The 72,089-nt window shown below is 34.0% G+C and overlaps 2 protein-coding genes across 3 annotated transcripts; both read right to left on the bottom strand.

The window, feature by feature from the left end:
- Positions 1–18,819: 18,819 nt before the first annotated feature.
- On the bottom strand, positions 18,820–19,404 carry LOC120154193 (uncharacterized mitochondrial protein AtMg00810-like). Its single transcript, XM_039166014.1, has one exon. The coding sequence runs from the start codon at positions 19,402–19,404 to the stop codon at positions 18,820–18,822; it is 585 nt and encodes a 194-aa protein (XP_039021945.1).
- A 5,220-nt stretch (positions 19,405–24,624) lies between these two features.
- Positions 24,625–43,801, bottom strand: LOC120154594 (actin-depolymerizing factor 2-like). Of its 2 annotated transcripts, XM_039166301.1 has the most exons (4): positions 43,692–43,801; positions 42,027–42,292; positions 41,781–41,934; positions 24,625–24,631 (listed from the first exon to the last, which is right to left on the bottom strand). In XM_039166301.1, exons 1-3 carry the CDS (start codon positions 43,692–43,694, stop codon positions 41,784–41,786), a joined length of 420 nt encoding a protein of 139 aa, XP_039022232.1. In that variant the 5' UTR covers positions 43,695–43,801; the 3' UTR covers positions 24,625–24,631; positions 41,781–41,783. The 2 variants fall into 2 exon arrangements, with proteins under 2 accessions (XP_039022232.1, XP_039022226.1); XM_039166295.1 differs by lacking the exon at positions 24,625–24,631 and having other exon boundaries at positions 41,608–41,934.
- Between the last annotated feature and the right edge of the window lie 28,288 nt (positions 43,802–72,089).

The raw sequence follows: 72,089 nt of genomic DNA, 5'->3' as shown, positions 1-72,089 counted from the left end.
TTTTGTTTCCTCTTGGGTGCATCGTCAAAGGGCTATAGTGAGCTTCTGTTAACAAATCATTCTTCAATTCATCATTATCTGGAATTACTAGTCTCTCTTGAAAGTATAGATTCCCATCCGATTTAATCTCATAATCAGTAAGCTCTCAATTCTATACTTGTCGTAACCTTTTTGAACACTTTTCATCTCTAGCTTGCAATTCTTTGACTCTGTCTACCCACGATGGTCGAAGGGACAATTCTGCACATAAAGCACCATCATCATTCAATGATAACCTAGCATCCAGAGCTCGTAAGGCTGCAAACATCTTTCGACTTAGAGCATCTGCTACTACATTTGCTTTTCCAGGATGAAAATATATTACAACATCATAGTCTTTCAAAAATTATATCCACCTCATTTGCCTTAAATTCAACTCCTTTTGAGTCATCAGGTACTTCAAACTCTTATGATCTGTATACAAGTAACATTGTTCACCATACAAGTAGTGACACCAAATCTTCAGAGCGAATACTACTGCAGCCATCTCCAGATCATGTGTTGGATAATTCTTCTCTTGCAGTTTTAATTGCCTCGATTTATACGCTACTACTTTTCCCTCTTGCATTAATACACATATCAATCCATTATGAGACACGTCGCTATAGATCACATAGTTCTTACCATACTCCGGTTGAACTAATACTGGAGCTTTTGTCAAAATCTTTTTCAACCTATCAAAACTTTCTTGACATTCAGGAGTCCACACAAATGTCATACCTTTTCTCATCAACTTGGTTAAAGGTAAAGCAATCATCGAAAAGTTCTTAACGAACCTTCGATAATAACTAGCAAGTCCCAAAAAACTTCGAACTTCAGATACATTCTTGGGAAAATCCCATTCAAGAATAAATTTTACTTTATGAGGATCTACTCTAATTCCTTCCGCGGAAATCACATGTCCGAGAAATATAACTTCATTCAACCAGAACTCACATTTGGATAGCTTGACATATAGCTTCTTGTCTCGGAGAGTTTGCAGGACTATTTTCAAATATGCACTATGCTCTTCATTTGTCTTTGAATACACCAATATGTCATCGATAAACATCACTACAAATTGGTCCAAATAAGGTTAAAATATTCGGTTCATCAGGTCCATGAAAATAGCTGGTGCATTTGTAACTCCGAAAGGCATCACAATGAACTCATAGTGGCCATACCGCATTCTAAATGCGGTTTTTAGAATATATTTCTCTTGAACTTTCAATTGATGATATCCCAATTGTAAATCAATATTAGAGAAGACCGAAGCTCCCTTCAACTGATCAAATAAATCGACGATTATAGGGAGAGGATACTTATTCTTAATGGTTACTTTATTGAGTTGTCTATATCGATGCAGAGATGCATTGACCCATCTTTCTTTTTTACGAACAATACTGGAGCTCCCCATGGTGAAACACTCGGTCTTATGAATCCTTTGTCCAACAACTCCTGTAATTGTATCTTCAACTCTTGTAATTCTTTTAGAGCCATTCTGTATGGTTCAATGGCAATGGGTGCAGTTCCAGACATTATTTCAATTTGGATTTCCACTTCTCTATCCGGAGGTAACCCCAGTAATTCTGCTGGAAAAATATCAGGAAACTATTTGACTATAGGGATTTCTTCTAATCCTTTTTCCTTGGTTCTAGTATCCAGTACATTAGTCATGAAACCCTGATATCCCTATAGCAATAGCTTATTTTTTGACATCACTGAGATGATGTTTCCTAATGGATTCCATTTTTCACTAAACACTATCACTTCCAATCCATCTGAACTGATTAACATTACTTTCTTCAATCTACAATCAACATTTGCTTGATAACGGTATAACCAGTCCATTCCCAAAATCACATTGAATTCTTCAAAGGGTAATTCCATCAGATTAGTAGGGAATTCAATTCCCTAAACCTGTATGGGACACCCCGACTTACCAAATTCACACGAGCACTATACCCTAATGGATTCATCACTATCACCTCATTGTTAGTAGCTTCTAGTGGAATGCTCAATTCTCTCACTAACATACTATTAATGTATGAATATGTAGACCCCAGATCAATGAATACCATAACACATTTATCCAACAATAAAAAGGTATATATTATTATTTCTGGATCATCCCGATCTTTATTGGTTTTGAGGTTATACAATCGAGCAGTGGAGCGTACCTCCTACTGAGTAAAAGATTATGTCTGATCTCTTCCTCTACCTCGTCCCCTCTAAGATATTGAAGCTAATATCTCTGGTGGAGTAGGCTCTCCATCCCTCAAATGACAGTCTCTCATGAATTACCCCATTTCCCCACATCGAAAACAAGCTCCCATTTTAACTCTGCATATGCCACTATGATTTTTTCACAGATCTGGAACTGTCTAACTTGACTCTGATGTGCTCGCCCTTCACCAGACCCTACAGATTAATTCTGTCTAACTCTTATCTGATTTGATCCTCTAGAAGAGGATGCCACAGATTCTGACCTTGTTTGAGATCGAAGGCCAGAATCTCTACCTCTCTTGAGCGGTGCAGAACTCGATGAAGCTCCAATTCTTTTTGACGACTGAGATCTTTGCTCCACAAATTGCTCATTCTAAGCTCTCTCTAGAGCTTTGGCACGGTTTACTACTTCTTGGAATGAAGACAAGTTCAGCACAATCAACATTTCCTTCCACCTTGGGCGCAAACCATCCACAAACCATTCGTAGACATCATTCTCTGTAGGCACCAGTTCAGCCGCAAAACGACTCAATTTGTTAAACTCACACTCATACTCATACACCGTGCGATTCATTTGCTTCAGATTCAGAAATTCTTGCTTTATTTGTTTTATAAATTGATCTCCTATGTACTTGTGCCTAAACTCTTCAAGGAACAGAGACTATGTCATCTGGTCACTGGTCATTCTCAAAGTTACATTTGTCCACCAAATTTTCGCTTGCCCACGAACCAAGGAGACCACTCCATCCAGCTTCTCCATATCAGAAGCTCCTAATCCCTTCAGCTCATTTGCAACATTCATCCTCTATGTTGAGGAGGCAGGAGGTTGGAAACGCGTCAATATTGCATCCAACGTCCTGAAGAAGACATCTTGGTCTTGTACAGGCACTCTAGAAGGTGTCTGTTCTTCACCTTGCCTGGCCAGGGTAGGTGAATTACTACTTTCAGCTAGCCTCTCATCTTCCGCTTCACTTCGGTAGCTATCTTTTCTGGACATCTAATAAGAGATAACCAAATGTCTCTATTAGCTAAACAACATACACATTACTCTTATAAGATCAGAAGTTCTTACTATTATGTTGGCATGTACCTTTTTTAAGACACTTTGGACTTCGGTTTATACCGAGAATCGACTAAACTGTACCTCTGATACCATTAAATGTAACACCCCAACCCGTATCTGACCCGAGTAAGAATATGAGGTGTCACATTGACTTTTCAAAGCTCGTACATTTATAAAAACTATAGTAAATTTTAACTTTTATTAACATCAAAAACTATGTTTACTTCACTAAGTTCAAAACATTACACCTCGATCAGAGCGTATTTACTATATGACTCTATTTACATTCCAACACATATATTACATAAACGAACAAACTGTGTCATGTTCTTCTGATCTGATCTTCAAGTTGTGGTATGCTGCTCTGCCACTTCTAAGACCGATTTTCTTACTTTTCTGTACCTACGTGTAAATCACTTACACGCTAAGCCATAGACTTAGTGAGACATAAACTTATAATAATGCATTTCTTATAAATGTGAACATGCAACATAACACTCAGAATTCCATATCATTTCATATGATTCATTATAAACAATATTGATACTATAACATATAATGAAATACACACTTTTCACATTATTTATAGGCCCATGTATATACTGAAAACTTAAGGTATTCGAGTACATAAAGGTTATGCACATCTGCTGTCACCACAACTAGTATAAGTTCCACTGAGTGGCATATAAAATTTATCACGAAGGACCTGTGAGTATGTCCCGAAGGACCTATGAGTTATCCCGAAGGACCTATGAAACCCTCGACTCTTGGCATGCCAACTATACCTAGAGCTCTCATATTACATAACACGAGCATTAATATTTTACTTCATATAAACATGTACTTATATCATTTCCATAGTAATCACATCTATCTTTTCTTCTATCACATTTCACATGTGCATATGATCATCCATATCATATTCTATGACACAAGTATTTAAATACATTCATATGAGTCATATGACATGTAGTGAATCATATGTAAATATATATGACTTATGCATATTTAATAAAGACTATAATGTATGCATGTTCATAACTATTATACTATGAAATTAATCTAGGAAATAGACTTATCGCAAGTCTTATTTCCATTAAGTTATACCTATATTATGCACTCACCTTGGCCTTGCTTGCTTTGATTAAATCCTATTTCTTCGATTGTTTTGGAATGGGATTACGTTCTATATCTACACAATAATACATGGATCCATATCAGTATTCTAATTCATATACTCTAATTGTTCACTCCTTAGACTAAAAGAAAGGCTGATTACATCTTTTATTTAAGGTAGGCATCAGTACACTCTGTATTGCATCGATACATTCCTTTACATGTGTATCGATACACTAACTATGCATCGATACACAAATTACATTCGATGTTTTCATTTTAAGGGGTGCATCGATACACTTCCTGTGCATCGATACACACTAAATAATTTCTAGAAATTTACCCTTGATGCATCGGTACATGTTGAATGTGTACCGATGCCACTAGCCCAGAATTCCAATTTACGCACAAAAATTACTTCATTCTAACTTAATTGTGCCATATTGCAACCCCTTTCTTATCCTTCACTTACATACACCTACTTAAACTATTTCATACTAATTCAACACCTCTTTAACTTCCAACTCTCATCATCCATATGAAATTCAAGAATCATACTCAAATTTCAACATGTTCTAAATTCAATTCTAACACTTAATACTTCTTAATTAGGTTGATGACAAGTCAAATCCAATTTCCAATTTTAATTATGAACTATATTTCAAGATTTCACTTAAGAACTTCTAATCTTTAATCTCTCCTAACTCCTTCAACTTTTGATTTTAAGATAACTTAAGCTTTCCTTAATCTTAATTATCATCTAATGATCATAAACCAACCTTAAATTCAACAAGAAATTAACTAACCGGAAACTCACCTTGTTCTTGGCTTTCACACGTGAAGAAGAAAGGAGAAGGATGAAGAGAACTCTCGAAACTCATTTAGTTTCCCTCTCCCTCCCACGTGGTTAATATATAACCATATTTAATATTTTCCTTGCAAATGACCATTTTGTCCTTCAATTCCTCCCTCTTTATAATTTAATCATACATAATATTTTCATATAAGTCCTTGAACTACTCAATTATTCTACTTTAATCACTAAATTTTGAAACTTTATAATTTAGTCACTAACCCGGTATTGGGGATGTTACAAGTACTCTTCAGCTGTAGATGCCAAAGCGGAAGACGACAACAACGATGTTTTCTTCTTGGACTTGGACTTGGACTTGGTACATGCGGCCTGATGATGTTGTCTTTTTTCCCTCTCTTCTGGTGTCATGAGATATGGTTTGCCATTTTGTTCGTAAAGTCGTCATAGTGAGAATGGTCAAAATCTAAGTCCAACGGTGTAATGTCTTGACGATGGGAGAATGATAGTCCACGCTGATTCCATAGGTTGATGTAGTAAACGTGTCGTACCAGCCAATTTTCATTATGTTACCCGCGCGTATCGATTGTATGGAGCGCGCCCATATCAATATTTATTTGTGTAGGAATCGGCTAGTGCGCCGCAAACTGGTGCATTACTATATCAGCAGCGTGTCATTCAACAATCATTTGGTGCAATAACAGCGTCACGACACACCATAAGTAGGACCCTCAAGAAATCTCCCCGATAATACCTATTGGATCTCCTCGTCTACATACGAAAGCCAAGAGAAATGTAAATATTAAATATCAAAGTTAGCATATATATAAAGTTAAAAAGATAAAAATAATAATAATTTCGTATGTCATACCGTGAATCGACCGACGATGTCGATCATCATCCGTATGTCTCATGCAGTGGCACCTGCCAACTTCGTCTTTGCTATTTTATGATGTCATCTAAAATATTTAAAAATAAAAAATATAAGCAAATAATAAATAAATAAATTTATGAAATTAAAAAAAGTTAAATAAATGAAGTTAAACAATTACCTTCCAGCCAGTGGAAACTTGATCAGGGCATACGTAATTGGCGTAAAAAATGGGAAGGGATACTAGGCCCATGACTATAGTATCAGATAGCCTGCTACATCAGCTTTTTATCAGCTTTTTGACTAAGCATTAAAATTACAACCTTGCAAAGCTCCCGATATAGAAAGGCTAGAACACCAAGCCCAAACTGGTATTACGACACACAACGAAGTCTTCCAAAATTTTCAGATACTTAGTGTGCACCAGATTACCAGATTTATCTAGTAATAATATCCTTCCGATCACTTGAGAAGAAATGCTCAGGACGCGTAAACAACCTCTGCCTCGGTAGACTCATCCATGATTGAAATTCAGACTCCAACCACGTTATCATTACCCAATCGTCCCTTATGACGTCAGATGGTGGCCATTTTCTCATAACTTGGAAGACCAACGTCGAGGAGTCGTACACGTTCTGGCTCACCACGGGGGCTCCATTCACCGGAACACCGAGTTGATAATCGACGTATTCCAAAGTAATCGTCACTTAAACACTCACGAAATGGAACGTGTGAGTCTCGGGGTGCCAAAATTCAATCAGAGCCTCGAAAAATTTCGGGTACACCTTGAAGCCACTTAAAAATATAGCCGAAAATAAACCAAATTGATGCAGATATGTCATCATCCGCTGATGCGGCTCTTTGGTTATCATTCCCCTACTTCGAATATTTAATTCATCGTCTGACCAACGTTGGATCAACAAAACATAGATGTTATCCAGGCGCAATATATATTCTCGGGTTGCAAATTTTTAAGATTTTCGCACAACATATTTTTTATTTTTTTGGATTCAAGGTTTGGTGAAAAACCAAATCCCCAAACCCTTATTTATAGCATTACCCCCAACAACTATAAGCGGCTAGTTTTTTAAATCCTCAGCCGAACTCATCACCTCGAGGCGACGAGTTCCAAGTGACCGTTGCTTCCAGTTGCTGCACGTCTGTCCATTTAGCAATGACTAGTTTATTTTGAATTCAAATGAACTTGTCACATCGGTGTGACGATTCATTATAACGCCATTAAAAATCCCATTCCGTCTAGACTATAGCAAATGTCGTACTTTGCTAAATAAAGTTAGGGTGCCCAATACCCTAAATATTTTACCCACATGTGGGGTATTGGGCCAAAAAACGGCATTTATGTCCTCTAGTAAACCCGTGTATAGTAGATAGATTCTTTATAATTTGTTTTGGGGCTGCTTAAAGCAATAATTTAGAATTACAAATACTATAAAGAAAAAGATAGATTAGACTCACCAGCTTTGAGTATATAAAAACTGTTTGTCCAAGTTCAGTTTGATAATAACGAAAACCAAATTGAATTTGCTTTCGAGCTCAGTTGTTTCCTTTACACAATTATTCTAAAAGTTGTCTTAAAAGTGAATAGTATCAAGCACAATAATGTTTGAACAAATATTATTCACAAATTTGAACATTTTCTTATATCCATTTTCACTGTCAAACACAATTATGTTTGAACAAATATTGTTACAAAATTTTGAACATTTTCTTATATCCATTTTCAATGCAAGGGATAATGAATGTGAATACATTTATTTAGTTTTGAAACACGTAATGGGACGTTTCAAACGTGGCTTACATATATTCTTGTATGAGACATTTGATTTGAAAGCTCTCTTGTTTTCTCTTTTCTTTGAGGTAATTGAAAGCTCTTTTGTTGGCAACAAATATCAAGGTTTGACAAAATTAATACTCAAACTGCTAATGTAGTCTTTTTGAAGTTTTGACGGCTAGTCTATAGCTTTGCATCATATATAATATAATCTTCTCTTGGTCTAAATCAACTTGATTGTTGAATCTGAAATAGTTTGAGTGTTAAGATGGCTATCAAAATATAAAGTTTTATTAAAGTAAGTGTTATACTAAATAATTACATAAAAAAAACCATTCAATAATAAAACGACGAGTTTAACATCATTTTCAAAATAATATAATTTTTTAAAGAATAGACAAATAAAATTTCACGATGAATATTATTAATAAAATAAATAAAATAAAATTTTATGATGATATGTGTCAATTATATAATACACGTTGTTCCACCACTGTAATAATAATATATATAATAATATATATATATATATATATATATATATATATATATATAATATATATATATATAATATATATATAATAAGTTGTATAGTTTTTAGGTGACAACCATGGCTGCCGCCGCCCAAGTTTTCCATGCAAAGCCATATGTCAGGTGCCATAAAAGGAAGAAGCAAAGTACGTTGCAACAATCATTACACTAATGTATGAAAGTGATGAATAATATGTATTTCAACATTGAATTTCGTACAAAAATTTCATTTTCTTCTTCTTTCTGTTTCTTTCTCCGAATGAGCAAATACCAAAAAGCAGGGGTTTGATGTGTTTATATTGGTAATACTTGATATTGTTGAATTACTTGCAAACAAGCAAGGACCACCATCTATTTGGAAAAAAAATGTGCCATTTGGGTTTTCACATATTCACACTTTTTTTGGATTATTTTTATTTTTACACATTCATTTTCATACAAATTGTATAAGTGTGAAGCATGAGTTGAGTTGGATAAGTAAATTATAACATTGTAAATAATAATTTAAAGTTTCATGTGTTTGTTATCCACTTTTTTATTTCAAAATTTTGACTTTTTTTCACTTTATATATATATATATATACACACACCCCTGGTATTCCTTAAGCTTGAACTCAGAACCTCAAAGAATAACAACAATTCTTTTATCACTAAGGTTATTTGATTTGTACAACTTTATATATCTTAAACATAAATAGACACTTTTAAAAAATAATGCTTTCTATATTCAAATAATAATATGTTTTTTGTTCATGCTTTTAAAAAATATTTTTAAACAATTAAAACCCAAATTTTCACAACTAAATGGGTTTAATGACATTGTTTAGTTTGGTATATCTTTACAATATTATTTTAACTACACTGTACAAACAAAATGTTAGAACGGTAATTAAGCTTTCTAGGCTAGGCAGGAATTGCTCCTACTTAATTTTTAAAAAGATCAGTTTTTTTGAAACAAAAAATAAAATTGGAGTGCATTGTCATTTGAATTAGGTAAGTCGAATACCTAAAAATATATTTTAAAATAGTTTCTAGAAAAAATATTTAAAAAATAAAAATTGGTATTCATTTAATCAAAATTTCTTTTTCCAGGGTTTGGGAGTCTATTACACGCGAGGAATGACGAGCACCCCATATAACCCAAAATCGGTAAATAAACAATTATACATCATCTAAATCTTGAAATTTACAAATTCGAATATATACTTAAATTAAGATCTTTTTTAGAAAAGTTAAAAGGGGTACAATTTTGTACGAACAATCCTCGAAAACATCTTCCTTATCAGTTAATGCGTGTTTCCATAAATTCCTCTTACAAAATAACATTGCCTAGTATTTTAATAAAATATGTAAATTAATTACTCTAAAAATGATCACTCAAACGAAAAAAGATATCATTTTGTACGAACAACCCTTAGGAACACGATCTTTATCAGTCAAGGTGCGATCCCATAGATTCCTTGCGCAAAAATAATATTACCTTTTTTTATAAATAACATATACATGAATTTTAAAAATAATATTTAATATATATAAAAAATATACATAGATTATATAAAAATAATATACAAATATAAAAGTATATGGACTAAATGAGCATAAATGCAAATATAATGAAGAAAAATGACTAAAATGCAAATGAAGTAAATCACATGTACTTGAAACAAAATAAAACTAAAAAATATCGTGTGATTTACTTCATTTGCATTTTAGTCAAGGGACCATAACGTGATTTTTTCATTTTGCTTCAACCGCATGAACTATAAAAGCAAAGTTCTTTTTGACTTCATTTTTACCCTAAGCTAAAAAAACACTCCCCTATCATCCCAACTTTATGCTACGACCACCTCTCATCAAACTGCCCTCAACGTCGTTGATTTCGTCGCTTGAGACGATCGAACCCATCCAAACGGCCCCCAAACAGAATTGAGATCCTCAAACTTCCAATTTCCAAAGCCTAGGAACGAAACCTCACCAAAACATCCTTTCACAATAGTTCAAACGCTCAAAGACATAACATCACTTTCATCACCGACCACCAGCAGCGATGGTCGAATGAGCCTAATCTTAACCCCAATGACCCCCTACCTTTTCCTTTTCCAATCTAGGACCTAGAAAACTTAAGGAGGAAGCCCTTATTTGGAGTAAGACCCTTTGAAAAACAAACTTGGATTCGACTATGTGACGAGGACTCTAACGGGAAGCTAGCTCTACCCCGGTAAGCGTATAACACCTAAATCTCATGGATTCGAATGCCACACAGGGTAAACGAAGTGGTTAACCCAAATTTTTTTCTCGAAACCATACTCACTTTAAAATATTTATACAAGGTATAAAATCGTAACAATTTACAAAAATGGGCCCCAATTTAAAAACTCAATAAATAAAATAAATAATTAAAACATGATAAGCTTACTCATTTCAAATCATGACCTCTACATGCCCATTAAGCCGTTATCACTATACTCTGGTACTCCGCTAATACTCCTCCGATGATGTCGTTGTCCCATCGCACTCCACGAAATCTGGAATCCGCGATTGAAAACATATTCTGAACGTTGAGCTCGCAAGCCTCGCATCACACAATACCTCTACCATACTACATGTATTCATTAAATGATCATGCTAACAAATGAAGACGTGTGCATACAAATACACTCAAAAACATGCTGAGATAAGTCTAGTGGTGTGGTAGGAGAAATTTTATGTGCATCTCAGGATAACACCACTTGCTTACCTAGTATCTCATAGATATGCAGAAGTGACATCATTTTGCAAATTTAAAGAGTAAAGACCATCGGTAAAATTCCATTTCCAACAATTTCCAATTTATAAAATAAACTAAATTCATTTTTGAAAAATTAAAACAATACCATAATGGTGCAAGTCTTGAAACACAAATTAAATTTCTAGTAAAACTTAGAATATACAAAGTCTTTTCTACAATTAAAATAAAGCCACTACTAAGCAATAATTCGTAGGTCCCAATAGCTTCCACATGCGATTGCATCTTATTTCTCGAATAGATGTATCGCTCAGCTCCCACTGGTTCCCTCATATTTCTTAATCCCTGTAAGGAATTTGAGACAAGGATTGTAGAACTAGAATCACATGTGTTATAATTAACATCAACCATATTTGACTCAAAGCAAACGAGTTAGATTGATTTACCTTTCTTTTTAAGCCATCTCCTGAACTTGACACAGTCCTTTTTAAGTGTCCCTTCTTTTTACAAAAGAAACACTTGGACTCTTTCTTAATGTTAGCTTGAGGTTGAATTTAAACCTTTCCCTTTGGCTTGGCTTGGACTAATTTATTTCCATAAGTTACTGTCAGTGCACTCTCTCTAATCTCCAGTATGAGTCTACCCTCCTCTTGATCACACATGGTCAAAAGTTCATCAATAGACCATTTATCCTTATGTAAGTTATAAGAGATCTTAAATGGACCATACTGAGGTGGAAGCGTATTTAGTATAAAGTGCACCAGGAAAGATTCAAACATTTCAACCTCTAATGCTCTAAGTTGACATGTTAAATCTCACATCTTATTGATGTGATCACATACGCCTTCCACAGTAATGAGCCTCATGGACTTGAACCTCATAATCAGGGTTCTAGACAAGGATTTTGAGAAGTTTTGAACTTCTTTTCAATAGCCATTAATAGTTATTGTACATTATCATAATGCTCAATTGAGCCACGAACATCAGCAGGAACCTTGCTCTTAATGAACATAATGCTGAGGTGATTAGATGGCTCCTACTTTTCATTCAGAGTAAGATCAACTTGAGTGTTGGTTTCAGTGAAATGTGTCTCAAATTTCCTTGTGGCATAGTCAATATCTAATCACCCCAATTGAAGAAGAATACTCTCCTTCCAAATCTTAAAGTTCTCACTGGTTAATTTAGGGATATCTACTCTATTATCAGACATATTCAGGGGTTGTAAAATTGTAAGAAATAATGACATACATGCTTAATAAAAACTTTAAGGCAAACATAAATTATAATTTACCAATGCAAATTATGTAAACAATGAATCTAGTGAAATAAAAATTGCATGGGGGCTAAATTTTTAATTCTATTAGATCCATCTTATGATAGAATTAATTTCTACCCTTTTTGATAAAATTATTGAATTCACTGTCATAATTCCTGTGGGTAACTATTCAAGGCATGTAATAATTTTACCTTAATAAATTAAGTAATAGGATTTAATATCTAAGCTTCATGTATGTGATTTTTAACTTTAGTAATTTTATTTAACTAAAGATGGTGTGGCTAGTTTTAAGTAAATAAAATTATGAAAATCACTTAGCCATATATTAACCCTAAATTTTATTCAAAATTGTTGCTAATTCATCATGCAATATCTTATGTCTATAGTCCTGATGAGATCATTACCATAATAAATAATTTTATTTAATCAACTTTGTTGTGGCTAATTCTCTAATTAAATAAAATTATTTAGATCTCTAGACATATAATATAAAGTTTTATTGCTAAATACTAAATGCAATACTACTTAAGTTTTATGCACCTAAAATGTATGCTATTAATAACCATATAATTCACATACATTTAATCATAATTTAGGCACATACAATTCATACAATATTTTTAAAATTTTTATATAATTATTATAAACATAATTAATTTTAGAAATATCTCTTTAATAAAATCTAACGATTTTAGCAACACGTTTGCAACATAAATTTTCTCAAACTTTAAAAATCATGGAATCAAAAATTTGAGAAACATACAAACTTTCAAAAATCAGGCAAGACAGAGATTTAACCATGCTCGGATACCAAATATTAGACATGCTTTCACACATTGAGCATAAACGCAGCGAAAAAGTGATAGTTATAAATACATCCAGCCATTGCCTACACTATGTCGAAATTCGGGAATTGAATGCACCACTGTAGACCACCGTGAACCACCACGAACTAGCGTCGAGCACTTCGAACTTGGCTACACAAAGGCTAGAACCGCCAAGGATCTTCTAAGCACTCATAGCCTCACTTAGATGGAATATTTCAAAATGCTCTCAAATGTAATGCATTTGAATGTGATTGTTGGTGCTTAAGGACCTAGGCTAGATGGGTATTTATAGGTGTGGTTCCCCATCAAAAACCACCCAAAACTACTCCATATCATAGAACGTGGGAACATAAAATTATGGGAAAACTCCCACCCACCACATTGCATGTAGTTAACAAAATGATGGCATAATGCATGAACCACATGCAATTTCAACATAGTTATGTCTTGAGTTTCTTCAGGGGCATTCATCTCCGCTATATGACCATCTTATATTACTTTTCATTTACGAGAATTTTAACTGTTGGAACCCATTCAACTATCATGCTTTGGGCATAACTTACATTCATTTTCTCTAGCATGTCATCTTTTTGGGATTTCAATTTAAATTTAGAATATTTCCAACTAGTACTTGAGACTTAATTACTCCAATTAGGTCAGTAAATATTTTTGGCAGTTAACTTGTAATGAATTATTTAATGACCTTCTAGTTCACATTCCTATGGACAAAGATTAAAATGGTATTTCATATATATTTTTCATCCAGTTGTTTATTCTCTCGGCTGATTAAAAAATAATAGACAATCCGTGTCATAACTGAATCTCAATATACTTCAAATCTAATAATAATGGATATTAAAATCTAATGGATATTAAAAAAAATAATAGACAATCCGTGTCATAACTCTATATTATAAGTAGTAGATGTCATATATAACTTTAAATCTAATGGATATTAAAGTCCTAATAATAATGTATGTCAAAATCTTAACTTATAGATAGAGATAGAGATAGACATATATTAAAATGAATAATGCCTCAACTTTTATTTCACTTAACTTAAAATTACAATTTCTATGTATTTATACAGCTTTACTAACAAGAATAATAAACTAACTTTCTAACTGCACTAATAGAAAAACTATTTACAACTGATTTCTACACTCCCCTCAAGTTGAAGGATTAAAACATTTTTCATCCCCAACTTGCGCACCAAATGATTATGTTGTTGTATCCCAAGTGCTTTGGTTAAAACATCAGCAAGTTGTTCTGCAAAAAGTATATATTCAGTCTTGATTATCCCTTCTTGTATCTTTTCTCTAACAAAAAGACAGTCTATATCAATATCACTACAAGAAATTTAGATTATTTCAACAAAATTATTTATCACTAAAAGTACTAAATTTGTCACAATATATTTATTCTGACCAATTTTATTTGTTACCATGTTTATTAGAACAACCTTGACATGTAAAGTATATTGTGACAAAATTGTGTTCGTTACCATAGTGTAATATTTATTGTAATAATGAAAATTCGTTACTATAATCTACTTATCGCAATAAAATATATGTCAAAATTAATTAATCATTTCGTCACAAGCAGTACATTTTGTCATAACTAACTTATATTTAAACATCGAATATAAATGATTATTTTTGTGACGAAAATACATAAGGAAATAAAATTTATTTTGTCGTAGTTGCTATTTAGTCACTAAATGTAACTTACAGAGACAAAATATTTGTCAAAATAAAATAATTATTTTAGCACAAAAAGTAAATTTCGTCACAATTAAATTAAAATATAACATAAAAAAGAAAATGTTTTCGTAACAAAAAGACATATTACAACAAAATGTATTTCCTTTGCTACTTTGATTTCGACGCTAAATATTTTTTATAACTTTTTTACTGTGATTAAATAATTTTGTTACAATTTGTTATTGTGAAAGAATATTATTTGTCATAATTTTTTATAATGAGAAATTAATATTTGTTAAAATTGTTATTTTGATTAAATAAATTTATCATGATTTTTTATTTTTTTCAAAATATTGAGAGGAAATAAATTTGACATAACTGTTTACTTTGATTAAATTAAATCACTTTGTTGCAATTTGTTATTGTGAAAGAATATTACTTGTCACAATTTTTTATGATGATAAATTAATATTTGTTATAAATTATTATTTTGATAAATAAATTTGTCAGAATTTTTTATTTTGACAAAATATTGTGACAAAATAAATTTGATATAAATTTTTGTAGATGCTCGATTTGTCTAAGGATTGCATTTCATTGTTATTTGCATTTATATGTATAAATTATTAGTTAGTGATATATATTAATAATATTATTATACAAAATATATACATATATAAGCTAAAATAAAGTTTAATTATTACATGCCCAATAACAAAGCATCAAGCGAGCCAACCCATCAAGCCCAACGCCAGCCCAAGTTGCTAGGGTTTGAAGAAACCCTAGCCTTCATCTTATTCCCCAGCCGCCACTCCCCTGGACCGTTAGATCTGCATTCCATCTAACGGTCCAGATCAAAGGACCATTAGGGTTTTGACCTAATCAACAACCAAAACGCGCCAAGTCACCGCCGCCACGCTCTCCCGCATGAGATGTACGCGCCTGTTTTTCTCCTCTGCCCAAGGAATGCCACCACCGAATTCGTCGCCAGCTGCCTTGGGACATATGAAGATAGCCTCGAGGTAAAAAATATTTACCCCCTGTGTTGTTGCCATCACCACCGAGCCTCTCTCCTTAGACAGACCATCCGAAGCTAATAGAAGAAAAAAAATCAAATGAGAACAAAGGGGAAAATCAATCCCAAAACATGCAACCAACTCAAAGTCAAATAGGGAGATCCCCTATATCAAAAGAGGGAGCAACACAACCAAAAAAGTGAGGTGAACACATCATCAAGGAAAAAACCAAAAAAGCTTTCGAGTAAATAATGAAAATAGAAAAAGGAAATACCAAAAGAAAAGCAAGAAAGAGAGAGAAGAGGACTAGGTTGCTAGTGTTTGTTTTAGGTCGAGTGGTGGGTATTTTTGGGTTAAGGGAGCGACGGGGGTTATTTTTCAGTAGGTTAGTCGAACTTCGGCTGTCGTGGGCAGCGGTGGAGTGTTTCGGCGAACGGTAGCCGGAGGTAGTCGGCTTCCCTCCCGCGAGGGAAAGAAGAGAGAAGCCAGAGAGAAACAAAGTTCTCTCCTTTTAGAGAGAGAGGAAAATGAAAAAGATGTGCAATTTTTGGCCATGACTTGGGTATATATATCCACACCAAAACTACGTCGTTTCGAGGAAGGGATTTCTGTGTTTTAGGTGCGTGGGTAAAACCCTCCCCAGGTTCCTTTAACTTTGTAAATTTATGATTTAGTCACTAAAATAGATTTATATTCATTTTAATTTGTATTTTAAATTTTATTTGCGTTCTGTTTTAGTCTTTTTTTACTTCTTTTGATTTTTGATTTCGAGTTGTTGCTTTCATTTATTCTAATTTAATTTTTTTAAATCTTGGTAAATTTGTGTGTGAATTTTAAATTTATTTTTGTTGCTTTATTTTGTCGATTAGTATTACTGTCTATTTAATATCCCATGATTTTTGCACTAATTTAAGACAATTAAATACCAAGATGGCTTGTTGACTGTTCGATCCCATTGATTCTTTCCTTGCTTTGGTTTTTGCAAACGTGTATTACTCTATGTTATATATGAATTTAGGTTCTGTTTACAGCTGGTGACCTTAGCTATCACATTAAATGTGATATATATATATATCCGTGTGCCTTATTTCATCCATATGTCTATATTCTAGGCATGTTTGCTTTTAGATTCTATTTTACTCTCTGTTTTCTTTTATTTTACTCCGTTTATATTTTAATCATTGTCCATGTTTGTATATGTTCGGGTAAATGTTTGATTCAATCCTAAAATTTTAATAATTTCAATTTTCGTCCTATATAATAATGTTGGTATATTTACGATTCTGGTGCCTAATTTGTACAATATTTGCAATGGTGACCCTAGGCTTTGCTATTTTGCAGTTTGTTCTTTAAAGTTTGGTATTTAGAGTTTCTGTCTTTTTGTCACATGTTATCACTATAATTAAAATTTATAACTACAAGTATAATTTCTCACAAAAATATGAATACCATTATTTTTTGTGACAATGTTTTTTGTAATAATTATAAACACTTATAGTTAAAAAATATTATTACTATATGATTTTTCTGGTGCAAAAAAATATGGAGAAAAATCTTTATGACAATATATTTTGTTATTATATAACATTTTTTACATTAAAAATAAGGAGAAATGAGAAAGGGTTCTAATAATATAATTTTTCATAATGATTAAAATATATAAGTACAAAAATAATTTATTACAAAATACTTGAATTTTATTATTTGATGTGATAATTTTTCTATAATAATAACTATAAATTATAATTATAAAAATTGTCAATATAACTTTTGAAACAAAAAATAGTGGAGAAAAATAGTTATGGCAATTAATATATGCTATCACTATTAGTTAAAATTTATAACTACAAATATAATTTGTCACAAAAAGGTGAATATCATTATTTTTTTGACAATGTTTTTTGTAATAATTATTAACACTTATAGTTACAAAATTTGTCACTATATGACTTTTTTGGCGTAAAAAAATATGGAGTGAAATCTTTGTGATAATATATTTTGTCACTATAATTAAAACATATAACGACAAACATTGTTTTTTACTAAAAACTTGAATCACATTATTTGTTGTGTCAATTTTTTTGTAACAATAATTATAGCTTATAGTTACAGAACATGTCACTATATGATTTTTTTTACCAAAAATTGGAGATAATCATTTGTGACTATACATTTTGTCACTATAATTAAAATATATAATTACAAACAAAATTTGTCACAACAAATCTAAATCTCATTATTTGTTGTGATAATTTTTTCTGTCATAGTTACTAAAACTTTTAGTTACAAAAGTTGTCACTATATGTTTTCAATTTGGGGCCAAAAAATTAGAGGAAAAAATTTGTGACAAAAAATAGTAATAAAATTTATTTTGTCACCATATGTTACACATGTTTGTTAATTATGACAAATTATTATAACGATTTTAGCTTTTGTCATAATTGTATATCTTTTTTTAATCTAATGTGGCGATTATTTATTTTGTCAAAAAAAACTACTAATAGTTACAAAATTAATTTTGAAAAAAATTAAATTTATCACAATAATAGAAATTTCTTGTAGTGTATGCTTGGTCCTTTCATGAAACACCGAATTTGCTAAAATTTGCAAAGTTGTTTTACTATCGTTGTACAACCTTGTTGGTCGTGAGATATCAGCTTGTAACTCCTATAAAAGACCATTCAACCACAATATTTCAGCTACAACAACTGCCATGCTTCAGTATTCAGCTTCTGCTGAAGATCTTGCTACTAGATTTTGCTTTTTTAATTTCTAGGATATCAAGGAATCACCCAATTTTATACAAAAATCAGTTACTGATTTACGTGACATAGAACATGAAGATCAATCCGAATCACAAAATGCTATTAATTGGCTCTTGCTTTCTTTTTTCAACAATATCCCTTGACCCGGTTCTTTCTTCAAATACTTAACAATTCTTAATGCTACCTCGAAATGTATTCTTTTTGGTTGTTGCATAAATTGACTGAGATGATGAACTGCAAACTTGATATCTGGTCGAGGTCGAGTATGCATTGGGTATATTAGTCTTTCAATCAACCTTTGGAATGTTGGTTTCTCTTCAACTAATACTTCATCTTTTAGTTGTTGCAAGTGTTCATCATATTCTGTGGTAGTAAGCTTCAAGTTATGTTCTAAAGGATTAAAGGCTGGTTTAACTCCCTCAATACCAATCTCCTTTAATAACTCTAAAGCATATTTCCTTTGGTTCAGTAAAATTCCCTTTTCTGACCTCAAAACCTCAAGCCCCAAGAAATATTTTAAATCTCCTAGATCTTTTATCCTAGAATTACGATTTAGCATATCTTTCAACTCATTAATCAAAGCTAAATCATTTCCAGTTAATAGGAGTTCATCTACGTAAATAAGCATCACCACCAATCTTTCATCTTCTTTTTTTGTAAACATTGAATAGTCAAACTTACTTTGCTGATATCCTGCAGCAACCAATGCTTCAGTAAGCTTCAAATTCCACTATCGTGAAACTTGCTTCAAACTGTAAAGAGATTTTCGCAAGAGGCATACAATATTCTCCCCTGGCTACAAAACCCTTCAGGCAACTTAATGTATATCTCCTCAAAGAGATCAACTTGGAGAAAAGCATTATGAACATCCATTCGAAAAAGAGGCCAATCATTCATAGCATCAAGAGCAAGAATAGTCCTAACAGTGACTAATTTCGCTACAGGAGAGAATGTTTCAACAAAATCGATACCCTCCTTTTGATTATAACCTTTAGCAACAAGATGTGCTTTAAAACTCTCAACTATACCATAATCCTTGTATTTGACTCGAAATACCCATTTACAACCAATGGGAGTCACTCATTGAGGCAAAGACACTACAGACCAAGTGCCATTGGTTTCTAAGGCATGAATTTCCTCTTGCATGGCTTTAATCCAAACCAGGTTTGAAATGGCTTCTAAATAAGACTGTGGTTCAACAATGGATGAAGTAGTAGCAAGAAATTTTGAGTATGAACATGCAAATGGTCATAAGAAATAGTGTGAGAAAAGGGTACTTACAAGTAGGAGAAAATGAAGAGGATTGATTGGAACACACATAATCTTGTAACCATATTGGAGGTATAGACGCTCGAGAAGATTTACGCAAAGGAATAACGGATGAACCTGATCATTCAGGTAAATATGCTGATAATGAAGTAACAGGGGATATAGGAGGTGGAGACAAAACCAAAAATTCTGAATTATCCACATAAGACTGAGCAGGGAAAAAAGAATCAGATTTTTGAGGAAAACTAAAAGGAAAAATAGATTCGTGAAATACAAAATCACTATTGACAAAAAAAACTTTTTTCAAGATCAAATAAAAGGTAACCTTTTTGAGTGGATGAGTAACCAAGAAACACAGAAGGAATAGCTCTTGAACCAAATTTATCAGTCAAATGTGCATAGGTTTCATAAGCAAGACACCCAAACAGATGAATATGAGATAAGGAAGGTGATGTTTTATACAACAATTCAAAACGAGTGAGCCAATACAAAATAGAGGATGATAACCTATTGATCAAATAGCTGGCAGTAAGAACACATTAACCCAAAAATTTTGAAGGATCTTTGGAATAAAAATGCAGGCATGAACAACCTCAAGTAAATGCCTATGCTTATGCTCATCTACCCCATTCTGCTAGGGAGTACGAACACAACTAGGTTGGTGGATTATACTAAGAGAGGGAAAAAAAGAAGAACACAATAAATTAAAAAATTTTGACCCGTTATCACTGCGAATTATCATAATAGAAGTATAGAATTGGTTTTGAATCATTAGAAAAAGGATTTTAAATGAATGACTGCATCACTTTTGAGTCGCAACAGAAAAACCCAAGTCATATGACTAAAATCATCCATAATAGTGAGAAAATATCGATATTCACTATGAGTAGAGACTCCATAAGAACCCCAAAGATCAAAATGGATTAGTGAAAAGGTTTTTCTGTTCTAGAAGTACATAAAGGAAATGGTAATGGTGTTTGTCGAGCCATGGGACAAATAGAACAATATTGCACATCACTATGATCAAACTTAACAGACTGGAAAATATGAGATTTGTGTATTTTATTAATGGAAGCATGCCCAAGTTTAGCATGCCAAAGTTCAGTAACAGAAGAAGAACCATGAACTACAGGTTTACAAACAAATGAATTTGAAAAAAAAAGAAATAACAGGAGAAGAATTTGAACCCAAGGATGTAAAAGAAGAATCGAGCAAGTAAAGACCTTCACGTTCCTTACCAATCCCCTTGATCTTTTCACTGGGGATGTCCTGCAAGATACAAACTGCATGATAGAACAAAACAACACAATGGAGTTCAGTGGTCATTTTAGTGATAAGATTATTATTGAACTCAGGGACAAACAAAACATCATGAATTACGTGATCGACATTAAGAACTTAAGAACCAGTATAAGTAATGAGGTTTTTTTCCATTAGGAAGATGAAAATCGATTTTTGGAAGCACATGCAATAGGCATTTTCAAACAAGAGAACTCAAAAGTAATATGATCTGTAACACTAGTGTTCAAGATCCAACTTACAGAAGAAGAAGTACCTGAAGTTTGACCCAAAAGATTAAAAGAGGACTCACGGGAAGGAGCTTGGTGCAGCAAAGTTAGAATTTTATTGTTCTATTCTTGAGTAAAAATTGGGGCAGGAGATACATGGGACGATATAGCAGGAACTGGAGCTGAAGTAGTAGTAGAATCTCCAGGATTGTCAAGTTGAACAGTAAGAGCAGCTTGAGCATCATTTTTTTGATTAAATTTAAAATCATCAGGGAACCTATTCAATCGATATCATTGATCCTTTTTGTGACCTCGAACCTTACAATAGCCACAAGTGCCATTGAATCGACGTCGACCCATACTACCAGGGGTTGTAGAAGAATTAGAGTAAAAAATAGTAGAATCATGAATCGAAGATATACCAGTGGAATGAGAGCATTGAGACTCCTCTTGAACCATCATCGAGTATGCCTGGTTAAAAGAGGGGTTGCAAAAGAATTAGAGTAAAAAAACAGTAATATCATAAGAATTTGATTGCGAATGGGAGAATACGACTCATTTAAACCCATCAAGAACTGAAAAAGATTTTGTTAAAGAGCATTAGTAGTATTTTGCTGAGCATTGGCGCAATCGCACAAAGGAAGAGGAAACAAAACACCGTATTCATCCCAGAGAAGTTTTAATTTGTTGAAATAGGTCAAAATTGAAGAATCCCCTTGAACAAGGGTTGCAATCTCTAGGTGTAGAAAATAAACCCCAGAACCATCAACTTTGTCAAAACGCTCTTTCAAATGAGACCACACAAGAGCAGTACTAGAAGAAAAAACAATATCAGCGGAAATATCCTTGCTAACAGAATTAATCAACCAAGAGAGCACAATCGCGTTGCACCGATCCCATTGAGGTTGAAGCTGCTCAACAAAATCATATCGATGACAAACCCCATCAATAAACCCCAAATTATTCTTTGCAAGAAAAGAAATACGCATAGACCTACTCCAAACGTTGTAATCATGAACGTTGGTGAGCTAATGAGAAACAAGAACAGCACCCGGTGTATCAGACAGATGCAAATACAAGGGATGCGTAAAATCAATCTCCGAAACATCTTGTGGAGGCATCGCAAGGAAGAAACAAAGAAAGAATCAAAGGATTCGCGGGAAACAAACACAAACCCTAGAAACAAATAATTGGGACTTTTTGCACGGTGATAGTTTCCAAAAACAGAAATGAGAATTGAAATTTTGGACTATTGAAAAATAAGCCGAACAACTCAAGAGCCCAGAAAAGTGACATCTTATACCATGTTAAAATGAATAATACCTCAGCTTTTATTTCACTTAACTTAAAATTACAATTCCTATGTATTTATAAAGCTTTACTAACAAGAATAACAAACTAATTTTCTAACTGCAATTTCTACAGCATCCACATAAATAAATATTGGTAACAGTTTCGGCAATTTTTATTGTTTATTTTTTTGGGCTAATGATGTTAAAAAAGTAAACGATACTTGCAGCCAATAATACACCATGGTCACGAGCTACTTAAAATGTGGATGCTCATTAAAGTTATGGCGTTCAACAACTTGAATGCAGAGAGGCCGATTTACACTATATATCATAACAAAATTATACTAAAAATTTGTTAACGATTTACTCACACCTACTCGAGTAAAGTATGAGGGTAGTTCTACTGTGCGGCACTTAAAAACGGTTAATATACGGCGTGATCGGTTAAACAAGTGACCGGTTAAAATTTAGATCGGTTATGTTATATTATTTAACCGGAAATATTATCAAGCACAACAACATATTAGGTAACGCTTATATAATGTAATAGATAGCGCTTATATAATAAAATAGGTATTTAACCGGAAATATTATCAAGTACAATAATGTAATAGGTAGCGCTTATATTGACCTATTTTATAAGTAAATCGGTATATTTATACCGGTAACATTGCAAATTTACCTATTACATTATAATTATCGGTTTCGATATTTTTTGGATCGATAATTTTTATAAATGTATCGACACTATATGCGTTCACCTTTTGTCATATATAGACCGGTTTTATCATATTTTTACATGTTATATTATTATGGATCGATACATTTTTATAAAGTATCGACACTTTATTGGTGCTATAACTTCTTCTCTTATTAATTCCAAAAGTGTCGATACTTATAATAAATTATCAACACTTTCAACATATCCGGTAGCGCTTTACCTGTTTTTTCATTTCGAGACTGGTTTTGTCATATTTTTACCTGTTATATTGTTATGGATCGATACATTTTTATAAAGTATCGACACTTTATTGGCGCTATAACTTCTTCTCTTTTAAATTCCAAAAGTGTCGATACTTATAATAAATTATCGACACTTTCAACATAACTGGTAGCGCTTTACCTGTTTTGTCATTTCGAGACCGGTTTTGTCATATTATTACCTGTTATATTGTTATGGATCGATACATTTTTATAAAATATCGACACTTTATTGGCTCTATAACTTCTTCTCTTTTAAATTTCAAAAGTGTCGATACTTATAATAAATTATCGACACTTTCAACATAACCGGTAGCGCTTTACCTGTTTTATCATTTCGAGACCGCTTTTGTCATATTTTTACATGTTATATTGTTATGGATCGATACATTTTTATAAAGTATCGACACGTTATTGGCGCTATAACTTCTTCTCTTATTAATTCCAAAAGTCGATACTTATAATAAATTATCGACACTTTCAACATAACCGGTAGCGCTTTACCTGTTTTGTCATATTTTTACATGTTATATTGTTATGGATCGATACATTTTTATAAAGTATCGACACTTTATTAGCGCTATAACTCTTCTCTTTTAAATTCCAAAAGTGTCGATACATATAATAAATTATCGACACTTTCAACATAACTGGTAGCGCTTTACATGTTTTATCATTTCGAGACCGGTTTTGTCATATTTTTACATGTTATATTGTTATGGATCGATACATTTTTATAAAGTATCGACACTTTATTGACGATATAACTTCTTCTCTTTTAGAAAAGGTAAAATTTACTTAATATGTTGAAAGTGTCCATACTTTTTATAAAAGGGATCCATACTTTTTTAAAGTTATGTAATTTATGTTTCAATTTTTTTAATAGTTTTTCATGTTTTCCACCAACAATATTAATTTAATAATTTCATTTACACAAAAAATTATTTGATTATTTTGATATTTTATAAAATATTATTTAGAATTTAAATTTAACAATATGTTTAGGTAGAAAATGTATTGACACATATTTAGGTTGTTATTGTACATACCTAAATATGTATTGCGCATTTAATGTTGTACCCACCCTTTAACTACCATTACCAATACCATATCCTATTGAAAGCAGCACGACTGAAACATGTTCAAAATGAACCTTTGCTTACATCTCCATCAACTCCGGGACCACTGAACTTGCACAACAAAATTTTTGACATGGATCATACTGATGTAGACAATGTTAAGCCAACCGAGGAATGCCATGAAGTACATAATGTTGATGAATTTGACATATTGGTTGGTCAGCTCTTCTGTTCACGTGATCAAGCTTGGTACTTTTACAAGGGATTCGCACGGGAACATGGGTTTAGTGCACGTAAGGGAACAACACGGCTTGACGTGGAAGGGAATGTGAAGACACAAGAATTTTGTTATTCCAAAGAAGGGTTTCGAGGATCAAAAGTCAATACTGTTTATCGTCAACGTGCTCATACGCCAGTCACAAGAACAGGATGTAAGGCTAGAGTCTTAGTTACAACAACAAATACAAACGATCAGTGGGTTATAAGTAAGTCTAATCAGAAACATAATCATGCATTGTGCACACCTGCTATGACACCATTTATGCGTTCTAATAGAGCTGTAAGTAAGGCTGATATCGATGAGGCAACAACATTGAAAGAGGTCGGTGTTGGCACGTCACAAGTAATAAACTATTTAACGCAGCAGGCAGGGGGCTATCATAGTGTTGGATTTACACATAAAGACCTCTACAATGCACTTCAAAGAGGTAAAGTAAAGGAAATCGTCGATGGGGATATGAATGCGCTTATTGCCTACTTTTATTATAAAAAACATGATGATCCCGTGTTTTTTATGACATACTCGGTAGACGAATCGGGGGCACTGTATAATTTTATTTGGTCGGATTCTACATCGAGATCGGATTACACATGCTTCGGTGATGTAATTGCGTTCGACACAACGTACAAAGATAATTTGTATGGTCGACCAATTATGCCTATTGTCGGTGTCAATCATCACCATAACACAATTGTATTTGGAATTGCTATAATCGCTGACGAGACATCTCAATCTTTCGAGTGGGTGCTACAGAATTTTTTAGAAGCCATGATGAATAAATCACCTATTTCAGTTGTCACCGATGGGGATAGGGCAATTCAGAGGGCTATCAGATCTGTTATCCCTTATGCTAAGCACATATTATGTTCTTGGCATCTTTCTCGCAATGCACAAGCTAACATTGGTGACCCAAAGTTTACAGCAGCATTCTCAAAATGCATGGCTTCCTGGTGGACAACCGAGGAATTTGATATTCAATGGCGTTCGGTTGTTTCAGAATTCAACGTCCAAAAGCATCCATGGGTGATTGAGAAGGGAAATACACGACACTTATGGGCACAAGCATAACTATCCGATCATTTCTTTGCCAATATTCGCTCAACACAAAGGTTCGAGTCTATGAATGCTTCACTAGCGATTGCACTGAAACATAAGAAGACATATTTAGATGTTGTTTTAGTGCAATTAAAGATGGAATTAGTAGAATGCGTATTAACGAGTTGAAAGCGGATTACTTAAGTTCCCATACGAAGCCCTTCCAGATCACAAAACTGGTCGACCTTGAAAGCCATGCCGCTACGATTTTTACCGGCGAATCTTTTCGTGCGTTCTAAGATGAACTTATACGGGAGACATTGTACCGGATTGAGGCAGAGATTAAGTCCTTATCAGATGAATGTCAACATTATATTTTGTCAAAGTACGTAGAAAAAAATAGGAAATTTGAAATTAGTTTTGATTCTCGTACGAAAACTCTAATTTGCTCCTGCAAAAAATTCGAGACCGTTGGACTTCCGTGTCGCCATCAACTTTACAATTTGAAGCACTTGGATTACACATATTTTCCCGGGACTTTGATTCAAAGTAGGTGGAATAATGATGCGAAGGCTTCTACACCCAGTTATGTTGACATGAATGTGTCTCCAGAAGTGATGCAGATGGCAAGGTTCACTGCTCTACGTTCAACGTCAAGTAGGTTATGCTACATTGCATCAAAGACAGACGAGTCTTTCAAAGCCGCAAGAGATGAGATGAAAAAACTAATAGAAGAATTAGAAAACTCGTTTGGTTTGAATGATTCAGTCAACCAGAGAATTGTAGTAAATAATGTTCGTGACCCTCAACGAAAACAACGCAAGCGAAAAGAAGTGCCGAAGAACAAGGTCGAGAAGAAAATTAGGCGATGTGGGTACTGCAACGGTGAGGGACATAACAAACTAACATGTTCTCAAGTCAAGCTCAGTTTGAGTACAAGCACACAGCCTACATCAACTGATTTTTTCGAAGACAGAATGGAATGACAACGATCTCCATATATTGTGTATAAGATGTACATATAAATATTGAATGAAGGAAGAAAAACCGCGTTACTTAAAAGTATGGACACAATATTAAAAAGTATCGATATAGTTTGTAGACCTATTCTCTCATAAAATCGGTATATTTATACCGGTTATATTAAAAAATTACCTATTACATTATAATTGTGGGTTCTGATGTTTTTTCAATCGACACTTTTTGAAAAGGTATCGACACTTTTTTCATCCATTCTGGACATAAAGTAGAGACACAATATTAAAAAGTATCGATATAGGTTGTATACCTATTCTCTCATAAAATCGGTATATCTATACCGGTTATATTACAAAATTACCTATTACATTATAATTATGGGTTCCGATGTTTTTTCAATCGACACTTTTTGAAAAGGTATCGACACTTTATGCTGATATTTTTTTGGGTATAATGAAAATTTACCCATTACAATATAATTATCGGTTTCGATGTTTTTGGGGTCGTTACTTTTTATATATTGATCGACACTTTATGGGAGACTTTAAGTTTGCATACATTTGCAAGCAGATGTAAAATACATTAATAACTAGTATTGATATTTCAATAATCCTCAAATATATATGTATACAGAGAAGCAAATATGGAATAATTAATGAATATATATATACAATATAATCAAACCGAAAGATACATACACAACAATGTTCAAATAATGTACCAACAAACGAAATTAATCCGATGAAAAGGGGTTATTTCTAACGAAGTCCGGAACATTAGGGGCCTTCAACAAATTTTCCAAATACTCTCGTATGTTTCCGCCTTTTTCTGATGACATACATAAATAATTTCAATTATCAAACTAATGAGGTGCAATTTTACTAACAATTAACTAAAATCTCATAAGCATGAATAAATTGAATGTCATACCTAGAGCATTGCCGTTCGAATGGGAAGCAGCGTGAAAGGTATGTGGACATATGTAATTGTATTTCTATATAAACACATAAGTTGTTAAAATAATCAATGTCTGAACACCTGTTCAACTGGAAAAACATATTGCATAAATGCAACTTACCGGATTATAAATCATTTTTTCCGCTGAATCATCGACCAAAAGTGTATTTAGCTCGTTAAAATCAGGACACGCGTTCCAAACATCATTGAGATCTTTACAGTAGGTAACATTATCGTATGTTTTGCATTTTGCTTGATCCTGTTCACAAACAGTCGAACATAAATATGTAGGAATCATAGACAACGAAAAGTCAGTAAACTGTAATGACATTCATCTTACTCAAACAGATAGAAAATGCTCAGAAAATAAAGGTAGTTTCTCAAGTACACGGTCGACGTTATGCCTGAGATTGTAATCAAGTTTGAATGTTAACATTCAAATGTATATTAATGATTTTGATTACAGTAATTCAATTGATCCAAACATGTTCTAACCTCATCTTTGAAGACCAAAAGGCAACAACAAAATTGTCGACACAAAATTGCATAAATTCAAATAATCTTGTTCTGAGGACAACATCTACAACATGAAGAAAATGAGATTAAAGTTATATGCTTATATGTTAAAATAATGGATACAAAATAATAGAATTAAAACCTGCAGGAAGTCTTGGGATGTAGGCAAGGACACCATTGAGATAAAAATTAAAAGTTTTCTTGAAGGCGGCGTTGCAGACATGATATAATTGTTTGGATCATCATCATCCTCATCATCGTCATCTTCATCGTCAGCTTCATCTTCATTGACCTCTTGGTTGTCCACACCTGTTAAAAGAAAATACAATACAATTCAGAACGTGTAAATGCTTAGAAACATGGAGACTTCATCGCGCAATGATGAAATATCGGCTCGTATTCCACTCACAAGGGAATCAATATGCTCCTGAAAATTGACCATGTATTCCATCACGGTCTTAATTGTGACATCCTCTACAACTGGAGCTTCTGGAGCTTCTTCCATCATTGCGTCTCCAATTGGTTGCTCTTCTTCATGGCCAATGGGGTATATTTCCTCCCTCTCTTGATCTAATCCGACCTCCTTGACACGCTTCCAACCGAGTTTTTCAACAAAATCATATCCCGTTTTTTTAATAAATAATATGTCAATCTTGCGGGTTAATCGAACAGGGGCGTCATGCGAAAAATCAACTTCTTTCTTCTTCAACAGATGGGTGATGACACATCCATATGGTAGTGAAGTTGAAATTATTGCTCCCTTTGTGACCATATATACAATTGTATTAAATATGAGTTTAGCAATGTTTGGAGCCATTTTGGATTTGGATTTATACTTTGTTATCCACCAATAATCGTTGTCTCGAAGCGTTGAATGTTTTCCCCCACTAGGCCGGATATACCATGTGAGCATTTTGTGAAACACTCTCGACTCTACATCTAGGTGAATTGGGCTATTTCTAGCAACCCGTTTAATTGTAGACCAATCTACATCATTTTCATATGAGTCCCCTTTATTCGCTACACCTAAACCCTCCGCAATAGTTTCCGGAGATATATATATATCCTTCCCCATGACATGTGTATTAATTCTTATTATATTAGTCTTATTAGGCTCGTGCTGTAAGGAAGCATTGTTGTAGAAGACTCTAACTAGGTTGGGGTAATATTTTGGTTCTACACCAAGGAATTCAAGCTAACCCCAAGATTTAAATGTGGATTTAAAACTAAATGCATATTTATCATCAAACAAGAAACCTAGGTCAATGACACGTTCGGGACGAATCTTCCTTACTTTAAAACTCGTCTGCCATCTTTGTTTCTCCATATCGGATCTAAAGTTCAGAGTTTCGAAGGACCTGATTTCCTCAGAAGAATCGTTTGTTTCAGAAGGAGGTTGTGGTTGAGAAGAACTGGGTTGAGAAGAGCTTTGAGAAAGACCGCGCTTCTGACGCTGACGTTTTGGAGCCATTTTGGTTGGATGCTATTACAATTGGAACACAAACATTCAGGAAAAAAACTCCAATATAAAAATCAATCAAACCCATAAAATATCGATACATTTACTTGAATATCTGATCGTCACTGTTATGATAACGCTAGTATTCTTCGGATAGGAAAAGTTCTCTTCTGCCTGCTTGCCTTTAGTAAAAGTTTAGGGCTTGTCGATTTAGAGTTTGTATACTATATATAATATAATGAACGGGGGAAAAACACTCGATATTTAAAAATAGTATCGACACAAAATTAAAAAGTGTCGATACATATATTACACCTATTCTCTCATAAATCCGGTATACTTATACCAGTTAGATTGTAAAATTATCTATTACATTATACTTATGGGTTTCGATGTTTCTGGGATCGACACCTTTTATATATGGATCGACACTTTATGGTTGCACCCTGTTTGCCATTCATTCTGGACCAATAGTATCGACACAAAATTAAAAAGTGTCGATACATATATTACACCTATTCTCTCATAAATCCGGTATACTTATACCGGTTAGATTGAAAAATTATCTATTACATTATACTTATGGGTTTCGATGTTTCTGGCATCGACACCTTTTATATATGGATCGACACTTTATGGTTGCACCCTATTTGCCATTCATTCTGGACCAATAGTATCGACACAAAATTAAAAAGTGTCGATATATATATTACACCTATTCTCTCATAAATCAGGTATACTTATACCGGTTAGATTGAAAAATTACCTATTACATTATACTTATGGGTTTCGATGTTTCTGGGATCGACACCTTTTATATATGGATCGACACTTTATGGTTGCACCCTGTTTGCCATATTGTAAATTTACCTTTTGCTTTAAAGTTAATTTTGTAGTTATTGTACATACCCTCAATATGGAATGGCCATTCAGTCTCGCACATGATGACAATTATGATGACATTTGGTATAATACAAACAACAATCTCCATATATAGTAAGTATCAACATGACTCTTAATGTGTATAAGAAACATGTCCTGTACAACAACCTACTGCTAACTTTTCTCATCTCATTCATAATTACATTCACATACAAAATTATAAATCATATACAAAATTATAAATCTAATACAAAATTAACCCTACATTTACATCATTGCATCCTTTTATTATTCTTATGTCTCATGGCAGCTTTTTTTATCTCCTGTCTTCGTTGATTTTGATTGTGGCTTACGAGATCGTTTAATATTCGCGATCGATCCCACTCTCCAACAACCTATATTCAAATTGTCAGAACGTTAAGTATTGTAAACTACAACATTCAATCTATGACATTTAACAATTTTACCACAAACGAATTTTTTCTTCCACTTACAAAATCACCAGTTGCCCCTGTAGAACCGATCGATTCCATCCACATCATCACATACATGCCGCAATCATGTCTGTTACAAAATTTGAAAACCACACATGTCAATTATGATGAATCCTGCATAAATTAAGCTTTCTATTTATGATAACATCTCATACCCATTCAATTGCTTATTCTTCTTATGCTCCACAAATTTGAAATTTTTCAAGGGAAACTTTCCTAGAGATCCACAGTATTCAGCCCAAATGCGTTTCTTATTATAAAAATCTAATATTTTAATCTGCATTAAAAAGAAGAAGTTATGATCCAAAAAAGTTATGCATTATAATTTACATAATGTCCTTTCATACATACATACATACATACATACATACATACATACATACATACATACATACATACCAATCTCTTAGCATCATTCACTCTCTGTTTAGCTGCTTCAGATGTAAACATACTATCATATATTATTGCAACACGATCTACCATATCCAACACCAAAAAATACCAATGTGAATTATGGTAGTTTATTGTGATCATGATCTGCAACAAATTTCACACCCAATTTGACAAAATTCAACATTCTATATCCGAAAACAACATTTGCAATTGGTATGGTGTCTTACCTTCTCACAGTCGATGAATTTCACATAGTTATCCAATATGGGACCCCAGAAGGTAGCAATACTCTCAACACTTTCTTTCATGTTGGCATCCAACGCCTGATGCTGCAATTACGCAACAAACATTATTAATTTACCGTCTATAACACTACTTATATCCATTTATTAATTTAACTCACCGCTAAGTGGTATGGAAGGTAGCCAATCCTCCGGAGTGACTTTTGAGAATCGTAGCATACTATCCAGGCGAGAAAATCAATATGTTTTAACATTTTATACTTTCTACTTACCACACCGCCAACCCATTCCGTAGGCTTCAACGTTGCAACGTCGTATACAGTAGCGAATTGATTTCCCATTGAGATTACAGAATATCTGTATGAATCATTAGGATTAATATGTTGTCATGAAATATTTAAATATCACTCACAAAGCAATATATTTCACTTACCCCAATTCTAACTCACTATTCCATAAATAATCACAAATTACAACTTCGATGTCATCAATTCCGCTTGGAATATCCGCTTTTTCAACCTACAATTTTGCATACAAATTTTTGTCACAACAACATAATAAAGATAAAATTAAGTTTTATTTTATTCAACTTACCTTCTGCTTCTTCTTTTGGGGTGCAGGACATTCCGAATCCAAATCTGCTACCATAACACTCTCCGGTGTATAAATGACATCGACTTCCTTCCTCCTCATTTCTTCCATCTCTTCTTCTTCCTCCTCCCTCTTTTCTTCCATCTCTTCTTCTTCCTCCTCCCTCTTTTCTTCTTCATATTTTTTCAGTTCATCGTATTTTTTCTCTACATAGCTCTTCATCTCTTTTATTTCACCCTTCAATTGATCTCCTTCATCCAAGTATTTATCAACCACCCCCTTCACCCCCGTAAGTTCACTCCTCAATTCCACAACCTCCTTCACCACTCCCTCAAATTTTCCACCCGTCACCATCTTAAGATCACCCCTTAACACCTCAACTTCTTTCACCACTTCACCCCTCAACACCTCTACTTCTTTCACCACTCCATCTATTTTTCCTTCCACTACCCCCTTATGCCTCTCAAGTGTATCTTCGACTCTATCAAGTTTCTCTTCGACTCTTGATTGTCTTTGCATGATATAAAATTGGATTTTTTTGATATCAGCCAATTCAGACATCAAAATGTCGAAGTTACTCTGTTTTCCCTCACCGTCGTCCCCCTCACCGTCATCCCCCAATACAACCATCTCTCATTTCTTCTCCTCTACCTCCACTACCTCCTCTACATCCTTGCCAATAACCTTCAAAATTAAATTACAATATTAAGACATTGATTATATTCTTAATATTATTTAATTACATTTATTACCCTTTCTTGCTTCTTCGCTCTATCCAACTTCAACTTCACCATCACTCTAACCACCTCTTCCTTCCCCCATTCACGGATGCGTGCCACTCCGGTTCTTTCATAAGTCGGCACTGCCTCACAGCCTGACCAAAAATCAAACAGTGCAACCTGCATTTATAATAAAATTTATATTTTTATATAATAACTATACTATCATTTTATATAAAAACACAAAAAAGTTATTCAACTCATTTACCTCTAAGATTGCTATGCACCCTTTGAGGTATCTCTGGCTGCCCTTTTTAAAGGTGATTATTGATTCAATCAATCTCGAATGGATATATTCAGCCTAATTGAATTCACCCTTCAAGCCTTCATCGCAAATGAGCTTCATATATTCCTTGTTCGTTGACGTATCACCCGTTGGACAAAGAAAGATACCGACAAGGTATAATAGAACTCTGGCCTTCAGCTCATCCCCCCCGTAAGATCCACTTTTTATTTCCTCTTCAATTTCAGCATGTCACCTTCTGCTTCAAACCATATTTGGAGGCAAGTGCTTTCCAGTCCTTACTCTTACAGACTTCTACAACACTTTTGCCTTCATTTTCTACCTCAATACGGCTGCAGCACATGGGATCCCGAGAGGAAATGAAAAATCACCATACTTAGCAATACATTGTCTGACATCAAATTGCGCCATCAAGGATCGACACAATTCCCTCCGAATAGGTTGATCCCTTACTCCTACCAACGATCCAAAACCTATTTCTCCCAGCACATTCAACTGACCCTTCTCCTTAAGGTGTTTAATTAATGAATTCACCATTTTAATGCTGCATCTTGTCGACACTTCCTACATTTTTTAACAATACATAATGTTATAGTTCTTATATATTTTGTATCAACATATTTACAAGTTTAATGAATACCTTATTTTCATGTGCTTTCCTCCGTTCTTTGTATTTTTCCTTGACTGTGTGATGTAAGGTTCCTTTTCAGCATCACTCATCGAATTCCATTTGGACCTCATATCTTTTGTCACCTAATATTAAACATAAACGTTTCTTAATCAATACATTAACACTAAATAATACTCAATGTCAATTTCATTTTACATACCGAACCACTCTGTGTGCCATCTTCCTTCATCCTTTTGCATTCGGCCATACTGTCAACATTTAAAATTTGTAATCAATTTAAAGTTTATCGATACTTTAATCCAATTACCATTTCAATAATAATAACAAAAAGACATTGATACTTACTAGAAGTATATATATCCACCCTTTGGTTGCTTTCGAGTCTCGGCCTCAATTTCAAAGTCATATGCGCCACCAATAATTTTCCAACCCATTGACTCCATTTTTCCTGGCCTTTATATATCAGTTTACGCAAATCAAATTGTTTTGTTACATACACTTTATTCAATATACAAATATAGATAACTACTCTTGTGGTAAAATGGTTTTCTTCAAAAGAATTTGAATGGCCACTACAAAATGTGTCGACACATTTATACAACCTATAATATCATTTTCTACCTATAATATTTAATAAAAGTATCGACATTTATATTTTTCCTTGAATATCACTTTCTACCTGCAATCGGTCCCAAATGCTTCTTTACTCCAAAACCCCAAACAATACATAAAAATCCTATCGTGATTACTGTAATAACAAAAAATTAGGGTTTCGACAACATACTTTTCGATTCGATTGCAGCAACAAACAAACAAACTTCGCTTTAGAAACGCCTTCTGAAATGCAGCAACAATTATGCTTCGATTTCAAAAACTCGTCCGTTCTATCTATTTTCAGAGGATATTTAGCTATGACCTTTATATTTTCATCGGATATGTTATTTATATTTAATCGATACAAATACAAAAAGTGTCGATACTTTTATGTCAGGTGTCGATACTTTCGAAAGGATAATTACGTATTTCTTTGAAAGTATCGATAATTTATTACACGTACTTACGAAAGTATCGACATTTTTAATATATCCGGTATCATTTTACCGGTTTTATCATTTTGATACCGGTTTTATCATATTTTTACCTGTTATATTGTTGTTTGATCGATACATTTTTTTAAAGTATCGACACTTTATAGGCGCTAAAACTGCTTCTCTTTTAAATTCACAAAGTGTCGATCCTTATATAAAGTTTCAACACTTTCAATATATCCGGAAGCGTTTTACCGGTTTCATCATTTTGATACCAGTTTTATCATATTTTTACCTGTTATATCGTTGTTGATCGATATATTTTTTGAAAGTATCGACACTTTATAGGCGCTAAAACTGATTCTCTTTTAAATTAACGAAGTGTCGATCCTTATATTAAAGTACCGACACTTTAAATATATTCGGTACCGCTTTACCGGTTTTATCATTTCAATACTGGTTTTGTCATAGTTTTACCTGTTATATCGTTGTGGATCGATACATTTTTAATTTGGATCGACACGAACCGACAAGTTAAGTTTGCCGGTTGCACAATTTTTTAATATTTCTTCATGACTTAGACCTACTACATTATTATTAGTCAACATTTCCGGTAGCGCTAAACCGAATTTGTTAAATAACTTTTAATATATTCGATAACGCCGTATATTAACCGTATATTAACCCGCTGTTCCTGAGATATTCCCAAAGTATGAGGATACTCGAACTCAACCTACTCAACAACTCAAGCTACTTGAGCTATAGCTCGCTCAACTCGACAATGACTGAATTAAATTCGAGTTTTTTCAAATTAAACTCAAGTACTTTATGAGGGAAATATATTGTTTACAACCCATACATGATGAATAAAAATAAGAGGCAGAAGAGTGTTTATGCATCCATCAACGTCAAGATATTCTCTTCTAGATTTGAAAATCCGGTACACAGGCGACAGACATTAGCTTCAAATGCCTCGGATAGAACACTAGTTTTCAGCCAATCCTCAGCTGCAAATCAACCAAATACCTATATTGTTATTTACTAAATTTGTATTTGTATGATAACAATATCCATAAGAGTTGGCAATAATTTGTAGATAAGAATTAGGAAATTGTTTAGAAATATATAAGAGCCAGAAAAAGTATTCATAGGCACGAGCAAATCACAATTAACATTCGTAAAAATGAAGGGGAAAATTCAAAAAGCAGATACAAATTTTAGGCTAGTTCAAGAGATACCCCCTTCTAACTTCACAATCATTCTGCCGTTCTACTCGTCCGAGGTAAGGTATGCCGTTGACGCTAGCTGGGCAACCACGTTCATTAATCCTTGCAAACCTAAAAAATCATTTCTGCATCACCATTTTTGTTTACTTAATAATCAACTTTAACGCTAAGTATCAAAATATAAATAAAATAGGTTAAATTACACTGTTTCTCACTAAACTTTAATATTTCTCCTATTCTGTTCACTCAACTTTTAATTGGTCTATTTTACAACTTTGTAGATTGCATTATTTTGCTCTCTTCACCGTTAAGCTTGTAACGCCGTTATGATGTAGCTTACCAGATAAGTTTTTAAATCGTTAAAAGTAAAAGTAAAAGTAAAAGACACATCATAAAGAAATTAAACAAAAATAATAAAAGAATTAGGATAAATAAAATTACCCATATTACGATTTACCCTTATTTCCCAAAAGCAAGAAAGATGGATTCTCAAAACTGATTTAGGGTTTCTACAAATTAAAGGATTTGGGGAAGGTTCCCCAAATTAAGGGATTTCTACAAATCTGATCTACCCTTATTTCCCAAAAGCACGTGAGATCACTTCCCGTAACGCGGCAGGACCATTGCTTCCCTCAACAGCCGGAGTTCATCCCTCCATGAACTGCGAACCAACGACGCAGCTAGAAGGTTTGGGAAATTAAACGACACCGCGATTGTCGTCACTTGAAAATAAATTCACTAATTACTAAAATAAATTAGAGTTAATTTTTAAACTCGATTTGAATTTGAAATTTTTTCAAGTCAAGTAATTTATAAAATTGCAACTCGAAGTCAATTTGAGTCGAATTTTTTCGAGTCAAATAAAATTAAAAATTTAATTTTTCGAGTTGAGTCGAATTTTTCTCACCACCAACTTCAAGAGCCAATCTCAGTCATTTGCAGCATTTATTTATTTTCTTATTACTCAAAAAATAAATTAAAAATCATAAATAAATGAAGTCGGTTAGCAATTGCTTGTAGGAAACCTTACACGTGGCACTTTTTTTAATTTAGTATACATCTGACGTGGTTGTTTATTATTAAAATATTCCATGCCATCAAGCTGCAAACTTTAAACTATTCCACGTCATAACGGTGTTATAAGTTTAATAGTAGAATCAGTAAAAAAAATACAATCTGTAAAATTTAGTAAGTAAAATAGACAAATTAAAAATTAGATGAGCAAAATAGGAAATAAAATAAAGTTTGGTGAGGAACTTTATAATTTACCTAATAAAATATAATCTTATACATGTTTTTTTAGTAAAATAGTGAGAAAATAATAAATATATATATATATATTTGAAGCCATGAAATAATTACATAAACAATCAATCGTGAACCGAGGCTCAACCCAATGCATGTCTCAGACGGGCTTTAGCTCAGGTAACATGTTTGAGGATCATTTCTAATTTTACATCATTTCAACTCTACTTGATTCCAGTTCAGGAAATTTCTATGAACCAAAATAGAGTCGTCCTAAAGCTTTTCAATGCCATTATCAATATGTGAATATGCTTTTTGGTTTGAATTTGCTGTCAAACTTTATTATTTACAGTACGTAAGAAAATATCATAAAGCAATATTATTTCTTGATATTTTCATGAAATTTGAAGAGCTCAAACGCTGTGGATGTAGAATTTTCCGAATTTTTTATTTCAAAGATTCCCAGGTTCAGTCATTATTTTTGTTTTGCTCTAACAAGTTTGTAAAAACCTGGATTTTATTGGTAGGACATTGCAGAGAGATCTGGACAGAGTTACATGTTAATGGAATTATTATGGATAAGTTGAAGAAGACAGATTCCCTATGCTAATATGCATTCAAACGAAAAATCATGCAGGATCTACTGGTTTCATATTTTGCCTCGTTCTATAAATAGCTGATTTTTTCCTCCTGAGAAATATAATCTGATTTCTCTCTAAGTCCATGTATGCATACATGGAGTTTGCAAGAAGAATGGATATGTTTCCTAATGTGTTGATAGTATATAAAATTTTGTTGACGGTACCGGTTACGGGCTTCTATTGAAAGAAGTTTTTCAAAATTGAAGCTCTTGAAATTCTATCTTCAAAGCACGATGACTCAAGATAGATTGAACGGATTAGCAATTCTAAGAATTGAAAGTCAATTTTTACAAAGTCTTGATTATTGTAAAATAATAGAGGTTTTTGCTTCAAAAAAATGCACGAAGGCGTCGTTTTAGGTGATATTTGTAGCCTTATAGGTTTTGATTTGTATTAATATTGATATTGTTTGACTATAATTTCTATTACATTTTTGTTTTAAAAAAATTATTTATGTTTTGTCTATTATAAGGTACAAGTATATGGGGCATAAAATTATTATCTCACCCAGGGCATAAAATTATTATCTCACCCAGGGCATTAGAACTCATTGGACCGACCCTGCGTGAACCACATGCAAGATGAGGAAATGTTAATACCCCAAGTGCCTCCTTACTTACCCAAAACCTTGAAACACCCTAGATCTCTCCCTAGATCCATTAACTATCTCTTCAAGGAACAACACCTTTTGTTCATCTTTATCGGCATTTTAATCGGCTCCACTTTCTTCATCCTCCAGCCGACTCTCTCTCGTTTAATCCCTTCTGAGACCCACCCCTCCATTCCCAGGTCTTTCTCCAAAGATGACCTCATTTCCCACACCGAAGATGTCACTAAAATGTTCAGTATCTTCAAGTTCAGAATGTTTCAAATAAATAAATAAAAACAAAAATTTAACATAATTATGAACACACTTATATCGGTCTAAGAAGTTTGATAGGGTAACCTATTGTTGAGATTTCCTATCACAATCAGCGATAGTGCTAGATCCTACAAACGAGAGAAACTATATCACTAACCTAATATAATGATTAATAAACTTTATTTAAACAATTTACGGGAACATACGAGTAACTCTCGAAGTACGTCAGCATAGTCTGAGCTCGATCCCTGCTCTACCTTCTCAATAATGGATAGCAAGGAGCTATCTAGCAGTTGCTTAGCCTTAATCTCATCAGCTAAGATTGGCTTAACCTATAACTCTACTAACAAACTGTCATCATCGCACAAACTCAACCTTACAAACAATACTCTCAGATCAGATACCACTTTACAGCTTAAGGCATCATCACCACATTGGCCTTACCCGGATGATACTCTATCTCACAATCATAGTCCTTCAAAAATTTCGACCAACGACATTGTCTCAAATTTATCTCTTTCTAAGTGAGCAGATTCTTTAGACTCTTAAGGTCAGTATAGATATATCACTTCTCACCATAAGGATAGTATATCCAGATTTTCAAGGCAAAGACCACAACAGGTAACTCCAAATTATGGGTGAGATAATTGTGCTCATACAACTTTAACTGACTGGACGCATAAGCTATAATATTCCTATCTCAGAACATATCCAGTCCATAGTGAGAAGCATCGTTGTATACTGAAAAATCATTCCTAGACTCAGGCTAAATCAACACTGGGGCTTTAGTCAGAACACTATTTAGTTTCTCAAAACTAGATTGTCGATCCTCAGACTAGAAAAATGAAACATCATTCCTCAACAACTTCGTTAGAGGAGCTGCAATAATGGAGAAACCCTCAACAAAACGACGGTAATAGCCAACTAATCCCAAGAAGCTACAAATCTCTAAGATGTTCTTAGGTTGCTCCTAATTAAGAATAACCTCTACTTTACTCGGGTCCACTCGAATACCCTCAGCAGATACGATATGTCCTAAAAAAGTCATCTCGTTGAGTTAGAATTCACACTTGCTTAACTTGGCACACAACTTATGCTCTCTCAAAGTCTATAGAATGATCCTTAATTGTACGTTTTTTCCAAATCTAACAAGAAATAAATAAAACACGTTATATCTTTAAAAATTTATCATAAAAGAAAAATTAACTTTTTATCCTTATGCTATATTTTATTGGCAAACTTTTTTAGATAATGATATTTAAAAAAATGGTTCAAATAGAGATCAGTTCAAATTATTTACTCGAATAGAGTATTTGTTACAGTAACACTAAATAACATGGAAGAGAGTGCGACATCTCCTAGAAGGGGTGCGACACCCAAGTCGCATGAAAAGGGGTGTGACACCCCCAATAATTTTTTTATTTTTTTAATTTCAAAAAAAATTATTGACTAATTAAGTACATCTATATTAAATTATGCCATGCTCATTAAGTACAATTATATCAAACTATGCCCTATGTAATTCATACCTTGACACTATAAGTTGCCAAAAAAATATATTTTTACAGCTATATATATATATATATATATGTAAGAATGAATCCAGGTATGGTTCAATATAATTATACCTATTGAACAAGGCATGATTCGATAGATGAACCTAAAAATATAAAATAATTATTAATTTAATTATAAAAGGCAAAGAATGAAAATTGTGGGGGTGTGGCACGCAAGGATTTAGGGGTGTCGCACCTCCTTCCGCCTAATTTTTTGTAGTATGTGTCACACCCTCTTTCTTCCATGCGATATAGTGTTTAATGCGATTTAATGTTTACTGTATTAATACTACACCTTATTCGAACAAATAATTCAATCCGAGCCAATTTTTTTCAACATCATTATCTAAAAAATTTACTCCGACTTTCCTTCCCACCAGCGACAAACTATAAAAATTAGTCAAGCGAGAAAAAGATATTAGTTGAGAACATGATAAAGCATCAATTATTGATTCAATCTACCAACAGATAACATCAAGGGAGAATCTTGTACAAATATATTTGAAATCAAACAACTCATACCAAAACAGAAAGCCTGGAGTCAAACAATGGAAAAATCTGTGACTCAGAAGCCATGAAATCATGCCCTTTAACACTCCGAAACAAATAAACAAGGGTCAATATTCAAAAGAAATAAAAAAGTAATGAACTCGAAAATGTGTTTGTCTAATCCCTCACAAACACTTGCATATTAGCTTCAAGAGATAAGACTACACAGAGACACTCTCAACACGTAGGTTCTATAGATAACAGATCACATATACCCAAAAGTACGGGTTTATCATCACGATTAATAAAAGTCCACGGAAAAACTTGGAAATTTAGCATCCTAATCATCCAAGTTCCCGTTCAACAACCTATAAACATTCAAGTATTTAGTTAGCACGGCTTTTAAGAACATCAAGACCCATCTCAGTTGGATCTGTTGCTTGCAATTCCACCTGAATCCCATCCAGTTCTCTCTTGAATCTGTCTTTGGAGCTAGCATAAATCATCTTGTTCCTGATCCTCGATGTATCGGGAGACCTTCATAGGAAAACAACATAGTAGGTGGAAAAAAAAATCAAAGAAACACGAGGTATTAAATAAGATTCAGGTGGTCAAGAAAATTGCAGTACCATGCAATGAAAAAGATTCTGCTCTTTGGGACGTTCTCAGCCGTTAGAAAATCAAAATCATACACGGCATATCGGCACTCATCAGCAGGAAGACATTTGGTAAAATCCTCATAGCTCTCGGTTGGCTCACCAAGCTTCTCAACAATGACTTGCTTCTGCTTCTCCTCAATTTTGAAAACAATGAATCGGTGGGTTCTTTTTGCCTTAAGCTCCAAAAACTTCAGCTTGCAGTCATCGCGCACAGCCATTCCCGATGCAGCATTGGCCTGAGGATTAAAATGATATCACATGCAAAACAAATATCTGAGTCAGTCCCAATGTTTAATAACATCAATAGCATACAAATGAAACATCGGCGACCATCCTAGAAAGGGATGAAAGGGAAAAAACGGAACTAAAGTGAAGAAAACATCAACTAGTCCTATACTCTATATCACCGTGTGTTGGTCCTAACAAAATGAACGATAAATAAAACAAAACAAAAGCCACACTTGTATTCTCTTTACACTAAAATCTAGCTTGACCTCTATCAACTGCCCCCTCGTTAGTATAACATCTCTTGTCGTAAAAAATCTCCTTAGGACTCAGGATCATATCTTATGTTGCCTTGAGAACATCCTAAATCAGCCGTTTGTGCCTAACAAAGGGACATCAAAGCTATTCTTTACTATCATAATCTAATGTTTGGTTAATTAAAATAAGATTCTTTTTTTTTCTTCAGTAATAGAAAAGAAATAAGAACAAACAGAAATACAAGGACCCAAATTACAAGTGCGGACAGATTGGATCAACATGCCAATATTTTAAACAATATCCAATCAGATTTCCTTTTTCTGGCTTCAGTAATGGTAACAATATACAAGGATCCAAATTATAAGTGCAGACAGATTAGATCGACATATAAATACATTAAACAGGTAAGCTGCGATGAAAAAGTAGTTAAAAGAGAGCCATCTAAAATAGATATTGAATCGTATTTGATTAACACAAAAATTAAGTAAAATCAAGCAGCTAAAGACGCTAGAATCTAGATCAGCGAGGATTCCGTTTCAGCACAAATTAAGCACATCTAATTTTATACAAATAAAATCATAAAATTCGACATCGCCAAACCACAAACTACAGATTTAAAGTTCTAAGATCTAGAAACTAATAAAAACAGTATATGCATTAAAAAAATTCCACAAATTTCCAATCATAGATAAAGAGATCAACTAACCGATCGAAACACAAATTTAATAATGAAAAATCAACAAAAAGTAGACGATCCAGTCGGGCTGACAAGAAATTACACAAAATAGTAGAAATATGGTTTAATTCAAGGATAAACAATTGTTTCAAAACTAAAACAAATTTCCAAAAAAAAAAAAAACGATCCAGTCGGATTGCTAAGAAATTACACAAAATAGCAGAGATGTGACTTAATTTTACGATAAACAATTGTTTCAAAACTAAAACAAACTTCAACAAAATAGACACGATCCAGTCGGATTGCCAAGAAATTACAAAAAATAGCAGAGATATGACTTAATTCTAGGATAAACTATTTACTGAAAACTAAAAAGAAATAACGATCCAGTCTGATTGCTATGAAATTACATAAAAATCACATTATGATTTAATTCAATGATATACTATTAAGTTAAAAAGCAGCTGAGACAATACCATCTTGTTTCAGGTTGTTCGGAAAGGAAGACTAAGGATGAAAATCGAGGGCGGGGGAAAAGGAAGGAGAAAATATAGAGAGAGCTCCTCCTCCGACAAGACTTGAAAAATGGAAGGGGTGGGCAATGGTCCTTTTATTACGGTGAGACCTGCTCAGCTGAGAATTAATACTGTGTTTATGATGTATATTCAGTTATCCTACGAAACATTCTGTCGTGTGATCATGTACTGCCACGTCGTGTCAAGATTATAGACGGCACGTTTCATTCGGTTTTTGACAATTTTATCTAAATAATATTTTCCTTTTTATAAAAAAAAACCCTAAAAACATTTTACTTTTCATAATGGCACTTGTTAAGGCTATGTAGAATAAAAATACATCTTTTGCAAGGTGTTTTTATATAAAAATGTATTTCTTTTAATAGTTTTACTTTTGTTAAAATTTTAGGTAATGCGAAATTAGAATTTAAGTAACGTGTATCTAATATAATTATCTATTTTTTAAGTAATTAATTTAAATTATCCATAGATAAAATCAAACATCCAAAATTTTAAATCAAATTAATAGATCGAACGGATTAAATCAATTGTATCATTCCCTTTTGCATACCCCTAGGAGATAGGCAAGCAAAGGCAAAGGGCATGTATGAAAGGGTGTTCAGAATTGAATTGAAATTTGATAAATTTAGCAATTTTGATGAGTTGACTGAGATTTTGGTTGTGAGCTGATATTGTTCCTTTTATGTTTATCAACGATATTTATTCGATCGATGTTAGTTTAGGATGTGAAATGGTGAAACTATTTGGACCCCTTAGGCAGTGTTGTTGCTTTGAATTATTTTGAAAATTAAAATTCAAAAACCGTACAAATCCAATCCAAACCAAATCAAACCGTATTTAATTGGATCGGATCGGATCGGATCAGATTTTTTTTAAAAACATCTAAATCGATCTAAATCACAAATATTTATACTTTTAGATTGAATAAATTTTTAGCTAAAAATCGATCCAAACCGACCGCGAATAATCTTACATGTATGTAAAGAAGGGTTAGATGTACACACCTGGTAAGGGTCCACTTCCTTTTAAAGATTCGCTACCGTCCCTTCTCTGTCTCCTCGTCCATCTAACGCTACCCTTTCCCTTTCTTTCCCCTTTTACCAAATTCTATTATTCATAGTTCGCCACCGCCGCCGCCTCCCAACTACTTTCTTCTATTTTTCTTTTCCCTTTTTAAATATTTGGTTATACTATTTTTTTTAGAAATTCAAAACTACAAATTGGTATTTTATGGTTAATAAATATGGACATTTTTAGAAGGATAAACCACGTCATTTATGCTAATTATTTTATTACTCTTATTTTAGTTATTAAAATTTAATTTTTTTTAATTTAATTACTTAATTTTTATTTGTTTTCTATTTTGATCACTGCACCATAAAATAATTAACGGTGTTATTATATCATAATAAACATTTAAACCACATAATTTTAAATCTTATAAAAAATTAATTTTAAATTAAAATAACATCGTTTTGATGTAAATAAAATTTTTATTTTCATTCAAATTTTCTCTTTTTTCCTCTCTTTTTCCTTCATTTCTCTCTTCATTCCGAATAAACTCATGTTTTGACCACCACGTCGGTCGTCACTCTAACTATCTTCGGGGTCTTTGGTTACCAGACTGTTGAGGGATGGGTGCTATCTGAACTTGAGTTCTATGTAGACACGATTAGACACACAATTGTTACTCTTGAATTTCATTTGGCTAATCAATATTTGTAGTGTATATTTTATTACTTGGTTAGATTGGGGCCTCAAGAGCATTATGTACTTTGAAGATGATTACAGTTTGGACAGTTTGATATTTAAAAAATAAATTTTAAAGAGAGAAAACGGTGGAGGGAAGAAGACTCGAATACCATTGTTCAAGGGTATTGTGTGGAGCTAGGGGCGCTCAACGGACAAGGAAGTCCTCACCCACTTGAATCCTCAACTAAAAATCTATTAGCACTCATTTTTCTCAATTACACTGGATGTAAAGGTAAATACAAACTGGAGACATCACATCAATCTCGATCGAGAAAATGCAGACTGAAGACTTATTATCATATAAACATAGATTTTACCGCTGAAGCTCTACCGGTGGTGCATGGTGTTCGATTTGTCTCTTATTTGGGTTTCCAAAGAATTTTCAACGCAGAGACAAAGGATTTAGTGTGATTGTTCATCTCCTCTCGTTTTATTTTCACACCATAAAATGATAACACAGACACCGATTCTGCTCCAGTGGAGGTGATGATAGAGAGTGAAAAAGCATAAAAGATAATAGTAATAAAATGTTTATTGATACTTGTCGTAACCGCCTTTTGGATAGGTCTGAAATTACACTGACTTAATTGAAACATGTTAGAGCCGTTACTGATTATTTTTTTAAAAAAATTAGGTTGATCGGACACCTTAATTTAACATCTTACTTGATCTGCATTTTACCAGAAATATGTCGGATTCGAGAGTCGATTACAGTCAAGGAATGATTAGCACCCTTTTACTGCCCTTTCGATATCAAATTAATTTATCGGTTGTCTTAATTGCGAAATTTTAAAGTTAAATTGAAATTTAAAGATTCAATTCGAACTAATTACTTTTGATCGATTAAAATTGTCCATAAAAAATCAGAAAAATATTAGATTGTGAAATAAAATATATAAATAATTTACAAATTTTTAAAAAGGTTAAAAAAGTTTAAAAATAGTAAAAAAGGAACATGTTAAGATTTTTTAAAGAGAAAATAATTTCAGTGACCGAAAATGTCTTATAATATACGATTTTAACCAACTTTTTTTGGATTTGCGAAAATGACCAACAAATTCGCAACGCAATTTCCAATTTCGCAACACAGTTTCCAATTTTGCAACGTGAATTTGTAAATCGCAACCCATAAGTCAAATTCACAAAGCGCGTTTATTTTCGCAACGCGGATTTTATTTTTGAAACCGAAACACAATATTAATTTCGCAACACAAATGTAAACAGTATAATCGCAACTCATAACCTAAAACCCAAAATCACAACTCAGTCCCATCTCCATCTCTCACTCTCTACAACGACATCCGTCCCCATCTCCGGCGAAATCCGTCCCCATCTCTGACGAAATCCGTCCCAATCTCCAGCGAAATCCATCTATCTCCATCTCTCAGAGCCACCCTCACAACCATTCATGGCCACAAATGGAAAATCAACCACCGAGGGTTAGTTTTTTTTAATTATTTTTATTTTGAAAATTTTGTATTATTATTAGATTTTTCATATTTAAATTGATGATAAATTTACTGGTAATTTCAATATATATATTAACCATTTCACTTAGATTGCTTAGTAAATTCATTCGGTTGTTGTCAATACTGCTAAACTGTTTAGTCTTTAACCCTGTGAAGTTAGTATTTGTCTTTTGGTTGAAGTAATGCAATTCATTCAAGTTTCAATTTGTAGAAGAATTTTGAAACTTAAATTCGCAACACGAAAATGAAATTCGCAACACGAAAATCTCAAGCGAATTTAAGTTTCATAAACTACTCTTCTTCTGCAAATTGAAACTTGAATGAATTGCATTACTTCAACCAAAAAACTATGATAGAATAATGACTTGGGTGAATACCGTGCTAGTTTGAAACATATTTGGCTTTGTTTTCACTGTTTAATGTCATGTCTGTTTATAGTGTATAATTTGTAGTTTTTGGTATATTTAACTTGGTACGTTTATTGTTTTTGTTAGAAATTTTTTTGGCTTCATTGACTCTAAGGAATACATTAAGCCTAGCCACTACAATAGCGTCGACACTTACACCTGTACAAAGAAAATTGTTTGAGGATACTTGCTTTGAGCCATGGCTGAAAGTACAACATCCAGGTGGAGATGCTATATTGGCCCATTTGTTTCTTCAGACCATGACTAACGATCTACCCGAGAGGATACAACATGGTGATGAAGAGATATGGTTTCATTTTCCACCGGCGTATACTTGTTTTGGGTGGGAGGAGTTTTGCTTAATCACTGGTCTACGTTTCGGACACGATGAAGTAGGTTGGTACACTAGTCATATCGTCTGCCCATCATGGTTATCTCGGGTTTTTCCTGAGCTGGCAAAGGCGAAGCCCAGTTTACACGTCGACGGCTTGAAAAGATTACTTCTTAAAGATGGTTTTACTCGGATGGATGACCTTGTTGTTGTCTGAGTATGCCTTTTATTACTTTTGAATGCCGGTTTTTTAGGCAAAGAGGCCAGACAACCTATTTCTGAGGACCTAATATTATTGGTAGAGGTCCTAAATGCATGGAACGTGTTTCCCTAGGGTTCATATCTATGGAAAGCTAGCTGGAAAAAGTTGTCGTCTGCCTTTGATGACCGTCTTAGTTTGCGTGGTGATGGTTCCAAATACACTTTGGTAGGCTTTATTTGGGCCTTTAAGGTAAGAATTTCTATATAATGTTTTCAAAATTATAATTAATTATTTAACAATTACTAATGTTTGTGTATTATATTGTTTGTAGATTTGGATATTTGAGGCTTTTCCCAGTATGCAGACATATGCAAGAAAAAATTCAAATGATATTCCTAGGGCTATTACCTGGAGGAGGATCCGGCTGCTAGATTGGGAAGATTTACTACCATATACGACGATGAATGATGTAAGTTAACACAAATACTACCTTATATAAACAAGTTATTACTAGTAGACGTTTGACTTTGTTTGAGCTTTTATATTGTTAGGAGGCAAACTATCCATTACAGAGGCTGAAACCCACAGAGGCTGAGCTTGCCACTGATTGGTGGCAAGCTAGTAAGCATTTTTTTGATGGGACGGATGATGAGCACCCCCCACTTCGAGAGCCATCACCTGATCGAGCTGATTATACACCTCCACACCGAGAGTCATCACCTATTCCATCACATCATTGAGCCTCTTCTCCACCATCACCTCATGATAGGTGACTGACAAAGATGCCACAACATTTATCTCCCCGTTCTCCACCTCCACGGGATGAGTTAGGGGAGTTACATGATGAGGTCAGTGCTTTGCGTGATGAGGTCGATACTTTACATGGAGACAATGGTGCATGGAATGATGAGGTACGGTCTTTATGTGGTGAGGTAGATGTTTTACGCGATGAAAATGGTGCTTTACGTGGTGAGGTATCTACTTTATGTGATGAGGTAGCCGCTCTATGTGAGATTGTTTCATCGTTGTAGAATGAGGTTCATATTATACGCAATGAGGTAAGTTTGTTTAATACTATACTAAAAATGCAAATAACCTTTTTTCAACATTATTTATTTATTTATTTACTAATTTATGTATTAATTTATTTTTAGCGGCCCGATAAGGTAGATGCTTTATGTCGGGTTTTTCTTGCATGACGGGGTTCACACATCAGACGTCGTACACGTGCCATTATGTCTCCTTTCACCCCAATAGTGCCAAGACTCCGTAAGAAGAAGCCCGATTCACCTGTCATCCTTCAAGAGGCCTCTCCCACCGTTCAAGAGGCTCATGTCATCATTCAAGAGGTCCCTCTCATCGTTCAAGAGCCCGATTCACATGGCATACTATGTCGACATATTGATAAACCCCCTCACGTGGTCGATATGATGGATGAGAGTTGGCTTTCGTATGAGTTACCGGCCAGTACCATTCCTCAGCAGGAGATGAGAACATTACCGAACACATTTATGAATAATACCCTTTGGGCTAAGACCACAGTTGATTTTTATCTACATGAGCGGAGCCAGGGGTGTTACGCTGACATATGAAATATCGACGATAGTATGCATTTCTTTCTTGATCGGTCTTGGTGGGGTGTTTTATTAGGGGTTGAAGAGAATGACTATTTTGAATGAAGGTAAGTCTTATATTCTTCTTATATTGCATTTTGATTATTATTTGTTTAAATTTATTAAATTCACTAATATATGTATTTTTTTATCCACAACATATTTTTGCATGGGTGTTACGTCTTCAGATTATAAGGAAATTCAAGAAAATAAAAAAGACGCGATGGACTATTATGCCTTCGTCTTTTCATGTAGTTCACTTGAAGGATCAGAGAGACGCTTCATATGCGTTGGGTAATGGAAAAGCTAAGCTTTATCATGTGTGGTTGGAGGTCGATAAGGTTAGTATTGTTTTTTGAATATTTTAAAGGTGTTCATAAATTTTATTTGATGTGCGCAATTGAATTATTATTTATGATTGTAGGTGTTTATCCCTGTTATGGAACGTCGTCATTGGCTTCTCGTCGAGCTTCAGCTCCCATCTCTGAAGACGATAGTATATGACAGCATGTTGAATTACATGCCATTGTCTGATTTGAAAAATATTATTTGTAAGGGATGAAACGCTCATTTGGCTAAATACTTGGATGGGATTGATTATTGGACTAATTCTGGAAACAAGAAGCCAAAAAAGTTCAAAGTTACAATGATGAGAGACGAGACAGCGCCACAACAAACGGCGGGATCCAGAGGGGATTGTGGTCCTCTTGTATGCATGTGCTTGGAACGTTTGACGGCAGTAGGTAAACAGTTTCTACCTCCCACAGATAGAGATAGAGGTGCAGTAGGATTGTGGTTTCGTCATTTTATGGCTAGAACGATATATTCGAGACGTTTCCTACCTGCATCCGTGTGCTGAAAGTGTGCATAAACAACCATTTGTTATTGGTAAGTTTGAGCAAGTGTTGTTAACATATATACTCTTTGTTGGTTTGAAAATGTTTGGTTAAGTACCTAGAATTCAATAATTTGTTGTTTGTTGGTTTTAGATGTGTAGAAAGTGTTGTTTGAGAAAATGTTTGGTTTATATAGGTTAATCCTATAGTGAGATGCGTAAAATTTGCTGTCTGGGGCTAATTGTATCAATGTGCTGTTGATTTGTTTATTTAGATGTGTAAATAAGAATTGTTTTTTGCTTGTTTAATTGATTTGTAAAAGTTGATTTGTTGTTTAAGAAAATTTCAATATGCATTATGTTGAAGGCAAAAAAGACTTGTTGAAGGTACACTTTCGCAACGCGAAAGTCAAATTCGCGTTGCGATTATTGCGAAAGTCAAATTCGCGTTGCGATTTTTGCGTTACGAATTTGATTTTTGCGTTGTGAATTTTACTTTCGCGTTCCAAATTTGACTTTCGCAACAATCGCAACACGAATTTGACTTTCGCAATAAAAAATAGCAATGTGAATTTGACTTTCGCGTTGCGAATTCAAGGAAAACACCTTCGAAAAGATAACAAACAACAATCTAATAAGTGATAACAACTGAACATATCATAGCAATGTTCAAACTCAAGTTACTGATGCATGTTTAACTGAAAATGTATGCATTCACACATAAAATACACATAATACAACGTTTGCATTTAAAAATCACCTAAGTTAATATGTCCCAAAAGGTGAAGCCGGTTGTGATTGAGATTTTGATTTTGATTGCGATTTTGATTTCCTTTTGCTTGACACCATATGAGCTTTGGATTTTGATGAAGATTCATATTTTGGTAGAGGAAAAGATGATTGTGATAGCACTGGTGATCCACAGGTCAACCTTGTATGACCACTTTCCTTACACCGACTACATGTCGATATCCTCTTCTCTTCACCCTTAGACGGTATACGATCGTGATATTTTTATCGGCCAGGTAGTCTGCTGTCCATGACTGGTGGCAAAACTGTTTGTAAGTCATCTGGTATGTCCCACTCAGAAGGATGTGGAATAGGGTAGATAATCTCGACATAAGTCTGTCGATATACTTCTGTAGTGTAGCAATCCATAGCGTATGCGCTTGAATCATCTTGGTTTAGATGAAGAGCAACTTTTATAACATGGCCACACGGATAACCAGATGTTTTCTATTTCACACAACTACACATCTTTGCATTTAGATCGACAAGCCCATTTAAGTTATTATCCAATGCTTCAAACAAAATGTTTGAACATGGTTCAACTCTCCATGATGTTGACTTCACAACACATTTTGTTATCTTTTTTTCAGTCCATGGTGTAACACGATGTTCCAATGTTCCTGTAAATTTAAATAAATAATACTTAGTAAAATATATAAATATGATAAGTTATGAATTTAAAGAAATAATACCTGCATGGTTTCTTTTCTTATAGTACCACTGTTGAATAGAGGCTCGAAAAAACTCCATTAACATAGTAAGGGTAGTTTTCGGGAACGACGACTTAGAGCGTTGATTGATTTTACACTATTAGATGTCATGAAACCATATCTTGCTCCAAGTTGATGTACTCTTGACCATATTTCAAACCCGTCATCTTCTAGTGTTTGAGCACATTGAGGCAAAACACGTATTAAACAATTTATATGCTTAGTAAAATCCACTTCTCGATAAGCTTTTACAGCCTTCTAGTATGTCCATTTGTGATTTTTTATACCAGCAGACATTGATTTTAGATTTCTGTACAAATGAACACCACAAAGTCCATGAAAAGCATCTGGGAAACACGTTCTAACAGCACTGTCAATTGAGTTTGCCCTATCGGATATGATTGTCAGATTGCTAATAGGACCTATGCAATCCCTAAGATGCCCCATAAACCATGTCCATGAATTAGAGATTTCAGATTTGCCAACCCCGTAAGCTATTGGCAGTATCCCATTGTTAGCATCCATTGCTACTGCTAATAAGTTTACTCCAAGGTATCGACCTTTCAAATGTGCTCCGTCAACTATAATAACTGGGTGCATGCAAGTAATAAACGAACAAATCTACAAAATAATATACACAAGAAATATAATCATTTAAATGTGAAATGCGTGTAACTAACAAAAATGAGTCAACAAAATTATATTGATTTACTAACCGCAGCACCAATGGCAATAAATAGCAACTCAAAGCGTCAATCTCTATCTGTTTTGATATGAGTTACCGACCTAGGATTTTTCAGCTTTAAATTGTGACAATAAGCCGACAGTTGGGCAAACGATGCTTCTGGAGACCCCCTCAACAATTCCAAGGCATAACATTTGGCTCTCCAAGCTTGAGAATATGAGATACTAATATTGATCTGAGCATTCATGTCAGTCATAATTTCATGTCCCCGATATACCCTGCCATTCAAAAACATTAACTCAGCCAGAAAACCACCCAAAACCTTTTTGTTTGCCTGTCTATGGTGAGGAAAAACCTGGGTTCTTGAACATGTATGCTTATCAATAAAAGTCCTAACTTGAAACATTTCGCAATATTTTATCCTCTTTGCAATCATACGCCACATACAGTTTTTGTCAATCATACACTTTGTTTCGAAACGACCTTTTCTTGATTTGTTAACTTTTTGTTGGTAGCCATCTTCCACACATTTCGTATACAATGCTATCTTCAAGTCTTCCTTGGTATCAAAACAATCATCTTTCTTGATACAAACTTTTGTGTAACAATTAACTGCTATCTTTACCAACTCTTCTTCCGGTATCTGAAGTAATTCTGGCATATTCCAGTTATACTCCCGTGGCATTTTCTTCTTTTTCTTTTCTTTGGGGACTTCTTCTGCTTATTTTTATTCTTTAGGGTTATATGAATTATAGAATGGATGTTCAACATGTTCATTCACAGTCGTAACTTCCTCCTCATTATTATCAACAACATCTTCCTCGGCAGCGGTTGTTTCATCATCAAAATTCGGGTATTGACCAATATAAAAATCATTACACGCAGGGTCTGTTTCTTCTTTTGAAACATCATCAAAATCCAAGTATTGACCAAGATTAAAGTTCGAGTATTGACCAAGATCAAATTTCAAATACTGATTAGTACTCACAATTTTTTCTGTTGGCTCATAATCGTCTAACTGGTCAATACGAAAACCGGAATTTGGTGATGAAAGTTGATTGAGATTTGGATTAGGTAAAGGTTGTGTGTTTTGAGATTGTGTTTGGTATTGGAAATGTGGTGAAAATTTTTTTCCTTGGTGATGAAATTATGGTGGAACCATTAAATTTTTAGGTTGATAACAACGTTGTACATTTTAAGCACCATAAACTGGGGTTGAAGAACTTAGTTGATTACTACCCGCTACTGACCCAACTTCACTACTTCTAGGTTCAACAACATACAATGTAACATCATCTTCTTGCGAAACACTAATGTAAGCAATGAATCGTTCAACATCTTCATTGTCGGTTAACAAATAAACTTTACCTTTTCTTTGATAAGATAGCCTAAATCCACTTAGAGGCTCTAAATTCAATTTCTTTGCAACACGTAACATTAGAGTTTCATAAGTTAACTTTTTTAATGACAGTTTTAGTTGAAGATTCATGGGTAAAGGCATATATTGTAAAACACCATGAATATTCTCCCATGACCCTCTAAAACACAAATATATCCAAACATGATCAACATTAGATGATTTCATTCTACAAATTGTAAATTAATTTACTAAACAAACGAGCTATAAACTACATATCATCACTAACTTAGAGAAAAACATACCTTTATTAAGTTGATAGTTGATAGTTGATAATTTGGGAGAGAAATCATTGAAAAATTATATAGAAATAAAATTATGTAAAAAAATATATACATGGGGAAGGATGTCGTTGGATATAGGAACGGATGTCGCCGGAGAGAGTGATAGATTGAGATGAAATGAGTTGCAATTTAGGGATTTAGGTTATGAGTTGCTGCTTCTGTGTAGTTATATACCCAAAACATTTGTGTTGCGATTTACATATTCGCATTGCGAATTTGAAAACTGTGTTGCGAAATTAGAGTTCGCGTTGCGAATTTGTTGGTCATTTTCGCAAATCCAAAAATAGTTGGTTAAAATCGTATATTATAAGACATTTTCGGTCACTGAAGTTATTTTCTCTTTTTTAAAAAAGAAGGAAAAAATGATAATAAAAACTAACAAAAATATTTAAAGGATTAAATTAAAACAAATTGAAATTGAGGGACCAAATTAATGCTAAAGATGTGCTGTAAGGAAAAATAAAGAGTTAGAGGGGTTAAATTACAAAAATATAAATTATAAATAGGGGCTAAATGTAATTAATTGAAAATTCAGAGACAAATTTACAATTGGTAACCAAAATGAATTACGCATCAAAAGTACAGGGACTGTGAAAATAATTTAAAAATCTTATAATTACAACCTAGTCCCCTTATAAATACCCCTAAAATCACCTAATTCCCTCATTTCATTCCCTTTCCCCTAAACCAAACTCCAAAACTCTCCCAACTCTCTCCCTTTTTCCCCACCCGGCCGAATGGCCAGCCACTGTTCTAGCCTCGCAGCCCCGCTCCAACTACCACCACCTGTGGCTGGAAAAACCAAAATCAACCAAAATACTCTTCCCGACCCCGTGAATGTGAAACTAAAGCCTAATCACCCTAAAAAGACCACAATCAACGTAGATATAAGTTTTTAGGTTTAAATTTTCACTTTTTCCGGTGAGCCTTTTCAACTTCTAGTGGTCGATTCCTTCCCGAGCCGATACTAACACTGCTTTTATGTCTTTTTTTTGCCTACGTGAATGCTTTGCTTGGCTTTTCTTGGTGTTTCGATATTTGGTTGTCTATTTTTTTGTACACTTTGCTACTCATTTCTGTGTTGTTTTCTCGTGGTTCCCTTGATGGCTTGGTCGAAGGATATTTATAGCATGGAACCCGACCATTGTAGCTCCGAAATGGGTGAGATCTCTGTCTGATTCTTTTTTCACTGGTCGTTCGACCGAGTGCCGTTCGTGTAGGCTGTTACACCTATCTTGCCAAAATCCCGATCGATTTTGGAACCGTGCTGGCGCGTGGCCTCCACACGTGCTCCCATACGACACCCTTCTTTAATACGAAACCTTTGTTTGAATTTTGGGTTGTGTCAAGCACCCTAACCAGGATGGTTTGCTGGGTCAGGCTTGCTGGCTCGATTGGACTGGATTGGACCTACTAAAATTTATTAAATAAATAATAATAATATAACCTAATATATAAATAATAAAAAGAAATAAAAATAAAAGAAAAAATTATCCTTCCCAAAACTATATAATATATTAATATTTTCAAAAACCGTTTTCAAAAACCATTTTTAATAACTAATTTCAAAATCGGTTTAAAAACTATATACTATATGTTTTCAAAACTATTTTAAAAACTATATACGTTTTCAAAATTATTTTAAAAACTATATACAATATGTTTTCAAAACCATTTTAAAAACTATATATTATACGTTTTCAAAACTATTTTTAATACTACATATTATATGTTTTCAAAATTATCTTAAAAACTATATACTATATGTTTTCAAAATGGTTTTAAAAACTATATATTATACATTTTTTTAAGTAAGTTTCCAAAAACTATATATTATATATTTCAAAAACTATATTTATTATGCTATATAAAAACCCCAGATGAAAAATATGTGTCTACAGCTACCCTTCTTTGCCCATTTATCATGTAACGAAAATAGGAAAAAGATACAAGGACACAGATTTTCGTTCGGTAAGAAGAGGGTCCAAAAGCGAATTTGCTCCTATAAGTCTGATATCTTTCTCTGTGATTGAAATCCAACTTATCGAATATCTTCCGCCGCGGAGTTGAAATTCGACTTGAAAATTCTAATAAAACATGGCTCGCTGCTGTTGAGCTGAATTACGGGTGATTCCTTCGTCATGAAGTTGAGTCGATTTTGAATGCTTCGGGTATGATATCCTTCGCTGTGAAGTTGAAATCTAGCTCAAAATTTGTACTGGAAAATGACTTCTTGTTGCCAAATCGTAGTCAACCTTGGTATGCTTCTTGGCTTAAATACCTCAGTTTGAAAATTCGACTGGAAAGTAGTTTCTTGATGCTACCATACAGTTAATATGCCCTTGATCTGAATGGAATCAAACTTGAAAATTTTCATTGACATATAACCATTTTCGCATTGAGTTATTCTGTAAATTCGACTGGGAGATAGTTCAATGTTGCTAAATTGCAGCCAACCCAGGTTTTTTTCCTAGCTTAAAGACCTCAGTTTAAACTTCAACTAGAAAGTGGAGTTCCTCACTGCTACCATGCGGTTCACATGCCTTCAATCTGAATATAATCGAACTTGAAAGTTTTTGTTTATAGATAACCCTTCTCGCCTTGAGCTATGCTGTGAACGACTCCCCTTCGTGGGTCTAAGCCAGTCATAATTCCTTAGATTACTCCCCTTCACGGGAAATTCAAGTGGTATATTCTTCCGGTGGTTCCTTTTCATGGGTTTGAACCAGGTGAGATGATCTTTGGGTGACTCCCATTCACGAGAAAGTCATGTGGTATATTCTCTATGTAACCGCTCTTTGTGAAAAAGCCAAGTGAGGTAGTATATCAATCGAATATCATCTGTCATGGAGTTGAAATATAGCTCTTCAAACTGGATCCGTTCTGAATTGGCTCTTAAAACTCGTCGAACACGATTTGAAATTGATTATATGATCCATCGATCTTTCTATAGGTCAAGTTGGTTGATGTGTAGCTCCTCACCGCTGAGTTAAACAACCACCATTAATTTTTTAAATACACTTTTGAATCGAGTATCCTTCGTCGTGAAGTTGAAAATTGATTCTAAAGCTGCAAATATTATGTATGCGAAAAATGTGATGCTCTTAAGTATGTCTAAGTTCTATGCAAAATGAATTAGTTCTTGTTTTATTTCTTAGACAGAGTCTCATTCTTTGTCTATTGCTCTTGTCCTTGGAATCGATCATGCCCTAGCACTGACGGCTTCATGGAAAATATCTGACATTTGCTCATTTGTTAACTCAATCCAGTTATCTTGCACTCTTGATTGTATGGATCGATTTTAATCCAGAGATTCTTAAGTTTTCTTTTAGCCTTTGTTTACTCAAGTGAGTAAGACTCTTTTGCATTTCGGTTGATGATTAACTACTGGAACTGGTTAAATCCTCATCATAGTTGACACATCAATATGTAGTGAAAGGCTTTCTTACGTGGCTTGAAAGCTCAAATGAAAACTTATAAAGCCAATGCTACCTTCTCTAGTGTCCGTAAAATTATTATGATTGTCATGGAAAAAGACTGTCGAACAAGAAGACATGTTACCTTGAAATTATATCAAGCACCCTTAGTGCTTTTTGCAAGTTCTCAACTTCTTGTACTCGCAGAGTACTTTGAATTTTCTTGCATGGGGTATCTTGGCAACAAATCTTAGCTTTACTCTAAACATCTTTGAGTTATAAGCGTCTCGGTTTTTTCCTTTCACGCTCATTTGGGTTGTCATTATCATTAGGGCTTGCATTCTTGTTGTTTTTCTTTGATATGACATCCTCAAGTACAACAGTAAACTTATGCTTCAGGAGGGACCCGATAATGAATGAATTTCTTATCATCATGGGCTAAACTTATTCCAGCCAACTCATTCCTGTAAGTCTCTTTCACCTTACTAGACCACCATCTTCATAGTAAAAGAGACCATGTGTTGGATAAAGCAACTATCTGTATTGCTTATACTCACTTTGAAGTGATTGGTTAGAATGGTTGTTTTTTTATCCCTTTGATCTAGTATCACGTTTGGTCGTGGATTGTAACACTACCTTCCTTTTCACAACGTCAAGCTCTATTTTGATAGGAACCACGTCAGGAGTCACGGGTGATGGACAGATAAGAGACTGGAAACCTGGAGATGTTGCACATTGTTTCAGGTCCTTCAACCATTTTTTCTAGAAATTATGTCTTATCTGAGGTATATCTCCCTTTTTAAAAAAAGTTTTGGTATAAAAATGATGTCAGAGGAATTGAAGCAAAATATAAGTTCACTGAATATCAAATAAATAAATCACACAAGTTATTTTCAAAAGTTATAGCCCTTTGACAAGTGTCAAGATCCATGGGTGATATGAGAACGCAATGCGATTTGGTTTTAATTTTAATTATTTGAAAATAGGATGTAAACAAAATAGCGTAACTGATGCATTCCACTGTAAGGCCCTTTAGAGATCATTTCAATTTTAGTTCTCAAGAATATTGCGTTTGTTCAATTTTCGCAGACTTCTTAAGTAGAGATAGTGCCAAAATATCAATCTAAAAACAAAACCTCTGAGTACTTTTATTTAGTCAACTATAACAGATGTTTCTTGACTCTCTTAGTCCATCTTTTATCAAAATTTAATTTTAAATCCATGTTTATTTTTGACCTTATCTCCTTTGTTTAAATTATACTTTGTTAAACATGATGTCCTCACATTATATTTTGCTGGGAGATTTATCTTGACACCTAGAGACTAATGTCATTATCTGAATGTACTCGTATTCGTAAAGTTAGGGAACTTAACATTGCCCATTACTTTAGCTGAATACCCTTAGGTAAAGGATTCAAGTGTCATACAATCTTTGACTTGACAAACTCAAACGAAACTCACTTCATAAACTCAGACATTACCACCATAGTTGCTTCAGATATTACCTCCAAAGGTTAACAACCTACTACTTTCAGCGGAGCGTCCCCACCATTGTTAAAATTATCGTTCATTAATATCACATTAATTCTTCGATTTTGAGATTTCCTAAGTTTGTCAGGAAGAATTTGTTATAGTCTGAGTGTCAGTAGAAATTAGAAAATTTCATCTTTAAAGCTTAATTCCTAAGCAAATGATCTAAGCCAAATTTGTTTATTCTACCATTCCATTTGTGAAAATTGTATATCGTCACAGAACGTCCTTAATAGATATGCAAACTAAATGGTCTTGCAATGTCATGCATCGGAGATGCCCCATCTTGTCTACTTTCATACTTGTACGCATGAGAAAACATTTTTTCTTTTTCGGGTAAAAGAAATGGATTTTTAAAAGGAATTTGATCTTGGCATATGTCAAAAGGTTATAACCTCATTTCTCAAAATGTCCATTTCATTATACTTGATATTCACTGAATTTCAAACAATTCTTTATTACTAAAAGAAATGTCATTTAAAAAAATGTTCAAGCATATAAAAGATAAATTCAAACAAGACATTATTTCACAAGCAACACAACTCTGTGGTAATAGTGATGATCTCTTCTTGTCTTGTCCTAAGATACCATGTTCATTGATTCACTTTTCAGATACATCTCCAGTTGCACAAACATTCGCCTCGGGAGTGTCCTTGCTTTCATCGTAAAACCCCAACTCTTTTCTGTCTATCATTACCTGGATCAAGGCTTTAAACTTGACACATTATTGTACTTCATGTCCGTCCTTATTGTGATAACATCAATTACTACCACCTTTTCAATTTGATGTGCTAGGATGAGAGGCAAGAAACCCCACATTTATCATTTGCCTCTATACCTAAGCCAGATATGACTTCACTTCAGAAACTCTGGTTTTGACCTTCTCCTAGGTGATTGCATTTTCCTCATTCTCTTGGTGATTATTTGAGTGATTCTGAATTGTTAAAATGAATCCAGTTCCTGTTCCTCATTTTTTGGACAATCTTCTTAAAGGTGAGGCATTTTTCAATTGCCTCGGAACACCGCAATGATAATCACTGTGTGTATTTTCGTCATACCACCTGGGGTATGAGGGCTTTAAAGGTTCCTCTGGATATTGTGACACTACATGTGTATCAAAAAGCTGTTGATAAAGCTCCTTATATGTCATGGGACTATGATCCAAATGCTCATTTTCTCTTTTTCCCCTTGGTTCCCTCGAATCTTGTATAGAAGTATCTGTCGATACAGTTGCAGCTGGTTTTAATTTAGAGATCGCAACTTTTTACTAGAGTTGAAAGCGTTGATGTTGTTGATCTCTCATTTTCTCTTCTTAATGGGAGGTTTTCTACTTGACCTACCATTTTTTGTCTTTCCTTTCTTAATGGTCATTTCTACCATCTTTGCTTTGAATTCCTCATCAAACTCTAGAATATGGTAATAATCTAGACTATTTTAAGGGTTGGTTACAACGACATTTGCTTTCGCGGAAGATGAATCCCCTTGACGTCCTGATAAGATTCCAAGTGAAATAACCAACTGTGGAGTAAGTGGTATAGCCATCCCCTCAGATGCCCTTGCCCCAGGAATATTTATTTGATTTAGGTCAGACAACCTTGCAATGATTTGATCAATAAAAAACTCTTGGCTTTTAGTAATTGATTCCAAAGTGCTTCGATTATTCTGACTAATTTTTTTCTTCAGGCTCCCTTTGTAGGCTCAGCATGTTCTCTTCAAGTTAAGTGATCTTAGCTTCTATTTTCCTTTTCTTTGAATGAGTATTGTGAGGATGAGGTGTGTCCAATGCTTGATGAGGTGTGTCCGGTGTTTATTCCTTTTTTTATTAGACATCTTCTATTAGTTAATGTGAATGTAATGAAAAAAAGAAGAAAAATAATGCGAAATATGCAAGAATGCATGATGCATAAAGTTTCGAGGCACTAATCCAAAAATGCATTTGTTATTATAAATAATTTTTATTGGGACAAAAGTGTTATTTCTTAAGAGACTAAAAACATCTCAAAGGTATATTCTGACTAAGTCCTCTAGACCCCGAACGACTTATAACAAGTTGACAAGTCTTCTTCCTTCATCTGTCACTGGCTGAATACCTTATCGGACTACTCCATCTTCTCTCGCCAAACCATGCAAGTGATGCGTGACTTTATGTACTTGCTCTAAGAAGTCTCGAATGACCATATCTCTGGCTTTCATCATTTACTGAGCTTGCTCCCAATGAAAACACCATTGAAATTTATCCACAATGGCATCCAATTCAGCTATGGTTTGCCCATCATGTTCTTGTTATTTTTGAAGGGACCTCTCTAGATCTGTTATCTTAGTCTTCAACCGTTTGTTCTGGTGTTGGCTTTCTAACAAACATCTTTGGGAAGTCTTTAATTGTTCTTTCAGTGTCTCATTTTCATCTTTTCATTCGAACTTTCTTTTCAGGATGCTGGCTTCATCTTTCCAGTATTCGGAAGATCTTTTTTTACTGGAATTGTTCTGAACTTACTCTTGATACCCTCTTTCTCAAATCTAGCAACTCAAAGCAGATTTTCTTATGTTTTTTTTTCTAAAATGTCTGCCCGATCCTTCTGAGTATCAGCATCTAACTTCCAGTGGAATCTTTTCAGCCTCAAGTTCCCTTAGCCTTTATTTCAGTTCTTCCTTTTCAACTTCAAATTCTTTCTTTGCTAACTCCAATTCGGAGGAAACTGGTTTAAGATGCTCTTCCATGGTCCAAGTATCTTCATGATCTAGCACGAGAATGTGTCATTCTTTCTTAACTTCCTCCATTCCAAATAATATGGAGTAAGCATGTCTTTAGTAGCCACGACATCCATACGAAATATCTTCTTCCATAACTCAGCTACATCTTTGACTTTATTCTTGAAGTTATCCTCACGGTATGCGAATTCTGACCCAAATATTCCATGTGTAGTTGGGACAAACTAGCGTGCCCCATACTGCCGAAGTGCCAAAAGTAGAAAATATTTTACTCCTCCCCATAATCCAAGTAACATTATGATTTCTGAGTCTCCACATCAACAAAGGATGTCACTATGGGTTAACCAAGGGGCTCTCCAGGTAATTTCCTTATCTTGAAGGTGTGTGAATACCTTTGCCCATTTTTCTTTTGGGATGTCTTATTACCATTTTAATATAATGAACTCCCCCAAAGGAGTAAGTGGTGCTAAACCAACAGTAAGAAATCCATTTAGTCTTCCAGAAGTGACTATGTATCCTGACCTGAAAAAGTTGTGTGCACCCTATAAATCTTCCTCCCCCAGTCTTTCTAGAATGGTTGAGTGAACAAAAAGTTTTAGCTAATATTTCCGGTGCCGGTTTACTCATTTCGGGAGTTGTTCGAACAGTTCCACCATAGCCACCTCGATGTATCCTAAAGTTTTTAGAAAGATGACCAAGTCGTAGAGTCCTAGTGCAAAAAGGTCTATCACATTCCATTCGTCTGGATGATTCTTCATTAATTGCTTGATATGAGCCCAAGCAATTCCCTGTCATTTACCCTTGTGTTTAATTCGGCCAGTTACCCATTTCTCATTTACCCTTGCAACTTTGCCAACCTATTTTGAAAAGTTTGACTTTTGATGTGCTTGGTGTAGACCCGATCTATTCTGATTCCTCCACAATGTAGCAAAGTAGTATATTCTTTGATTGTGGGCACTATGTCCTCTTGATTGAATGTAAAAAAACTATACCCCGTATTCCAAAATTTCACTAAGGCTTAAATTAGGGGCTCATCTATCTTGTCATAGAGTAAAAACGTATCACCATACCGTTGGTAGAATTCTCGTTTCTGGTCATTTTTCCAGCTGTCCCAAATGCTCCACAATTCTTGAACATCGTTCTGTTTAAGGCTGGCAGAAGCATAAACAACCAGATCTGACACATAGTTACCTTGCAGGTTGTCTCCCTTTTTCTTCTGAGTTTTTTCTGACCATAGTCGGACCTCTGCGTATTTCACCTCTTGCATTACAACCCTTTGTCCATTAATGCAACATTTTTTTTATTAACAAACACTTTTTTATGGATCAACGCCTCTTTTAAATGATGTTGATGGAGAATAAAAGAAAACAAAAAATGAAAGGGAAACAAGTCAATAAGATACAAAATAATAATCAAAATAATAATGAAAGTAAAAAAATAATCCTACCCCACATAATATCTACCCACATGCTTTTATTCTTACCCGAACATGATTTCTATCTTGCATGTTAATTTTTGAGCAAATCCTAACCGCATATTTTCTAGTTCGTATGCTTTGAATAGAAAGTAAAACATGAAATAACTCAAACGTCCTAGGTTTCAAATAGAGTTTTGAGGTGGGCTCTAATTCCTTGTAGTCTCCCGATTTAGGTTCTGAAAAAGGTACCTGAGTTCTCCTTGCTGGTGCCCCCTTGGGCTTTCCAGACCCTCAATCCTAAGCCCATTACAAGCTTATGTGGACCGAGTTAAACTCGAGAGGACACATTCCCTTATGTTTGTACGGAGAATAAATTCACATGAATACATAAGGTATATGCATCCCGAATGTTACTTGCTAGGCCTATACGGAGAATAAATTCCCACGAAGGCGTCATTTTTCATTGAAAAGGGTTTGGAACTTGGGTATAGAGCCTGAGATGAATTTTTGAAAAGCTGAAATCATTGAAAACATCAGTACAACTATTTATTTGAAAAAAAATCAAAGATAAATAATAAGGATCAAATAAATAAATAAATTAAAACTTAAACTTACAATTTTCGCATAAGAAGAGAAAACCGAAAATTAATTTTGGCCTGACTCACTTACCTGGTCCCCAACAAAGTCGCCAAGCTGTCGTAACCATCCTTCGGGTGGGCCCGAAATTGGACTTCGACTTAAATGAAACATGCTAGAGTCGCCACTGATCATTTTTTAAAATAATTAGGTTGATCGGACACCTTAATTTACCATCTCACCTGATATGCGTTTTACCAGAAATATATCGGATTCAGGAGTCGATTACAGTCAAGGAAGGATTAGCACCCTAGTACTGTCCTTTTGGTACCAATTTAATTTCTCGGTTGTCTTAATTACAAAAATTAAAAGTTAAATTGAAATTTAAAGATTCAATTCAAACTACTTACCTTTGATTGATTAAAGTTGTCCCTAATAAATAAAAATTATTAGATTGTGAAATAAAATATATAAATAATTTTAAAATTTTAAAAATATTAAAAAAAGAACATGTTAAGATCTTTTTAAAAACAAGGAAAAATGATAATAAAAAAGAACACAAAAATTTAAAGGATTAAATTTAAACAAATTGAAATTGAGGGACCAAATTAATGCTAAAGATGTGCTGCAAGGAAAAATAAAGAGTTAGAGGAGTTAAATTGAAAAAATATAAATTATAAATAGGGGTTAAATTGAATTAATTGAAAATTTAGAGGCAAAATTGCAATAGATGACCAAAATGAATTACACATCAAAAGTACATGGACTGCGGAAATAATTTAAAAATCTCATAATTACCACCTAGTTTTCCTTATAACAACAACAACAACAACAAAACCCAATTCCCATATGCAATGGGGTAAGGGGGAGGTAGGGTAGTAGGCTGCCCCCAACGCCAGGTTGAGAGTAGCTTCCGTGGGAGACCTCCGGCAGTCAGAAAATTAAAAATATAGATAAAATGCAAAGCATGTATAAATAAATACATAAATACATAGTTGAACGGTATTCATATGCAGTCATAAATATCATTAATATCATATGCGCGTTTGAAATGGGAAGTAATCCCTGCAAATAAATCCCTGCGAAAAAATCTCTGCACATAGACATAAACGTAAGACCCGACTAAATTTAAAAGTGAAGAGAATATTACACAGAAGTCCACGATAGCAAGCCCAGTTCTAAGCCTTCACAAATACCAATAACAGAAACGTATAAAAAGTAGAATTCATGGAAATTACTACAAAGGCATTAAAAGAAGACAGAGATGATACACCCTAGAGATGTGACCCACACTACTCGACTACCCTAGTCTTTAGTCTCCATACTTTCCTATCAGAGGTCATGTCCTCAGTAAGGGCTAAATCCATCAAATCAGATCTCAAGCAGTCTTACCACTTCCGCCTTGGTCGTCCTCTCCTTCTGGCACCGTCGACTGTAATCGACTCTACCCTCCTGACCGCATCCGACGCTAGTCGCCTATGGATATGCCCAAACCACCGTAGTCTTCCCTCCCTCAATTTTTCAGAAACAGGCACCACCCCCAAGGACATCCTAATAGTAGAGTTTGTTGTCATATCCCACAGAGTCCTACCGCATGTCCATCGAAGCATTCTCATTTCTGCAGCCTCTATCCTCCTTACATGATCCTTCTTGGTTGCCCAACATTCTGATCCATACAACAACGCTGGTCTTATTGCCATTCTATAAAATTTTCCCATATGTATTAGAGGCACCTTCTTGTCACACAAAACTCCAGTAGCAACCCTCCACTTTAGCCATCCCACCTTTATACGGTGTGTTACATCATCATCTACACCCCCATCTTTATGTATCATAGACCCTAGGTACTTGAAACAATCCTTTGAGGGGAGAACGTGTCCTTCTATGCATACTTCTACATCTTCATCATTTTGGTCCCCACTGAAGTTTGAACATAAATACTATGTCTTTTCAATATTGATCCTTAGACCTTTTTCTTCCAAAGCAGTCTTCCAGGTAGTCAGTCTATTATTCAACTCAGATTTTGTTTCAGCAACTAGGACAATGTCGTCAGCGAAAAGCATACACCATGGTACACCGTCTGGTGTCGCACAATAGATGTCTTCCATAATCAAGGCGAAGATGTAAGGACTAAGAGCCGACCCCTGGTGGAGTCCGATTTCCACCGGGAATGCCTCGGTGTCGCCAACTTTAGTCCTGACGTATGTAGTAGATCTACAATACATATCACGAATCGCCCGGATATAAGCAGTTCGGATCCGTCTCGTTTCCAAAGTCTTCCAAATCGTATCTCGGGGAACGCTATCATAAGCCTTCTCAAGGTCAATGAACGCCATGTGAAGATCTCTAGACTTTTCCCTATATTTCTCCATAAGTCATCGAAGTAGATGAATCGCCTCCGTGGTAGACCTGCCTGGCATAAATCCAAATTGGTTTTCCGAAACCCTAGTAACTTGTCTCAACCTAGCCTCTATCACCCTTTCCCATAGCTTCATGGTATGACTGAGTAGTTTAATACCTCTGTAGTTACCACAACGTTAGGGATCTCCTTTATTCTTATAGATTGGTATCACCGTGGACTCTCTCCACTCCTCTGGCATCTTGGCAGTCTCTAAAATAATATTAAAGATGTTGGTCAACCACTTAACTCCCTCTTCTCCTAGGGCCAACTGCACAGTGATAGGAATTTGATCAGGACCGACAACTTTGTCCCTTCCCATCTTTCTAAGAGCCATTTTGACTTCCTCAAACCCAATCCTACTTGTAGGGCAGTCATTGGCTGTAGTATGATGGTTGGCTGACCCATCAACGGTACTATCTCTACAGGGAGAGGCACCCTCATTAAATAAGACAAAGAAGTAACTACCCCAAGCCCTCTTAATATCATGATCTTTCGCTAGAAGAACACCATTGTTGTCCTTGATAAACCTAATGCTACCTAGATCCTTTTTCCTATTCTCCCTAGATTTTGCAAGCCTGAAGATGCCGTTTTGTCTTTCCTTGGTGTCTAATCTCTTGTACATTTCCTCGTATGCCTTATCATTTGCTTTAGCCACCGTTTTCTTGGCTTCCCGCTTTGTCTCCTTGTATATTTGTTTAGCTCTCGACCTTTCTTCATCGTCATTGCATTGTAGAAACTCCTTGAAGCAAGTTTGCTTTATCTTCACCTTAGTTTGGACTTCGTCGTTCCACCACCACGATTCTTTATGTTCCTTGGCCTTCCCCGTCGACAACCCCATGTTGTTTTTGCCCATCTCTCTGATGGAATTTGCCATATTTTTCCATAACAACTCTCTCCCTTTTTTCCCACCCGGCCGAATAGTCGACCACTGTTCTAGCCTCGCACTGCCTCCAGGCCACCGCTCCTATCACCACCACCGGTGACCAGAAAAACCCAAAATCAGCTAAAATACTCTTCCCGACCCCGTGAGTATGAAACCAAAGCCATATCACCCTAAAAAGACCCCAATCAACGTAGTATAAGTTTTTTGGTTCGGTTTTTCACATTTTCTGGCAAGCCTTTTCAACGTCTGATGGTTGATTATTTCTCGGGATGAGACTAACTATGCTTTTATGTTTTTTTTGCCTACGTGAATGCTTTTCTTGGCTTCACATGGTGTTTCAATATTTGGTTGTATGTTTTTTGTACACTTTGTTGCTCGTTTCTGTGTTGCTTTCTCGTGGTTCCCCCGATGGCTTGGTCGGAGGCTTTTTATAGCCTGTAACCCGACCGTTGTAGCTTCGAAATGAACGGGGTCTCCGTTCAATTCTTTCGCTGGACATTTGGCCGAGTGTCGTTTGTGTAGTTGCTACACCGACCTTGCGACATGCGACACCCTTCCTTAATATAAAACCTTAGTTTGATTTTTTGGGCTAGGTCAGAGCCCCTAACTGGGCTGGTTTACTGTGTAAAGCATGCTGGCTCAGTGGGGTTACACTTTGGACTGGATTGGACCTGTTAAAAATAAATAAATTAAAAAATAATAATAATATAACCTAATATATAAATAATAATAAAAATAATAAAGAATAAAAAGAAAAAATTATCCTTCCCAAAACTATATAATATATTAATATTTTCAAAAACCGTTTTCAAAAACCATGTTTAAAAAGTGATTTCAAAATCGATTTAAAAACTATATACTATACGTTTTCAAAACTATTTTAAAAACTATACATTTTCAAAATTATTTTAAAAAGCTATATACTATATGTTTTCAAAACCATTTTAAAAACTATATATTATGCGTTTTCAAAACTATTTTTTTAAAACTATATATTATATGTTTCCAAAATTATTTTAAAAACTATATGTTATATGTTTTTAAAATGGTTTTAAAAACTATATATTATAAATAACTAAGTTTACAAAAACTATATATTATATATTTCAAAAACTATATTTATTATGCTATATAGAAAACCCCGGACGAAAATACACGTGTACAATACTTAAATAGTGATTAAATATTAATGAAAAATGTCACCACAGTGCTAGAGAATAAACGGTCAGTGATAAAAAAAACTAATGTTTAAAGTTGAGTTATTAAATTGAAAAGTTTTAAACTTTAACAATTAAAATAGAAATGAGAATATTGTTGAGTGATGAATAATGTCGTTTATCCATTTTAGAAAAGAACTTTGAAGTTTAACTTCGTGAACTAGTAAAAGATTTCCGTAACCTTATAAACAAATATTTTATGACATTAAATAGTGATTAGAAACTAAAAAATGAGGTGAAAATTATAAAATAAATTAAAATAGGAGAAACCAAATATATTCAATTAGAAATGCACAAATTAAGTTATCTCAGTGGTTAGCGGGAAAGTTGTTAACTGTAGAAGTCCTAGGTTCAAGCACTAGTGCTAATTGTCAAATGATTGAGTCTTTAAAACAAATATTAATACTTGTAATAATTCTAAATTAATAAAATAATATTAAGAGAGATAAAATGTTGATTTTATAGTTAAAAACTATGAAAAAAACAAAAAATATAAACATCCTTATGATTTTATAGTTTATATACATACACACATGTATATGAATGAGCTTAGAGCGCAAGTCGCACACTGAAACACACCACTAATTAAATTATCTTCATTAAATAAATATGAAAAAAATACAATGACCTATATGCAATCCTTTATTATTATTTAGTTTAATTTTTAATAGAAATATATTTAAATTATATATTGTTATTAAAAATTATAATTATATTATAATTTTTTATTTGTTTAGGATTGAAGAACTTAATTTATATAAATTTATATATTCATCCCAATAGCAACTATCAAAATCAGCTATTGATGATCCTATTCATCGCTGAAAAATCTTGTTACTTACGAGTGATTATTGTAATCATCATTTTTAACCCACAAAATATTTATTATTATAATCTTATTATTAAAAAATCATATAAAAAGAGAAAAAGGGCAATCCTTGAATATCCGAGGCATTCAATGCCCCAACTATTGAATCGGTCACTGTGCCACCATCTCCCTGCCATCTCTATTCCCATGCTGCTATCACATGCCAATCACATGCATAAAAAAGAAATGAATTTGTAATTTGGGGTTATATAATCCCACAACATAAAGATGTAAAGAGGGGGATTTCAAAAAAAAAGAGTTTGTAAAAATGGATCATTTTCTCTCCGTTCAAAAAAAATAAAAAAATAGGAGTCTTTCAACTCCCTTTCCATTTTTTAAGCAATGTAATCTTCCCCCATATTCAAAACAATCAATAGCACAAGCACATTTTTTATATTATTTTTGAAGAAAGAAAAAATGAAAAGGAAAGAGAAAAAGTTTTTTACCTCTTGGTTGGTGTTATTTACTGGCGTTCGAGGTTTCCTATGGCTAATCCATACGGTGAGGAGGAACCCATAGGGGAGGGGGAAATACCCTTCAAAGACACCATGATCCAACGGTGGACGGTGAAGATCAAAGCGTTGGAATTAGAGAGGATCTCGACTTATTTCATGGAATTAGGGGGCCGATTTTCACAAAACTGAGCCTGAATCCGAGACCATCATGTCAAGGAGAGCCAACCCTGAAGTTTTGGGCTCGAACGACCACCAGAGACAATGATCGCTATGGGGATCGATGATGACTGGGACGACGGTGTTTGTCGCCGGCTTTTAGAAAGTGAAGAGTGAGGGGAGAGCATTTTATGGGAGGAGAGAGTCCGAAGAAGAAAAACTGAGGAAAAAAGGGGAAATGGGGTATTTATAACCAGAACCAATCGCTGTTGTTTTAGTTCATCCCCGTGTGTTTATTACTTGGAGTGTCTAACCCTCTCCGTGGTCCTTGTAGCTTTATCCCTTATTCAATTTGGTCACTTATTTTTCCTTTATTTTATTTTTTAAATTTAATTGTCATTACATCACTTTTTTCATTATTATATTTCAATACTAATTTTTGGTTTATTTGTTTTAATGTCCCTACACTTTTGTCATGTTTTTGCATTTTAGTCCATGTTTATTTATAACATTGTTATCCGAATCAAATTTTCGACATTTTATTTATTTATTTTAATCGTTCTTCTCATTTATTTCACTAACTTTTTTATTTTATTTTTCATATTTTATTTATTTATTTATAAAAGTTATTTTTCTTCAATTAAGATATTTAATAAGCATTCTAGTTTCCTTCTTTCATTTCTTTTCAGGTATATCCATTAAGGTACATTTTATTGATTAATTTAAATTTAATTTAGTTTTCTTTATTTCAATATATTAATCTTTAAATTTCTAGGTTTAGTCCCTTAGGTTCTTTAAATCACATAAATTGACACTTTAGGTGAGGGGAAGCCTTAATTAACTCACCTAGCATATTAAATTTAGTCCCAAAACTTTTAATTTAGGAGAATTTTTTATTTGACCCTCGCTTATGCTCGAGGTTCCGAATTAATTATTTGATTCTATAATTGACTAAAATTAACTATGATTAATATTAGAGCCTCCATCTTAGGCCTAATTTTAGATTTAGTCCTTAAATTAGGAAAATTCTTAATTTGGTCATCACTTTTGCTCGAGGTTCCAATTTAATTATTCGAATTGCATAATTGATTAAAATCGAATAGGGTAACGTTTAGAGCCTCCATTTTAGGTTTAATTTAAACTTAATCCTTAATCTAGGAGAATTTTTCAATTTGGTCTTTGCTTATGCTTGAGGTTCCATTTTGGTTGTTCAATTCAATAATTTACCAAAAATGATTAGGATTAATATTAGAGCCTACACATTTTAGGTCTAATCCCCTAGATTATTTAAATCTCATAATTTGTCACTTTAGGTTAGGAGAAGCCTTAATTAATTAGCTAGTATAATCATGTTGACATAATTGATTATTTGATTGCATTCCAATTTCATAACTAAGGCAATGTTGATTTATCAAGAAATCAATGGTATATCTCCCACAAGTATGCTCAGGGTGTGACTACTAGCGATTCCCGAAGTAGGTCGACATCATTTTCAAGACTACATCATTATTTCCTTAAATCAAGGCAATGCTCGATTATTGAGCATAATAGTTGATCTCCCGCATTCATACTAGGGGTGAACACTATTGGCTTAAATAAACGAACATCTTTTTAAATTTTGCATCCATGGTGAATTTTCGACTAAATAAAGTTCAAACTCATAATTTCCAATTTTAAATATAGCATAATCAAATAAGTACCGATTTTTTGGGTGTTGTTGGGGTGATAATCCTTTCCCCTAGTAACTGACTCCCGAACCCGTTTTTTTTGTAGACCCTAAACTTGGTATTTTAATAAAATAAAATATTTTATTAAAATTAACTATTTTTATGGTGTCTCGATCGTACATTAAAATGATTGGTGGTGACTCTTCACATATTCAAAGAAAACCCCCCAAGTCATATAAGTTTTTTCCCACCCGGGCAGAAACGGTGATGATAGCTTGGCGACTCCGCTGGGGACATTTTATTTTCCAAACAATTTGAGAGTCGAGCCATGAGTTGGTTATCCTATATTTAGGATTCTAGAAGTTACGAGTTCAATCTTATTTAATTTACAGTTCATTATGTTATTTAAAAAAAAGATTTTCACTATAGTTAATGCTTACACTTTTGTGAATTTATTTAGAATTGTTGCATATCTTAGCTCTAAACCTAAGCTCAATCCCAATTTACCTAAGTCGAGGGAAACGTCACACCACATGTGGAGCATTGGGC

This window comes from Hibiscus syriacus, unplaced genomic scaffold (assembly GCF_006381635.1).
Source record: "Hibiscus syriacus cultivar Baekdansim isolate YM2019G1 unplaced genomic scaffold, ASM638163v2 tig00002840_pilon, whole genome shotgun sequence".
In the NCBI taxonomy this organism is placed as follows: Eukaryota; Viridiplantae; Streptophyta; class Magnoliopsida; order Malvales; family Malvaceae; genus Hibiscus; species Hibiscus syriacus.
Note: the sequence above shows the minus strand (reverse complement) of the source record. Positions and strands in the feature narration are given on the sequence as shown.

Excerpts from the sequence above, each read along its gene's own strand:
- LOC120154193 (XM_039166014.1), bottom strand. The coding sequence starts at position 19,404 with ATGTTTACAAAAAAAGAAGATGAAAGATTGGTGGTGATGCTTATTTAC.
- LOC120154594 (XM_039166301.1), bottom strand. Across the intron at positions 41,935-42,026 it reads AGAATCTTTTTCATTGCATG|GTCTCCCGATACATCGAGGA; the intron begins GTACTGCAATTT and ends TTTCCTATGAAG.